The 60,948-nt window shown below is 60.0% G+C and overlaps 5 protein-coding genes across 12 annotated transcripts in view; 1 reads left to right on the top strand and 4 right to left on the bottom strand.

Annotated features, from left to right (window-relative positions):
- Positions 1-763, bottom strand: part of LOC118695269 (metal cation symporter ZIP14-like) — an 8,853-nt gene extending 8,090 nt beyond the window's left edge. The window contains exons 1-3 of the mRNA XM_054517532.1: positions 656-763; positions 179-448; positions 1-58 (exon numbers count right to left, since the gene is read on the bottom strand). The exon at positions 1-58 is cut by the window's left edge and continues 129 nt beyond it. Of these exons, the coding sequence (XP_054373507.1) occupies positions 1-58; positions 179-433 (313 nt within the window). The 5' untranslated portion in view covers positions 434-448; positions 656-763. The remainder of the gene's footprint in view (positions 59-178; positions 449-655) is intronic.
- Positions 764-5,223: 4,460 nt separating this feature from the next.
- LOC118695255 (piwi-like protein 2) lies at positions 5,224-16,886 on the bottom strand. Its single transcript, XM_036396716.2, has 21 exons — positions 16,697-16,886; positions 16,508-16,619; positions 15,897-16,031; positions 15,711-15,821; positions 15,362-15,479; positions 15,150-15,271; positions 14,972-15,052; positions 14,675-14,788; positions 14,385-14,573; positions 14,139-14,223; positions 13,620-13,706; positions 13,344-13,484; positions 13,152-13,265; positions 12,195-12,383; positions 11,219-11,320; positions 11,022-11,141; positions 10,047-10,135; positions 9,669-9,774; positions 8,480-8,733; positions 7,688-7,795; positions 5,224-6,023 (listed from the first exon to the last, which is right to left on the bottom strand). The coding sequence occupies exons 1-21, from the start codon at positions 16,884-16,886 to the stop codon at positions 5,867-5,869; spliced, it is 2,724 nt and encodes a 907-aa protein (XP_036252609.2). The 3' UTR covers positions 5,224-5,866.
- A 966-nt stretch (positions 16,887-17,852) lies between these two features.
- On the bottom strand, positions 17,853-25,211 carry LOC118695262 (DNA-directed RNA polymerase III subunit RPC4-like). 4 transcript variants are annotated; one of them, XM_036396726.2, is made up of 9 exons: positions 25,072-25,211; positions 23,609-23,768; positions 22,308-22,351; positions 21,090-21,235; positions 20,885-21,009; positions 20,316-20,487; positions 19,330-19,577; positions 18,478-18,630; positions 17,853-18,295 (listed from the first exon to the last, which is right to left on the bottom strand). In XM_036396726.2, the coding sequence occupies exons 1-9, from the start codon at positions 25,110-25,112 to the stop codon at positions 18,173-18,175; spliced, it is 1,212 nt and encodes a 403-aa protein (XP_036252619.1). In that variant the 5' UTR covers positions 25,113-25,211; the 3' UTR covers positions 17,853-18,172. The 4 variants fall into 4 exon arrangements, with proteins under 4 accessions (XP_036252619.1, XP_036252621.1, XP_036252618.1 ...); XM_036396728.2 differs by having other exon boundaries at positions 18,577-18,630; positions 20,885-21,012; XM_036396725.2 differs by having other exon boundaries at positions 20,885-21,012.
- Positions 25,212-25,961: 750 nt separating this feature from the next.
- Positions 25,962-30,578, top strand: LOC118695261 (phytanoyl-CoA hydroxylase-interacting protein). Its single transcript, XM_036396724.2, has 5 exons — positions 25,962-26,150; positions 27,056-27,239; positions 27,927-28,101; positions 29,048-29,165; positions 29,266-30,578. Exons 2-5 carry the CDS (start codon positions 27,075-27,077, stop codon positions 29,798-29,800), a joined length of 993 nt encoding a protein of 330 aa, XP_036252617.1. The 5' UTR covers positions 25,962-26,150; positions 27,056-27,074; the 3' UTR covers positions 29,801-30,578.
- Positions 30,579-31,862: 1,284 nt separating this feature from the next.
- LOC118695254 (bone morphogenetic protein 1) lies at positions 31,863-59,967 on the bottom strand. 5 transcript variants are annotated; one of them, XM_036396715.2, is made up of 20 exons: positions 59,794-59,967; positions 51,160-51,273; positions 50,942-51,088; positions 50,733-50,850; positions 49,548-49,726; positions 49,333-49,438; positions 48,878-49,002; positions 44,922-45,037; positions 44,628-44,730; positions 42,479-42,595; positions 42,259-42,404; positions 38,947-39,142; positions 38,744-38,869; positions 38,484-38,644; positions 37,639-37,819; positions 34,073-34,198; positions 33,869-33,996; positions 33,584-33,797; positions 33,253-33,503; positions 31,863-32,075 (listed from the first exon to the last, which is right to left on the bottom strand). In XM_036396715.2, the coding sequence occupies exons 1-20, from the start codon at positions 59,930-59,932 to the stop codon at positions 31,941-31,943; spliced, it is 2,928 nt and encodes a 975-aa protein (XP_036252608.1). In that variant the 5' UTR covers positions 59,933-59,967; the 3' UTR covers positions 31,863-31,940. The 5 variants fall into 5 exon arrangements, with proteins under 5 accessions (XP_036252608.1, XP_054373506.1, XP_054373503.1 ...); XM_054517531.1 differs by lacking the exons at positions 49,548-49,726; positions 50,733-50,850; positions 50,942-51,088; positions 51,160-51,273; positions 59,794-59,967 and adding an exon at positions 49,180-49,186 and having other exon boundaries at positions 49,309-49,378; XM_054517528.1 differs by lacking the exons at positions 31,863-32,075; positions 33,253-33,503; positions 33,584-33,797; positions 33,869-33,996; positions 34,073-34,198 and adding an exon at positions 34,731-34,895.
- Positions 59,968-60,948: the final 981 nt, after the last annotated feature.

Consider the following 60,948-nt stretch of genomic DNA (forward strand, 5'->3'; position numbering starts at 1 on the left):
CCACAGGGGAGCCCTCGCTCAGGTTGTGGATGGCAAAAAGCTCCACAGAGCTGAAGCACTGCGGGAGGGAAGGGACAGAAATGTGCCTTGAGATCCCCACAGCTTCGCAGGGAGATTTCAGGAATCTGCAGGGAAGTTTTGGGGGCCCACAGGGAGGTTTTGGGAGTCCCCTCCTTACACGGGAGAGGTTCAGGCGCTGCTGAGATGTTTGGGAGACATTGGCGTGTCCCACTCCCACATCCAGGCGGTTCAGCAGGGCCTTGAGCTCCTTCAGGCTCAAGGTCTGGCTCTCCCCATAGCGCTGGAGCAGATCCTGCAGGAAGGAGGCTGCCGAGACGCCGGGGCCGTCCCTGCCCGCCCGGACCTGCGGGCAGGGGAGGAGGCAGAGCAGCAGGAGCAGGCAGCAGCTCCGGGGGCCCACGCTGGGGATCATGGTGCCTCTGGGATGCTGGGAGAGAAACCACACTGCTGTTGGCTTTGGCATTCCCAGCGCTCCAACCACGGCTGCTCCACCCCACCGATGGATTTATCCTCAGGGAAAGGGGGAACATGATTTATCTTCAGGGGAAGGAGGTCTCAGCATTTTTCCACAATGTTTCCATGCAAAACCACCCCCTCCTCCTCCACCCTGAGCCACCCCAAGCCCCTCACTCACCGTGGGGGGCTGCCAGCACACGGCTCCTGGGGGCTCTCCAGCTCCACAGCACCTCGGGGTCCCTGGGAAGAGCAGGATGGTCGGGAAGCAGGCAGGGCTGTGCCAAAACCCAGCTGTGCCAGCCCCAAATCAGCTCTGGGGGGGTGAGCAGTCACTCTCCAGCCCTGGCCACGCGTGGGTCCCCTCGGTGTCACCGAGGCTGGGACACAAACGCCTCAATGCCAGCGCTCGGAGGGACAAGGCAGCCCTGGGGACAGAGGTGGCCTGTTCATGAGGTTATAATTTAACCAGGATAATTACCATGAACCGAGTGAGCTTACCTGCTCTAACTGTAGGTGCCTTTATAGTGTTTGCCCAGAATCAATCCTTGCCCTCTCTGTCCTTTTCATATGTGCAGGGAATTGATAAAAGAGGGGTGGCACAGCCCCGGGGTGCAAAGGAAGGGGCGCAGGGAGAGGAGGGGACGCCAGGCACGACCTGCACGTCCACCCTGGGAGGCTCCCAGGAGCCTGGAGCTCAGGCTGCCTTCCTGGGAAAGTTTCCCTGAAAGGTGGATGGCAAATTTGGGATTGGCAAGGAGAAAATAAAAATCTGCTGCCTCCATCAATGCAGCAGCCATCCCAGTCCCAGTGTGAGGTTCCAGGTGCACCTCCTGATCCCCCTGGAGCTGCTCCCGGTGCTCCTGACCCAGCCCTGGACACCCCACAGTGCCTGGCCTGTGCTGACAGCTCACAGGCTCCAGTCTCTTCTAAAAACCAGGACATTTTTGAGGCCCGGCCAAGCAATTGTTCCAAAAATAACCTGGGGCCAGGATTTCCATGCCAAGGGGCTGCAGGGAACCCGCAGGACCCCGCTCCCCATGCAGGACCCCACTGCCCCTGAAGGCTCCCACATTCCCACAGGTTTTACCAGCTTACCACCACTTTGTGAGCTTTGTTCTCTGGCAGCTTTTAGCCTTCTCCTGCCGGGGCTTAGCTTGGATGCTTTGACTTAACCCCTCTCCTCCCAAAATGAGGGAGGAAGCCCATCCAGAGTGGTGCTGCTGCTGGGAACACCCTGCTGGGTGGGGAGACCCGAGGGATCTCTGCCTCTTCAGCATCTCCCAGCGAGCCCAGACCCTTCCTCTGCCTCCCTATCCCAACCCACCCTTCCAGGTGAGTCCTCCTGGGCTCCGTGGGACATCCAGGCTCCCACAGGTGCTGGCACACAGCCCAACGTTCCAAAGGTTTGTCCCGGCTGGCTGCACGTCCTGCTCGCTGCCCTTTCCAGCCGGGTGCTCCACAAATCCCCGGTGCCACCGGGAGCCCTCCTGCTCCCTGCACACCGATGGAGCACACGAGTGCCAAGGCACGCAGCTCTCCCCGCTGCCAAAACCCCTCCCGGGGGTTTCTCCCAAAGCTGGGCTGAGCCGGATACATCCAGGCTGGAAAACCGGACCTCAACTTTCCCCCCGCTGCCAAAGGAAAGGCAGGAAGGGCAGAGCCGGGCACAGGCTGCACAGGCTCGCTCCGTTTTAGGGCAAAACGAGGTGGAGGAGCCGCCCCTACGGAAGGGAAGGGCCCAAAGAGGCACATCCCGGGGGGCTCCGACCTGCTGCAATCCCGGGGCAAGGCAGGAGGGTGCCGAGCACACCCAGCCCAGCATCCCGGGACAAACACCAAAGAACACCGAGCCTCGCCATCCCCACCGCCAGCTGCGACCCCCGCGGAGCCCCCCGACCTCCTGCCCGCTACCTTCAAGGGCGTTCTCGCTCCGGGATGCGCTCCGGGAGCCCGGAGCCAGCGCCTGACCTACTTTATCGGGCTGGGGCACGGACAGAGCGCTGCCACGCCAAGGGACGGCTGCCCGAGAGGGATGTGCCCGGGAGCGATGCCACGACAGCAGCACGCAGCTCCCGAGGCCGGGCAGACCCTGCCCATCTCGCCGGGCTGCATTTCCCGGAGCTCAGCGGTCCCGGCCGCAATCCGCACATCCCCGAAGGTGAGGCCGGGAATGGGAACCGCTGGCACAGCCGAGCATGACCCCGGCGACGTCAGCCCCGAAATCCCGCGCGGGGATTGCCGCAAACCGGGAGGGGTCAGGGCCAGCGGGACCCCGAATTCCAGCCCCGGAGCCATCGCGCTCCTGTGGGGGCGGCCGGAGCCCGCGGGGCCTTCCGGAGCAATCGCGCTCCACGTGTCCTGCGGCAAGGAGGGCTCCAGGAGCCGGAGGTTTTCCGTGCCCTGCGGCTGTCCCGGGGCTGGCAGCGGACCCGTTCCTGGGTCACCGACACCCTGGAGCCTCCGGACGGAGTCCTGTCCTTTCCTTGCCCGTGATCCCAGCCCGGGGCGGGCAGAGGGGCAGCGGAACCGGGATATCCCCCGGGCATCGCACCCCACAGGGACCCCCCCAGTCCTGCCCAGTGCCCCCCGGGCCGGAGCAGCTGCTGCCGCCCGCTCCCTGCCCCATCCCACCCCTCTCCCCATCCCACCGCCGCTGCGTGGTCCCAGAGCTTGCACTGGTGGTGCCAGACCCCATAACTGGGGCCTGCACCCCAAAATTGAGTCCTGCACTCCATAACAGGGTCCTGCACCTCCGACCCCTCCTCCACCTGCACCCTCCTCTGCCCCAGACCCCACGGCCTGTCCCAAAACGAGCTCCCATGGCTGCCCCAAGGACAGGCCCCAAACCCTAAACAGCCGCTCCCTGCATCCTTCATCCCTCTCTGCATCCCCCATCCCCATCCGGGGCTCGGGGCCGGCCCCAGCCCGCTCCCCCCGCTCCGCTGCCTCCCTCTCCGCGGGGCCCGTTCCCGCAGCCGGTTTCCCATCGCACGGCAGGGCTGCCGTGCCTGTCCCGTGCCTGTCCCGTGCCTGTCCCGGTCCATCCCGGTCCTACCTCCGCTACCGCTCCCGCCGCCGCCGCTCGGGGCCGCGCAGCGCGCATGCGCGGCCGCCGGCACGGGGAGCGCTCCCATTGGCTGCCGCCGCCCCCGGCCACGCCCCCTCCGCCTCAGGCCCCGCTCCCTCAGCGGCGCAGCGCCGGGACCCCCAAAAATCCCACTCGGGACCCCAAAAATCCTACCCAGGAACCCCCAAAAATCCCACTCGGGACCCCAAAAATCCCATCCGGGAACCCCCAAAAACCCCACCCAGGAGCCCCTAAAAATCCCGCCCGGGACCCCAAAAATCTCACCCAGGACCCCCAAAAATCTCACCTGGGACCCCAAAAACCTCATCCAGGACCCCAAAAATCCCACCCGGGGTCCCCCAAAAATCCCACCCAGGAACTCCCAAAAATCTCACCTGGGACCCCCTAAAAAAATCCTACCCAGAACCCCCAAAAACCTTACCCAGGATCCCCAAAATTTTCACTCAGAACCCCCTAAAAAAATCCCTCCAAGGACCCCAAAAATCCCACCCGGGAATCCCCAAAAACCTCACCCAAGAACTCCCAAAAATCTCACCCAGGACCCCAAAAATCCCACTCAGGAACTCACAAAAATCTCACCCAGGACCCCCTAAAAAACCCTACCCAGAACCCCCAAAAATCTCACCCAGGACCCCTGAAAAAAATCCCACTTGGGAACCCCAAAACCCTGTCTGGGACTCCTTAAAAAATCCCACCCGGGAGCCCCCCAAAACCCCATCTGGGACTCCCCAAAAATCTCACCCAGGGTCCCCTAAAAAACCCCACTCAGGAACCCCAAAATCCCATCCAGGACCCCCTAAAAAATCCCACCTGAGATCCCCAAGCTGCTCCAACACCCCTCTCTGTGGCACTGGGACCCCCAAAGAGCCCCAAACGCACCCCAGGAGCACCAAGACCCCCAAAAATCCCACTCGGGACCCCCCAGACTGCCCCAAAACATCCCCTGGGATCACCCCAAAACACCCACGCTGGGGCACGGGCACCCCCAAACACACCCCAGGAGCATTGGGACCCCCCAAAAACCCATCTGGGACCCCTGGACACCCACCCTAAGGGCAACAAGACCCTGAGGGATCCCACAGATCCCCCAGCATCCCCCTGGGGGCATCTCAGACACCCTTTAGGGGCACAGGGCACCCCAAGGACCCTCCAAACACCCCTTGGGATCCCCCCTCAAGCCCTTCCCGAGGGGTCCCAGCACCAAACATCCCCTGGGGTGGGGCTGGGGGACCCCAAGGACCCCCTGGGAAAGCCCAGGGTGGGGGGACAAATCCAGGCAGGCAGAGCCATCCTGGCTCCTCTCCCTGTGCCGAGGAGCTGGCAGGGACAAGGAAAAGGCAGAGCTGGGATAGAAAGTGCTGCTGGATGGGGTCAGGCAGAGCTGGGGGACCCCCAAAACCCCAGCCCAGCACCCCCAGGGCCAAGATTTGTTCCTAAATCCCACCCCAGGCTGGGCTACGCTGCCAAAGTCCGTGGGGATCGGCAAATAAAACAGGGGTAAATGATTAACCCGGGGGCACAAGGTGACAGCCCCGGTGGCACCGCTGCTGTGACTCCCCCCGAGTGTCCCTGCTCCATCCTGGCATCCCCCAAAAAATGAGGGGCAGGATGTGGTCACCAGCACCCCCCCAAAAATCCACGAGGGGAGCAGCTGCCAGCAACGATTTTATTGGAAAGAACCAAAAAACTGGTTACAGGGAAGAGAAAAGGAGGGGATTCCAACTTAAAAAAAAGCACCTAAAATAGGTGAAAACTCCAACCTTTCCCTGGGGTAACATCCTGAATCCACAAAGAATTCTCCTTGGAAAACCAGTGACTCCTCAAGGACGGGAGAACCGGCCAAACTGGAGCTTTGGTTTGTTTAACAGCAGCTTGGAAAAGCCCAGGAAAAAAAAAAAACAACAAAACCAAACTTTAAACCTGCGTGGAAATGCAAGAAACTGGGGGGGAAAAAACCCTGAAATCTTTGGGATTTACATCCAGCACCTGCACAGGGATGAGCTGTGGGAGCAGCAGCACTTTTGGGGCTCTTTAACTCAACCCCCTTTACTGGGAGGGCTAGAAACCATCAGGATATTCCTTTGGGGTCATCCCCATGGGGATAATTCCCAAATTAAAACCCCACAGCCCTGGGATGCTGCTGCAACCAACAAAGAATAAATTAACACCAGAACAGGGAATTGAGGAAGATCCTCCTTGGCAAGGGGGGCAAACAGCAGCGGGAATTCCAGGTGCAATCCCATTTTCCCGGTGCAATCCCGGATTTCCCGGTGCAATCCCGGATTCCTGGGTCCTGGCAGGTTAAAGGAAGAAGAGCTGCTCGCAGAGGTGGGCGCTGGGCTCGTGGTGCAGGACCTGCCCCACCAGGAATGCCAACTTGTGGGCGTACTTGCAGGGGGCAGGGACACGGACGGTGCCCGGCCAGTTCCAGTACAGGTGACACAGCTTGAAGGTCAACCTGGGGACAGGGAGAAACGGGATTTGGGATTCCTGGAAAAGGTCCAGATCCCTCCCAGAACCTGCTCCCAGCTATCCCAGAAATGGGATTTGGGATTCCTGGGAAATGGATGTATCCTGCCCAGAAACCTGCTCCCAGCTGTCCCTTGTCCTTGGGACAGGGAGGGAATTGGGATTCCTGGGAATGGGGACGGATTCAGGTTCAGATCCCTCCCAGAACCTGCTCCCACCTGTCCCAAAAACGGGATTTGGAATTTCCAGGAAAGGAGATGGATCCAGGTGCACATCCCTCCCAGAACCTGCTCCCAGCTATCCCAGAAACGGGATTTGGGATTCCTGGAAAAGGGGATGGAGCCAGGTCCAGATCCCTCCCAGAACCTGCTCCCAGCTGTCCCAGAAATGGGATTTGGGATTCCTGGAAAAGGGGATGGAGCCAGGTCCAGATCCCTCCCAGAACCTGCTCCCAGCTGTCCCAGAAATGGGATTTGGGATTCCTGGAAATGGAGATGGAGCCAGGTCCAGGTGCCTCCTAGAACCTGCTTCCAGCTGTCCCTGTCCTTGGGAGAAATGGGATTTGGGATTCCTGAAAAAGGGGATGGAGCCAGGTCCAGATCCCTCCCGGAACAGGAAGAAATGGGATTTGGGGAAAAGGGGATGGAGCCAGGTCCAGATCCCTCCTAGAACCTGCTTCCAGCTGTCCCTGTCCTTGGGACAGGGAGGGAATTGGGATTTGGGATTCCTGGAAAAGGAGATGGAGCCAGGTCCAGAGCCCTCCTGGAATAGGGAGAAATGGGATTTGGAGGGTGTCTCCCACTCCCAAAGGAGGATTTTGGGGGGCTGTAAGAATCCTGCCCAGGGAACTGGGGGGCTGTGGAATCTTGGGCAGCTGCAGAAATCTCTGCCCTTCCTCTGGAGGATTTTGGGGTGCTGCAGGATCTCAGGAACCCCATGACTCCTGCCCTTTTCCCTGGATGATTTTGAGGGTCCCTCCCCTTCCCTCTGGAGTAGTTTGGGATGCTGCAGGATCTCAGGAAATCCTGCATTTCCCCTGCATGATTTTGAGGGTCTCCTCCACTCCCCAGGGAGGATTTTGGGGTGCTCAGGAACTCTGGGACTCCTGCCCTTTTCCCTGGATGATTTTGAGGGTCCCTCCCCTTCTCCAGGGAGGATTTTGGGGGACTGTGGGATATTGGGGGGCTCTGGGACTCCTGCCCTTTTCCCAGGATGATTTTGAGGGTCCCTCCCCTTCCCTCTGCAATATTTTGGGGTGCTGTAGGATCTCAGGAACTCTGGGACTCCTGGATGATTTTAAGGGTCTCCCCCCTTGCCCAGGGAGGATTCTGGGAGTCTCTCCCACTCCCCAGAGAAGATTTTTGGGTGCTGCAGGATCTCAGGAACCCCATGACTCCTGCCCTTTTCCCTGGATGATTTTGAGGGTCTCCTCCACTCCCCAGGGAGGATTTTGGGGTGCTGCAGGATCTCAGGAACTCTGGGACTCCTGCACTTTTCCCAGGATGATTTTGAGGGTCCCTCCCCTTCCCTCTGCAATACTTTGGGGTGCTGCAGGATCTCAGAAACCCCGTGACTCCTGCATTTCCTCTGGATGATTTCAAGGGTCTCCTCCACTCCCCAGGGAGGATTTTGGGGTGCCAGGGCCCCCCTTACCTCTGGAGGTGCTCGGAGCTGAGGTTGGCCGTGTTCCACATGCAGATGTAGCGCGTGGGAACGCTGCAGCCCTGCCGGGAGTGATGGGCCAGCAGGAAGAAATCCTCCCTGCAAGGGCAAAACAAACCCCAATTCTCTTTTTTTTTCCACCCCAAAATGAGGATTTTTACACCTCAGGGTGCTCTGAAGCCCAGACTGAGCTGTTTTTTACACCTCAGAACGGTGGTTTTGAACCACAAGGGTTTAATTTTTGCACTCCACAGGAATATTTTGCACCCTGGATTGTTTTTGCCACCATTTTTCTTACACTCTGGTTATTTTTTTTTATGCACCCTGGGGTGCAAAATAAAAATTTTTAACCATTTATAACAATTTTTTTCACTCAAGATGTTTGTATACCCCAGAGTGCCTTATTTTGTAAAAACAATAAATGATAAAACACCTTATAGTATTTTTCCAGCCATTTTCTTGCAAACTGAGGGGCTTTTACTCACCATTTACACCTTGGGCTGGATTTTTTCCAACACCTTGGGCTATTTTTACAATTTCTCACCCTGGGAATTTTTTTTTGCACTCAGGTTTTTTTTTTGCACCCTAGGCTATTTTTACAACCATTTTTTTGTACCTCGGGGTGCTTTTACAGCCATTTTTTCACATTCAGGGTGGATTTTTTTCCACCCTGGGGCATTTTCATCTCCATTTTTTTTACACCCAGGTTAATTTTTTCCCCTGGGGGTGTTGTTTACCCCTCCCCAGGGTGGTTTTTACCCCAGCCCCAGCTCTGTCCCTCACCTGCCCGAGCTGGTGACGCCGTGGTCGATGACGGTGCCCAGGGGAGGGGACACAAACTCCTCTCCTGACAGGCAGTAGAAGTTGGTGCTCAGCTGCTTCTGTACCACCATGACCACGAGGCTGGGCTGGTAATTTTGGAAGGTGTGGAAGCTCTTCTGGAGCTGGGGCACCTCGTACTTGAGCACTGTGTCCAGCTGGGGGTCAGAGACCCCATCCCGGTACACCACGATCTTCATGGGCAGGGAATGGTTCAGCTGGGGGGAAATGGACAAAATCAGCTCCTTTTTACCTCCCTGCCATGCACAGGATTAGCTGAGGGAGGTGGGGAAATATTCCCTGGGCAGGAGAAGTCTGGGTGTTGGGACAGAGCTGGGAATTTAATGAGTCCCCACAGGAATGCAGCTCGGGGTGGGTTTGGGGAGGGATGTGTTTGAATTAATCACAGAATTCCAGACTGATTTGGGTGGGAAGGAGCCTTAAAATCATCTCAATTCCATGCTCTGCCATGGGCAGGACACCTTCCACTATCCCAGGGTGCTCTGATCTGGCCTTGGACACTTCCAGGGATCCAGGGGCAGCCACAGCTCCTCTGGGAATTCCATCCCAGCCAGGAATTCCTTCCCCATCTCCCATCCATCCCTGTCCCTCCAGGCTCTCCTGCCCAGCGAATTCTCAGTGTCCAGGGCTGTTCCTGCAGCATCCACAGAGAGATGGGGAAATAAAATCAAAGAATTCTGGAATGGTTTGGGCTGGAAGGGACCTTAAAGCCCATCCCATCCCATCCCATCCCATCCCATCCCATCCCATCCCATCCCATCCCATCCCATCCCATCCCATCCCATCCCTGCCATGGCAGGGAACCTTCCACCATCCCAGGGTGCTCCAAGGAGGCCTTGGACACTTGCAGGGATGAGGTTTCTCTGGGAAATCCCAAGAGCAGGGATTTCCCTGGCCCTTGCCCTGTCCCAGGCTGGGGACAAGGGACAGCCCCTGGGAGCTGTAACGTGGCACTTCCCCCTGAGCAAACCACGTCCCCAGATAAGGATGAGCTGGCCCAGCTCCACGTGCAGTCCAAAGGCTGCCAGGGAGGTTTGCTCCTCTGCACGTCTCCAGGCTGGAAGTTTGGGAGGTTTTCGCTTGGTTTTGGGGGAATGTGGAGCCACAGGAGGGGGGTTTTGGGCGGTCTCACCTCGTAGAAGCGCTTGAGGGCTTGGGAGAGGCAGAGCCGGAGGCTGTCGGCGATTTCCTGGTGGGGCATCTGGAAAACCACCCTGGAGTACCACTTGGTGAGGATGCTGGGGATGGAAAAGGGGAATGAGCAGCCTGGAGGAGCCCCCACAGCACCAGGCAAAGCCCACTGAGCCCTTGTACAACCCCAAACCAGCCCTGGATCAGCATTGCCAGCCCTTCCCCAGCGCTGGGGGACACCTGGCTGAGCACTGCAGCTCGGGCAGAGCAGCACCCTCACCCCTTTCCTGGCCAAGGAAAGGGGAATTTGGGGTGGGAAATCCCAAAATTGCCAGGGCAGGGAAGGAAAACCTCCCCTCTTTCCTAGGAAGCCACGTACTGGTTCATGCTGGCCACGAAGCCGATGACAGAGCGCATCCCCTGGCTCCTGCTGTGGTGGATGTCCATGCCCACGACCATCAGCTGCTTCTGGAGAGGGGAAACAGAGGTGGGATTTAGGGATAATGGCCATGGCCATGACCATCAGCTGCTTCTGGAGGGGAAACAGAGGTGGGTTTTAGGGATAATGGAGCAGGGAAAAGCAGGTGGGATTTAGGGACAATGTTCATGCCCACAACTGTGAACTGCTTCTGGAAAGGGGAACAGAGGTGGGATTTAGGGATAATGGCCATGGCCATGACCATCAGCTGCTTCTGGAGAGGGAAACAGAGGTGGGAATTAGGGATAATGGCCATGGCCATGACCATCAGCTGCTTCTGGAGAGGGAAACAGAGGTGGGAATTAGGGATAATGGCCATGCCCACAACTGTGAACTGCTTCTAGAGAGAGGAAGAGAGGTGGGATTTAGGGATAATGGAGCAGGGAAAGGCAGGTGGGATTTAGGGAGAATGGCCATGCCAGCAACCACCAGCTGTTTCTGAAGACAGGAAAAAAGGTGGGATTTAGGGATAATGTCCATGCCCACAACACTCAGCTCCTTCTGGAAAGGGGGAAGGCAGATGGCATTTAGGGATAATTGAGGGTACAGGGGCAGGTAGGATTTAGGGGCAATGTCCATGCCAACAAAAGGCAGGTGGGATTTAGGGATAATATCCATGCCAACAACCCTCAGCTGCTTCTGGAAGGGGGAAAAACAGCCAGTGGGATTTAGGGATCAAACAGGCACCTCCAAGCTTGGATCCCTCCAGCTCCAAGGGACTCATGAGCACCCAAGAGAAGCCAACCCCGATTCTCCAGCTGGTTCATCCAGCCCACAATAATCCAACAATAATCCAACAACAATCCAACAACAATCCAACCCCTCTAGAGCTTCCAGGCTCATCCCAGGCCTCTGGCCAGGGTGTTCCTGCCTTACCAGAGGGATATCAACCCCCCAGAGCTGCCCGCCCAGCTTGCAGTTGATCTGCAGCAGAACTTTCTGCACCACGCTCCTGATCTTGCCAGGATGGCCCACGAGGGACTGGGCATTGATGACCTGTGGAGAGGGAAAACTCAGGGAAAAGTGAGGCTGGAGACAGGCAGGGATGGGCAGGGATGGGGGTCCCAGCCCACCTGGGAGGGCACAGGGCTCTGCACACAGCAAAGCTTCTTGATGGCCCCATAGACGTCGTCCCGGCCACCAGGGATGATGCACAGGAGCAGCTGCACCTTGTCCTGAGGGGAATCATGGAATTGTTCAGGTTGGAAAAGCCCTCCTGGAGCACTGAGCCAAACCCAAGGTCACCAGTGACCCACGTCCCCAAGTGCCACTTCCACACCTCCAGGGACGGGAACTCCACTGCCTCCCTGGGCAGCCCATTCCTGGATTCCACCCCCCTTCCCATGAAAGGAAATTTAACCACTTTTCCTGTATTTAACCCCCCTTCCCATAAAAGGAAATTTAACCACTTTTCCTGTATTTAACCCCCCTTCCCATGAAAGGAAATTTAACCACTTTTCCTGTATTTAACCCCCCTTTCCATGAAACACTTTTCCTGTATTTAACCCCCCTTCCCACGAAAGGAAATTTAACCACCCTTCCTGTATTTAACCCCTCTTTCCATGAGAGAAAATTTAACCACCTTTCCTGTATTTAACCCCCCTTTCCATGAAAAAATTCCTCCTGGAGTCCAACCTGAGCCTCCCCAGGCACAGCTTGGGGCTGTTCCCTCTCGTCCTGTCCTTTGTTCCCAACCCCACCTGACTTCACACCCCTGTCATGGGTTTTTAGGGAAAAATAAGGTCCCTCTGAGCCTCTTCTTCTGCAGGCTGAGCTTCCCTCCAGTGCTTCCCAAAGATCCCCCAGGGATGTCCCTGTTCCTCACCTGGCTTCCCAAGGAGCTCTGGATGCTCTGGGCTCCCATCCCACCTTCCCAAAGATCTCCTTGGTCCTCACCTGGCTTCCTAAAGAACTCTGGATGCTCTGGGCTCCCATCCCACCTTCCCAAAGATCTCCCTGCTTCTCACCTGGCTCCCCAAGGAGCTCTGGATGCTCTGGACTCCCATCCCACCCTCCCAGTGATCCCCCAGGGCTGTCCCTGCTCCTCACCTGGCTCCCCAGGGAGCTCTGGATGGCCCTCACGTAGGTCTCGATGCGATCATCCCGCAGCTCCTGCACCGAGGGCTGTCCCACCTGCATCCCCATGGCCCCACAGCTGCTCCTCATGGATGCCAGCAGGTCCTTGGCCAGGTGCTGCAGCCTCTTGGGATAGATCAGGAGCCAGGAATTGATGGAGATCTGGGAGAAAAGCCAGCACAGGCCGTGGTTTGGGGCTGTTTCTGCAATCCAGTCCATGCAGCACGTTCCTGTTTGGGAGAGGAGAAACCTACCAAGCACAGAGGGAAATCTGGGAGAGGAAAAGTGGGCCTAAAGGAACCTGGAGCACAGCAGGGAGTTTGGGAGAGGGAAATTTGGGAGAGGGAATTCAGGCCAAGAGGAACCTGCAGCACAGAGGGGAATTTGGGAAAGTGGCCCAAGAGAAATCTGCAGCACCAAGGGGAATTTGGGAGAGAGAATTTGGCCCAAGAGGAACCTGCAGCACAGAGAGGAATTTGGGAGAGGGAAAGTGGCCCAAGAGAAATCTGGAGCACAGAGGGGATTTGGGAAAAGGGAAGTGACCCAAAAGAAATCCGGAGCACAAAGGGGAATTTGGGAGAGGGAATCTGGGCCAAGAGGAACCTGCAGCACAAAGGGGAATTTGGAACAGGGAAAGTGGCCCAAGAGAAATCTGGAGCACAGAGGGGAATCTGGAAAAGGGAAAGTGGCCCAAGAGAAATTTGGACTGAATTGCAGCCAATTCCTGCATGTGAAAGGCTCCCTCCACCCTGGGATGAGGTGGGAAAGCAGACAGCACAGCCACATACCTCCAACTCCTCTGGAAAAACAGGCTGGAGCGCAAATCCAACACAAACAAGGGAAGGGTTTGTGCTGGAAGGGGCTCAGGCAGAACGCCAGCGCTCAGGAAAACCCAGCCCAGCTGTGCCCAGCGGGGCAGGCTCTGCTCACCACGGCGATGGGCACCTCCTTCGTCACCTCGCGGTGCCAGCCCAGCTCCTCGGCGGGAAGGAAGGAGCGGTGCCGGAGGTTGATGCGCTCCACGGGCAGGATGTGACCCTGGGTCTGGGCAGAGCGGGAATCTCCGGAGCTGCCTCCTCTGCCTGGGGCCCAGGGGAGGCCCAGGAGCCCCACAGCCCTTACCCTGTAGATATCAGTGGCCAGGACCAGCCCCCAGCGCTGCAGCTCCTGGGAAGCCTCCGGGGTGTCGCGGATGCGGCGCAGGAGGCCGGTGAGGCGCTGGTAGTGCTGCTGGGGACTCTGGATCATCTCCCACATCACCTCCTGCAGCAGCAACACCCAGAGGTGAGGGAGGGCTCCCCACAAACCCCGGGCAAAGCTGGGAGCAGGGCAGGGCTCCCCACAAACCCTGGGAAACCCCGGGCAAAGCTGGGAGCGGGGCACGAGGCAGGCTCTGACCTTCAGCATGCGACTGTTCTTGCGGAGGTCGGAGAGGCCGGTGAGGAAGGTGAGCTCTGGCACGAGCAGCACCATCTTCAGCTGGCGCTGCAGGGAGGGAGAGGCACCGTCAGCATTCCAGGGCTGGGAACTCCTGCTCTCCCCAGGGGCTGGAGGAGCCCAGAGCAGCCCACGGATCTGGATCTCTCTGGGCTCATAGATAGAGCTCAGAGTAGCCCATGGAGGACCCAGAGCAGCCCATGGAGGAGCCCAGAGCAACTCATGGAAGAGCCCAGAGCAGCTCATAGATCTCTCTGGGCTGGAGGATCCCAGAGCAGCTCATGGATCTCTCTGGGCTGGAGGAGCCCAGAGCAGCCCATGGATCTGGATCTCTCTGGGCTGGAGGAGCCCAGAGCAGCCCATGGATCTCTCGGGGCTGGAGGAGCCCAGAGCAGCCCATGGAGGAGCCCAGAGCAGCCCATGGATCTCTCGGGGCTGGAGGAGCCCAGAGCAGCCCATGGATCTCTGTGCCTGGCTCACCATCCCCTCTGGTGTCTGCTTCTCCTTTGGCTTGTGGACGAGCAGGGGCTGGTCCAGTTCCCTGATGGTGATCCCGTGGGTCTTGCTGGAAAAACAGCAGTGTCACACAAGCCTGGAATTTCGGTTTGGAATGGAAACCCAAACCCCCACCATGGGCAGCGAAACCTCCCTGCTCCCACTGCCCCACCTCAGATCAGCCCCTGCCCATTCCCAGGGGATGATCCAGCTCTAGCAGCTGCTCCTCACCTGTAGTACTCCACAAAGGTGATCTCCTGCCCGCTGGCCAGGGTGAAAGTGTCCTTGGGGGTCTTGTCCCAGTCGATGTCATCCACGCGGTAGGTGCGGTTGTTGTAGCGAGTCATGACCACGCTCCCCACCAGCTGCTTGGTGCACTCGTCCTGGAACGTCCTCTGGCTCTGGGAGTGGATGGTTTGCCTGGGAAAAGAGGAGAGGCACGGAATGCTCCCCCCCTGTGCCATCCCAAAATTACAACACCCCTGTCCCCAGAGCCTGTGGGGTTTTGCTGCTGCTCTCACATCAAGCTCAGCACGGACTCGCTGCGGATGATCTTGTGGATGGCGTCCACCATGAGGAAGAGCCCCCCGTCCTTCCTCCGGATGCTGACGGCGTATCCCGGCCAGATGTGGAGGCTGTGCCCGGAGGGAAAGAGGCCTGGGTTAGCCCAGAGCAGCCAAGGAACCCCCCAAAACTCAGGGATTCATTTCCCAGCTCCCAACTTCTCAGAACAGCCAAAGTCAGGCTGACCTGGGAACACTTCCCAGTTTCCAGGGAAACAGGGATGACTCTGTGGGAAGGAAGGTGCCAGCACCCACCTGTATTTCTGTAGGGTGGTGGCCTGGGCAGGCTCAAAGAAATGTCTCCCAACCAGGCTCATGTTTAAGATTTTCATCACCCTAAGGAAGGAAAAGCAGGGCTGGATGAGGACTGACAGGAAGGAGGAGGAAGGGCTCTTGTCCCTGGAGCTCAGGGAGGGTCTCTCTGGTCTCTCACCTGCGGAACACCACGTTGTAAAAGGGGATGCAGAGATCCGAGCTGGGCTCCAGGATTTTGGTCATCTGGATGTTGATGAAGATCTCCTCCCTGTCGCTGCTCCTCTGAGCCTTCAGGCTGACCTTTGGCAGGGCCAGAGGGGGCTCCCTCACCCAAAACAGGGGCACCCCCGTACCCCCAAACCGGGGGAGACCCCCCCCCCTACCCCTTACCTTGGGGATCTGGATGGGCAGGAAGAGGATGGAGCCGTCGAAGGCCATCACGTCCCCGGTCACAGCATGCTGCTCCTTCAGCATGGCAAAGCGGGCAGCCTTGCACTCCACCTCGGGGCTGGGGGCACACAGGGCCTTTTCTCCCTCCTCTGCCCCCCCAGACCTCGCTCAGCCCCCCAAAAATCCCCCCTGAAAGCAAAAACCCAGAGCTCTTTGTTGTGCCAGGGCCGCTCCACCTCATGGCAGAATGGACAGCAGGAGGGACACAGAGGGCTCTGCCTGGGGACACCTCGAGGGGCTGTGGGGGACCCTCGAGGGGCTGTGGGGGACCCCGGCCCCCCATTATCACCTGAAGGTCACGTGGTACTGGTAGACAGCTTCGTTCTGGCAGTGGATCTTCACAAAGTTCAGCCCCAAGGGGATGGTGGCTCCCTTGGCCACCACCTTCGTCCCGTGGGCCCTGCGAGGGACAGGGGGTCAGCAGCGACCCAGCAGCACCTGCACCCCAAAACGGGGGGCTGGGGACGCCACTTACGGCCTGGCAGCAGCTGGGGGGGTCTCCGGGGAGGGCACGGGCGTCGGGCAGGGCTGGGGGCTGGGTGGGCACGGGGCGGGCACGGCTCGTCCAGGCGGGGTGGGCAGCGTGTCCCCTCTGCCTTTCCACAGGATCCTGCGTCCCCAGGGGGGGCTGCGGTGAGCCCTGGCACACGCTGGGGACACACTGGGGGTGGCCTGGCTGCAAACCCCCAGCGACGAGCCCGACCCCCCGAAATGCCCCTATTCCTCCTGCCCCACAGCAGCCTGGGGGCTCAAAACAGCTGAATTTTGGGATAAAGGGATGGGAGGGAAAGGGGGATGGAGAAAACAGAGGGAATAAAGGAATAGGGCGGATTTACGGGTCAGGGGGAGACAGAGGGGATGAAGGGGGAGAAGGAATGGGGGCAGAACAAAGAAGGGGACAGGAGGGACAGGAAAGATGGAGTGGGACAAGAAAGATGGAGGGAGACAAGAAAGATGGAGGGGGACAGGGAAAGACAGAGGGGGACAGGAAAGATGAAGGGGGACAGGAAAGATGAAGGGGGACAGGAGGGCGCAGAGGAGGGCGGGCACTGAGGGTTTGGGGGTTCAGGCCTGTGGGGGACTCACTGCCCACGCGTGGGGAGCGCCGCCAGCGCTGCCCCCTTGTCCTTCTCCTCCGTCAGCCGCTGCACCGGGCCGGGCGGAGCCGCAGCCTTCGCATCGCCAGCGCCGCCCCGGCCTGCGGGAGCACAGCCACCGTGAGCGGCGGAGCGGGGCTCGCCGGGCCCCCCGCACCCCCGCACCACCGGCACCTACCGAGGGGCCGCTCCAGAGGCCGCTCATCCAGGCCCAGCCCACGGAACAGCGCAGGTAACGGCGAGGTGGCGGCTCGGGGCTGGGCGGGGCCGGGCGAGGGCAAGCGAGGGGAGAAGGCGGCGAGGCCGCGGAGCCCCCTGGCCATGGGCACGGCGGGCCCGGGCGGGCGGAAGGGCCGCGGCGGGTCCATGGCCGCCCCGTCGAGGCGCGCCCGGAGCCGCGGCCACGCCGCCGCCGCCGCCCCGAGCGCACGCGCGGCCCCGCCCACGAGCGGACGCGGCGCTGATTGGGCGGCGGCGAGGACACGCCCACAACGCCGCGCGCCCGGGCGGAGGGAAGCGGGCGAGGAAAGGGCGGGGGTGGGAAAGGGGGCGTGGTCAGATGGGAGAATGGGCGGGGTTATGCAAAATAGGGAGCGGGCATGATGGGAGGAAAGGAAGGCGCGATGGGGGGAGAGAAGGGGTGGGGGGAATAATATGGGATTGGGGGTAAAATGGGACGGGCAGGAGAGGGTTAAGATGGAATTCGAGAGGGTAAAATGGGATGGGCAGGAAAGGGTTAAGGTGGAATTGGGAGGGTAAAATGGGATGGGCAGGAGAGGGTTAAAATGGAATTCAAGGGGTAAAAGGGGATGGGGTGGGATGGGAAGGATGCAATGGGGCAGAAGGGGGGATGAGATGGAATTGGAGGGGTAAAATGGGACAGGAAGGTGGGGATGGGATGGGATGGGATGGGATGGGATGGGATGGGATGGGATGGGATGGGATGGGATGGGAAGCAGGGGTAATATGGGATGGGGTGTGATGGGGCAGGAGTTGGGGATAATATGGAATTGGGATAATATGGAATTGGGAGAGTAGGGTCAGATGGGGGGGGTGTTTAGGATGGGATGGGGTGGGAGATCAATGTGAGAGGGGCAAGTGCAGGCCCAGCCCTGCCCAGGTGGTCAGTGTCCCCATCCCTGGTGGTCAGTGTCCCCATCCCTGCTCCCTGCCCCGGGGCTGGTGGCATCCAGGGAGCTTTGGCTCCACGATGACAGCCCTGTCACCCCCCAGGACAGGGTGGGGGTCACCCAGTGCCCCCCACCCGCTGCAGCCACACCCAGGGACCCCAAGGCCTCGCAGGGCCCAGCAGAGGTGACAAAACCAGACTGACACAGGGGGAAAAGAGGTTTTATTCCAGGTTTTTCCCCCAGGACGCGTGTCCTGCTCCCACCAACATGTCCACAGAGCTGGGGGACACCCCACAGCCCCCATACACCCCGAGATCCCTGTTTGGCACTGGGGGGAGCCACTGGTGTGGGGGACACGGCTGGACACCTGCGGGGCTGGAGGGAGCTGGGAGCCGGCTCTGGATCCCTCGGGATCCCAGCACGGGATTGGGATCACCCGCCCCAGCCCCCTGCCCACGTCCCAAAGGCACATCTGGAGGGGCTGAGGGTCCATCCTGGGGTCTGGGGGGGTGAGACCCCCTGGGCTATCGGTGCCGGTGCTCCAGGAGAGCCTCGAAATCCGGGGAGCAGACGAGCTTGTGCCTGACGTGGCCCAGCACCATCATCTCACCCGTGCGGTTGTCCCCGATGCCCACGGACACCAGCTCCTGTTCCAGGGGGCACAAACAGCCCTGAGCCACAGGAACCCCTGGGAGACCCCACTGCTCCCAGAGGGGACCAGCAGGACCCTTCCCCACTGTCAGCATGGCCAAGAGCCAGCACGACCCCCCCCAGTGGGGTTCTTTTGGGGTCAAACTCCCCAGATTGGGTGCCAGTGTCCCTTCCATACCTGTAGGAAGGAGCAGGGGGTGCCCATGGTCACGTCCAGGGTGACCTTGCCCAGCACCAGCTGCACTTTTCCTGACTTTCGGATGAGCAGCTTCCCCACCTGGCCCTCGGGGAGGTCGGCCAGGGTGCAGATGTTCTCTGCCTGCTTGGCCTCCTGCACAGCACAGAGGGACTGGGATCATCCCACTGGGACTGGGATCAGCCCGTGGGACTGGGATCATCCCACTGGGATTGGGATCATCCCCCCTGGGACTGGGATCATCCCACTGGGATTGGGATCATCCCCCCTGGGACTGGGATCATCCCACTGGGATTGGGATCAGCCCCTGGGACTGGGATCATCCCCCCTGGGACTGGGATCATCCCCCCTGGGACTGGGATCATCCCACTGGGACTGGGATCAGCCCCCCTGGGACTGGGATCACTCTATGGGATTGGGATTATCCTGTGAGATTGGGATTACCCTACAGGACTGGGATCATCCCACTGGGACTGGGAGCAACCCCTGGGATTGGGATCAGCCCACAGGACTGGGATCACTCTACGGGATTGGGATTATCCTGTGAGATTGGGATTACCTACAGGACTGGGATCATACCCTGGGACTGGAATCACACCGTAGGATTGGGATCACAGCATGGGATGGGGGGTGACAGCACCATGGGATGAGGGGACAGCAAAGGATTGGAGGAGAAAGGCCACCACAGGATGGCGGAACAGTGACACCATGGGATGGAGGGACATCCCAGGATGGGGTGGAAAGGACACCGTGGGATGGAGGGACATCCTCATGGGCTTGGAGGTGACACTACAGAAGGGGAGGGGATGAGAGAACACCCCCCCGTGCCCCTACCTGGCTCTTCTCCTGCTTCACCAGCAGCACCTGCCCATCCTCGCTGTGCAGCTCAGCTTTGCTGGGTTTGGAGTCGTGGCTGGGGGGCTGCCCGGGCAGGGTGTCAGGGAGCTGCAGGAACAGCAGCTCCTCCTCCTGGGCCAGGCTCAGCCTCTGCAGCAGCTCAGCCGCCGACACATCCCGTGGGAACCCGGGGGGGCCCTTGGGCTGGGCCGGCTTGGGATCCTCCTCACACGGCTCCTCCTTCACTGCAGAGGGCAGGGGACAGAGGGGACACCCCCAGCTTGTCCCTGCTGTGTGCCCAGCCCTGCCCTGCCCAGCCCAGCCCAGTTGTTGGTGATGATGAGGATGAGTATGGCGGTGAGTAGGGGTCTGAGGCCATATATCATGTTGCAAATTGTAGGACAGATCATGATGGGAACAGTGCAGTGGGGAAGAAGGTAAAGGAGTCTATTTTTAGGCTGATGGGGATTTTGAAGTTTATAATGAACTTTCATTCCCAGAAGGAGGTGAGGCTTTCTGCTCCAGAGTGGATGTAGATTGTTATTGGGATTAGGCTGATTAAGAAGGAGGCTTTGACTGTGTTTGTAATTGTGCTGGGAGTGTTTCTGAGGTTGTTGGATAGAAGAGGAAATAGGATGGGGGTGGAGAGGGTTACTTGGGTAAAGAGTATGAATGTGTTTAGGACCAGTGAGAGGCCCATTACTTTCACTTGGGCTTGCACCAAGATGAGTGGCTCCTAAAACCATTGGATTACTATTATCCTTTGAAAGTAAGGAGACTGAGGTTTTATACTCGGATACAAGAGTTAGCAGCTCTTGGTGGTTTTACCTCTCCCAGCCCAGCCCAGCCAAACCCAACCCAATCCAACCCAACCCAGCCCAGCCCAGCCCAGCCTAACCCAATCCAACCCAGCCTGGCCTGGCCTGGCCTGGCCTGGCCCAACCCAACCCAGCCCAATCCAGCCCAGCCCAGCCCAGCCCCACCTTTCACTGCTGGTGGGTCCAGCTCCATCTTCTCCTCCTTGGCTGCAGGCAGCCATGGCTGTGTGTCCTCCTGCTCTGCCACCTCCTCCTTGAAGAGCCAGCCCGAGTGGGCCAGGGGCAGCTGCACCGGCTTGTTCCGGATGTCGTTCTTCAGCCCCGGGTCATCCAGGAACTGTGGGGACAGGGAGGGGACAATCAGCACCCCGGGGGGCACAGGGGACACTCAGCACTGCCCTGGTGACACAAGGGACACTCAGCATTGCCCCAGTGACACAAGGGACACTCAGCACCACTGCAGGGACACAAGGGACACTCAGCACACCGCAGTGGCACAGGGGACACTCAGCGCTGCCCCAGTGACACAAGGGACACTCAGCATTGCCCCAGTGACACAAGGGACACTCAGCACACTCCAGTGGCACAGGGGACACTCAGCGCTGCCCCAGTGACACAAGGGACACTCAGCACCACTGCAGGGACACAAGGGACACTCAGCACTGCCCTGGAGGCACAGGGGACACTCAGCACACCCCAGTGGCACCAAAGCCACCCCTTCCATGCCCACTGACATCATCCTTCTGCAGCATCCTCAGGATCTGCTTGGTCTCCTCGTCCGTCTCCCTCTTCTCCTTCTTGATGTTGATGATGTGGGAAGGGCCGAAGTCGGACACGTCCACGCTCCTGTCCCAGGAGCCTGCTGGGGACACAGGAGCAGCCCAGGGTCACCCCAAGGTGGGAACTCCCCAAAAACACCCAGAGGGGAGCTCCCCTTACCTTTCTTCTTCATCATTTCAGCAGGGCCCTGCTCGAAGATGGAGTGGGACTGGATGACCTCGGGCCGGTTCCGGCCCCGGCCGTGCCCGTCCCGCTGCCGCTCCCGCTCCTTCTTCTCCTTCTTCACCACCACATCCTCCCGGGGCCTGGGGCAGAGCGGGCACAGAACCCCCACATCAGTCACAAATCAACCCCAGCCCTGCCCCTTCCTCCTGCCCCTGCCAGGAAACAGGGCCTGGGGGCAGAGCGGGCACAGAACCCCCACATCAGCCCCACATCAACCCCACATCACCCCCAGCCCTGCCCCTGCCAGGACACGGGGCCTGGGGGCAGAGTGGGCACATCAGCCCCACATCACCTCACCCCAATATCAGCCCCACATCACCCCCAGCCCTGCCCCTGACCCTTCCCCCTGCCAGGACACGGGGCCTGGGGGCAGAGTGGGCACATCAGCCCCACATCACCCCCAGCCCTGCCCCTGCCTCTGCCCCTGCCTCTGCCAGGACACGGGGCCTGGGGGCAGAGTGGGCACATCAGCCCCACATCACCTCACCCCAATATCAGCCCCACATCACCCCCAGCCCTGTCCCCTGCCCCTGTCCCTTGCCCCTACCCCCTGCCCTCAGCCCTCCCTGCTGCCCCCAGCCCAGCCCCTGCCCCTGCCAGGACACAGGGCCTGGGGCAGAGTGGGCACATCAGCCCCACATCAGCCCCATATCACCCCCATATTGCCCCCACATCAGCCCCACATCAGCCCCATATCACCCCCATATCGCCCCCACATCACCCCCACATCACCCCCATATCACCCCCATATTGCCCCCACATCAGCCCCACATCAGCCCCATATCGCCCCCAGCCCTGCCCCCTGTCCCCTGCCAGGACATGGGGCCTGGGGAAGAGATTTCTGCACATCACCCAGAGATATTGGTGTGCGGATATTTGGGATATTGGTGTGGATATTTAGGATATTTATATGGATTTCTGAGAATTTCCATGGATATCTGAGATATTTACATGAATGTTTGGGATATTTATATGGATATCTGAGAATTCCCATGGGTATTTGGGGTATTTCCATGGATCAGTGGGATCCCCTCTCACTCCTCCCTTCTCCAGACCAACCAGCCCCACCTCCCACAGTCCCTCCCCTCACAGAGATGCTCCAGACCCCAAACCACCCCTGTGCCCCCCACGTCACCCAGGGGCACCACTCACTCCTCCTTGATCTTCCTGCTGATGATGTTGGGGGTGAAAGTTTTCTGTGGGGAAAAACAGAGGGAAAAAATCATCCCCAAATCCCTCAAGCTGTCACAGCCACCCCAGAGCCACTCTGGGGACACGGGGTGTGAGATGTGAAATGTGTCACCACATTTCTCCTCACAGAGAAAGCAAGGCACAATTCTTGCCAAGAATATTTCTGGGTTTCACATTCTCTGAACCTCAGAGAAAGGAAAAACAATTCTTATCTCATTTGCTGTGCCTGTGTTTGTGCAAAAAGTAAAATACAACATAAAAATGGTTCCCCCAAAGTGATGGTGTTTTATTGCCTTGGCCTATCAGGGCCAAGTGTGTGTGTGAGGTGGGACTGTCAGCTAAAAGTCATGAGAATCTGTGCAGGTGTGTGCAAAGTTAAAATACTTAGCAAATCCAGTTTAGATGTAATAATATAATATAATATAATATAATATAATATAATATAATATAATATAATATAATATAATATAATATAATATAATATAATATAATATAATATACAAACATAGTATGATATAATATAACCAATAAATATAGTATGATATAATATACTATAATATAGTATACTATAATATTATAGTAGATTATAGTAGATTATATTATAGTATAGTATATTAATAATAAATATAGTAAGAAATAATATTATACAATATACTATAAAATACTATACTATACTATAATATAATTAATATAATATAATATAATATAATATAGCATAATAAAGTAATATGATTATAATAAAATAAAATGAAATAATACCATAAAATAGAATAGAATATAAATAATAAATATAGTATGATATAATATACTATAATCTAATATACTATAACACAATATTATATTATAGTATATTATATTAACAACAGATATAGCATAATATAATATAATTAATACAGTATGACATTATATTTATATTACATTACATTATACTGTATTATACTATTAATATAATATAATATAATATAATATAATATAATATAATATAATATAATATAATATAATATAATATAATATAATATAATATAATATAATATAATATAATATTATATTATATTATATTATATTATATTATATTATATTATATTATATATAATTAAACAATTAAATTAATTAAATTAATTAGCTAATAAAATTAATATCATTAAATTAATTCGCCTTCTAATATCAATGAATTTCTCCTCACCATCTCTCCTGCCACGGGGGTCACCCGATTGGATACTGGGTGACCCCAATTTGGGAAAGGGGGGGGGGCGGGGTCTCACCTTTTTGACGCCGCCCAGGGTGAGGTCTCGGGAGCGGATGGAGGGCAGGCGGCCCGGGCTCAGGGGGGGCGCGGGGGGGCGCCTGCCCAGCACCGCCCGGGCCCCCCCCGGCCGGAGGCTGCCCGGGGAGCCCGAGCTGCCAGAGCCCCCCTCGGCCATCCTGCGGGGAGGGGCCGCGCTCAGGGGGGATGAACCCCAAACTGGGCTCGGAAATGCACCCACCACAGTAATGAACCCCAAATGGGCTCAGAACTGCACCCAGCCCAACACTGAACCCCCAAATGGGCTCAGAACTGCACCCGCCACAGTAATGAACCCCAAATGGGCTCAGAACTGCACCCGCCACAGTAATGAACCCCAAATGGGCTCAGAACTGCACCCGCCACAGTAATGAACCCCAAATGGGCTCAGAACTGCACCCGCCACAGTAATGAACCCCAAATGGGCTCAGAACTGCACCCGCCACAGTAATGAACCCCCAATGGGCTCAGAACTGCACCCGCCACAGTAATGAACCCCCAAATGGGCTCAGAACTGCACCCACCCCAATGGTGAACCCCCAATGGGCTCAGAACTGCACCCACCCCAACACTGATCCCCCAAATGGGCTCAGAACTGCACCCACCACAGGAATGAACCCCCAAATGGGCTCAGAACTGCACCCGCCACAGTAATGAACCCCAAATGGGCTCAGAACTGCACCCAGCCCAACACTGAACCCCCTGCACCCCCAAACTGGGCTCAGAACTGCACCCAGCCCAACACTGAACCCCCAGATGGGCTCAGAACTGCACCCACCCCAACGGTGAACCCCCTGCACCCCCAAACAAGATCCCCGTGACCCAGGGTGGTTGTGTTTCCCCCGCACCCCCCCCGACCCCCTTGTGCCCCCTCCCCAGCTTTCCCAGTCCCCACCCCTCCCCTGCTCCCTCTCCCAAAGGTTCTCAGTCCCTCCCTTTCTCCCCAGCCCCCCCTTGTCCCCCCTCCCCAGGGGTTCAGCCCCCCATGACCCCCTCGCAGCCCCCAATCCCCTTCGCAGCCCCCTCCTCACGGGCCTCACCCCCCCAGGGCCGCCCTGCGCCCCCTCCCCAGGGATCTCAGCCCCCCCCATACATCCCAAACGGGACCCCCTTGTCCCCCCTCCCCAGGTTTCCCAGCCCCTCCATACACCCCAAACAGGACCCCCTTGTGCCCCCTCCCCAGAGATCTCAGCCCCCTCCTCACGGGCCTCACCCCCCCCCCCATGGCCGCCCTGCGCCCCCTCCCCAGGGATCTCAGCCCCCTCCCTGCCCCCCTTCACCCCCTCTCACCCCTCTCCCCAGCATTCCCACCCCCTCATACACTCCCAAACAGGGCCCCCTCTCCCCTCGCTCCCCAGGGGTCTCATCCCCCACCTCGCACCCCTCAGGACCCCGCGGACCCCCCCAAATTTCCCCCCCCTCCCCCGCCACGCCGCCCCTCACCCTGCCCGGGCAGCCACGGGCTCGCCGCCCACACTGCGCATGCGTCACGCACGGCGCGCCCTTCCTGGCGCGACGCTGCCGCCGCCATCTTTGCTGAGGGCACGGCGGGCTTGGCAATGAGCCGCCATCTTTGTGGTTGGCATTGCCCATCCCTATGTGAGGGCGGTGGCGCCATCTTTGTGACGGGCAGTTCCCGGCTCTCCGGACCGGGCACCGGGGGCAGCGCTGGGGGGGACATTTTTGGGGGGTCACTCAGCCCTTTATTTAACGCCCTCACGGGAGTCCTGCAGTGCGACCCCCCCCCTCAGGGTCCTCTGCAGCCCCACGGCCCGCCGGCACCGCCACAGAGAGGGTTCATGCGTGGGCACCCCCTCGCAGAAATTTGGGGAACAATGAGGTTTTTGGGGTGCTCTGCCACCCCCCCCACCCGCAAAAAAGCTTTGTCCCTCCAAGAAGGGTGTTTACCACGTGCAAAACAAAAAGTCCGTCCGTCCGTCCGCCGCCCTTGGGCTCTGCACCCCCATTCCGCGGGGGTCCTGTGTGGGTACCAGCATTCCCACGCACCTCCTCCATCCTCCATCCCATTTTTGGGGCCGGGGGGGAACTGTCCCGGTTGTGCCGTTTGCGGGACAATTGGGACACCCCCTCCCGGCCCCAAAAATGGGGGGAACAGGCAGAACCTGCCCACCACCCACCCCCAATCTGCACCCACATCCCACTCTGCCTCCATCACCTGACGCCGCACGCATCCCTCCATGCCATTGGCAGAACCGGGAGGTTTTTCCTTCCTCCCCCTTCTCTCCCAGCTCCTTGGATATCTATTTTTCCCCTTTTTTTTTTTTTTTTTTTTTTTTTTCTCTCCTCTCCCTCCTCTGGAGGGTGTTTGCTATTTCCGAGCTGGCTGGGAGGATCCCAGTCGCATCAGCCGCAGGCAGCGACGCGGCATCGCCGGGTACCACCTCGGTCCCTCCGGCATCCTCCGTCCTTCCCGCTTGGATCAGCCCCGCCGGGGCTCTCTGTCCTGCCCTGCCGCTGCACCGGCACCCCCGCGCCTCCCGGCAGCCCCCCGGCACGGCCAGGTAAGGGCCTCACCGGCACGGCCACACCGGAGCGGCCACCGAGCCCCGGTGGCGTTGGGGGCGACGTGCCCGTGGCACGGCCGGGGGATGCTCGGAGGGCAGGGGGACGCGGCGGGCACGGCGTCCCGAGGGCTCTTAGGGGACACGGTGACACGATCCAGCTGGCACAATCCCGGTGCGGAGTTCCTGCGCCACCGCCGGGCACGGGGACGGACGGGGCAGCGAGGTGGCACCGTGTCCCCGGAGCGGTGACCTTCCGCCGTGCCCGAGGGCTCTGCCGGGGGGTGACAGCGGCTTTGGGGCGCAGAGGGGGGGGACACGTGGCCGTGGGTGGCCGTGGGTGCCGAGTGACGGGGACACGCGCGGCGTGGGTGGCCGTGGGCACACGGGGGGGCGGTGGCACGTTGGCACCGAAGGCTGGGGGGGCACCCTCGCCTCCAGCCCCCCGTTCCGGTGGCACGGCTGTGACTCCTTGTCCCCCCTCCGCGGGCATCGCCCACCCCCAGAGCGCCTTCTTGGGGGCGCAGGGAAACTGAGGCACGGGCCGGGGCAAAGGCGGATCCAGCTTTTCCAGTGCCTGCGTCCAACCCTCCCCTCTCCCAGCAACTCCCTCGGCTCTCCCCTTGTTTTTCTTTCCCCACCCGGTGTTGAGCAAACCCCGAAACGCCCGCTGGCGTCGCGCCGGGGCCTCGCGGCACCCGGGGGAGCGGCCGGGGCCCCCGCACCCGACCGGGCTTGTTCCCGGCGTCCCGCTGCCTGCTCCTGCCTGCGCTGCCTATTCCTGGCTCCCGGCCGCTGTTCCACCCCGGTGCCATCTGCTCCGCCGCGGGCGGCCTTGGCAGCGCCGGCGTGGGCAGCCAGAGGGGGCTCGGCACCCCCAAAAGCCCGCGCTGTGCCCCCCGCAGGAGCTCAGCCCCTCCGGCCATGGAGCTGCTGTCCACCCCCAAAAACATCGAGATCAACAACATCACCTGCGATTCCTTCCGCATCTCCTGGGCTATGGAGAAGGGGGACCTGGAGAGGGTCACCCACTACTTCATCGACCTCAACAAGAAGGAGAACAAGAATTCCAACAAGTTCAAGCACCGGGTGAGCCGGGGGAGGACGCGGGACCCCCTGCCCGGGGAGAGGAGACGGGGTTGGCAGGGAGGAGCCGGCTCTTAGCCCTCTCTAGCGCTGAATTTGGGTCATTCCCGTCACGGGACACGCTGGCGGAGGGGACTGGGACGGGGATCGGGGGGTGACGGACCCCGCTGAGCCCCCGCGGGGGAGCTGAGCTGCTCCTGCTCCCCCTCCCCGTGCTGCGAGTCACTAATTCGGGCCGTTTTTAGCAGCGCCGTTGCCACGGTGATGCTATTTAATGTTTAACATTTTTTTTTTCTCTCCTCCCCAATAATAAGGGGTGGGGGGGGGGTGGGGGGTGGGATATTTTTTTTCCCCTCTATCTCCCGACTTCAGCATCCGCCGTTGCCACAGAAACGGCTCTGCACTGCGGAGCTGCTCCGTGGCCTCTTGACACCGCGAGATGCCACCGGCAGCGGGGGGACCCCGAGACCACCCCCGCCTGGGGGACCCTGTGTCCCCATGGCAGCAGGGACATCTTTGGGGACACGGGCGGGGCAGCGCTGCGGGGCCAGAGCGGGGGGGGCGGCCCGAGACGCGTCCCCACGGTGTTTTGGGGGGGGTCTCCGTGGATATTTCGGGGTGTGCGGTACCCGGCAGCACTCGGGCGTGCGGGAGGATGCTGTCCCGCCTGACCCTCGCCGCTCGGCACAGGATGTCCCCACCAAGCTGGTGGCCAAGGCGGTGCCGCTGCCCATGACCGTGCGGGGCCATTGGTTCCTGAGCCCCCGCACCGAGTACAGCGTGGCCGTGCAGACCGCGGTCAAGCAGAGCGACGGCGAGTACCTGGTGTCCGGCTGGAGCGAGACCGTGGAGTTCTGCACCGGGGGTGAGCGGGGCCGGCAGGGACGGTGGGGGCGTCCCCGGGAGCCCGGAGGGAGGATGGGGGCGATGCCATTAGCCCGGAGCTGGGGGGAGGACGGGGGCGATGCTGGGAGCCAGGAGGGAGGACGGGATTGATGCTCCTGGAATGGGGAGCTGGGCCGGGGATGGGGACGGTGCCGGGAGCTGGGAGGAGGATGGAGGCAGTGCTGGGAGCCGGGAGGATGAGGAGGAAGGGGGCAAAGCTCAGGGTTGGGAGCCAGGAGGGAGGATGGGGTTGATGCCTGGAGCTGGGAGATGGAAGGGGGAAGAGGGCAATGCCTGGAGCTGAGAAGGAGGATGGAGATGGTGCCTGGAGCTGGGAGCAAGGGGGGGAACAGGGGAGATTCCAGGAGCTGGGAGGGAGAGCAGGGGAGAACCGAAGAGCTGGGAGGGAAAGGGGGTCAGTGCTGGGAGTAGGGAGGGAGAAAAGAGGCGATGCCAGGAGCTGGGAGATGGAAGGGGAAAGAGGACAATGCCTGGAGCTGAGAGGGAAGACGGGGATGATGCCTGGAGCTGGGAGCAGGGAGGGAGAACAGGGGTGACCCCAGTAGCTGAGAGCAAGAGGGGGTCAGAGCTGGGAGCAGGGAGGGAGAACAGGGGAGATTCCAGGAGCTGGGAGGGAGAACAGGGGCGATCCCAGGAGCTGGAAGCAAGAGGGGGTCAGTGCTGGGAGCCACGGGGGAGGTCGGTCGGGGATGATGTCGGTAGCCACGAGCCGGGAGAGAGGAAGGGGGAAATGCTGGGAGCTGGGAGCCCGGAGGAGGACGGGGGCGATGCCGGGAGCTGGCACAAGCCGGGCCGGTTGGAGCGGCAGCTGATGAGTGGGAGGCAGGAGGTGCGGGGAGCTGCGGGCAGGGATGGGCTGCTGGAGGGGGATGGAGACGCCCTGATGTCCCCGTGCCTGTCCCCAGACTACGCCAAGGAGCACCTAGCCCAGCTGCAGGAGAAAGCGGAGCTGATCGCCGGCCGCATGCTGCGCTTCTCCGTCTTCTACCGCAACCAGCACAAGGAGTATTTCCAGCACGTCAGGTACCCCCAGCCCCGTTCCCCACGCTCCCCGCTCGCCGAGCGCATTCCCTGACCCTGCCTGTGCCTGTCTGTGTGTCCCTCCTCCTCCTCCTCGTGGCAGGATGCACTGCGGGAACGTGATGAAGCCGTCGCTGAAGGACAACAGCGGGAGCCACGGCTCGCCCACCAGCGGGATGCTGCACGGCATCTTCTTCAGCTGCAACACCGAGTTCAACACCGGGCAGCCCCCGCAGGACTCGCCCTACGGCCGGTACCGCTTCCAAATCCCGGCCCAGCGCCTCTTCAACCCCAACACCAACCTCTACTTCGCGGACTTCTACTGCATGTACACCGCCTACCACTACGTCGTGCTGGTCCTGGCGCCCAAGGGCTCCTCCGGGGATCTCTTCTGCCGGGAGCGCCTTCCCCAGCTGGACATTTCCTCCAACAAGTTCCTGACGTGCTGCGTGGAGGAGGGCGAGCTGGTGTACCGCCACGCCCAGGACAGCATCCTGGAGGTCATTTACACGGAGCCGGTGGACCTGAGCCTCGGCGTGCTGGGGGAGATCAGCGGCCACCAGCTCATGAGCCTCTCCACCGCCAACGCCAAAAAGGACCCCAGCTGCAAGACGTGCAACATCAGCGTGGGGCGTTAAGGGGCCCAGGCGGGCAGGGCCGGGCAGGGCGACGGGCGCTGCCCGCGGGGGCTTCTCCCACGGACGCCGGTGGGTGGAGGACACGGGTGGGCTCGGGGGAGCCGGGCGGTGCCCCCAGGAAGGAGCCGGCGGGACGCTGGTTCGGCGAGGAGGCAGAGCCCGCGCCGCTGTGCGCCCCGAAGGAGGAAGCCTTCATCTCCTGGACCGGCCGAGCAGCAGCGTCCTCGCTGGCGTGAGCCCCGCGCTCTGCCCTGCTCCGGGACCCCCCTTCCCCTCCGGCGTCCCCCGCGTCCCCCCGCCCCAGGTTCAAGCAGCTCCCAGGGAGCCCCGGCCCTGCCAGCCGGGACTGGGGCTCCCCGGCCACTCCAGGGGGTTCAGGGAGATATCGGAAGCACCCCCCGGTTTTGAACTGCTCCCGGGGGACGGGGGGTGCTCAGACACCGCGGTGGCGTGGGGGACCCCGGGCGTGCCCCCCGTGTCCCGTCCCTCTCTGCTCTGCCGTCCTGCACCGCCCGAGTCCCCGGCCCCGCGGCCCCGGAGGCAGCCGGAGGAGCCGGGGAAGGGGAGAACGGATCTGAAGCCCCCTCCCTCCCCGTGCCCCCCAACCCGCCGCCCCCCGCATGAGCCGTCGGCAGCATGGCGCTTGCGTGCGGCCCCCCCGGGGTGCCCGCCCCCCGTCTCTGTGTCCCCCCTGCACGCTCTACAACAACCGGCTCCCCCTCCCCGAGCATCCCTGTGCTGTGCTGGAGGTGTTTCAATAAACTCTGTGCGGTCGCCACCGGCCGTGTCACGCTCCTCTGTCCCCCTCGGGACCCCAAGAAGTGGCTCAGACCCCCCCCCCCTACTCCCACCGATGCGGGGATCTGGGACTGGGAGGGGACAAGGTGGCCCTGGCCAGCTCTGAGAAAAGTTCAGGTTGGAAGGGCCTTCCTGGAGATCACCAGGTCCATCCCACCTGCCCGGGCAGGGCCACCTGGCTCAGGTGACACAGGAGCACGTTTGGAATGTGGCCAGAGAGGGAGACTCCACCCTTCCCTGGGGCTGTCCCAGTGCTCTGCCACCCTCCGTGGAAAGAAGTTCTTCCTCACGTTGAGGTGGAACTCATGTTTTTGTTTATGGCCGTTGCTCCTCATCCTGTCACTGAAAAGTTCCCCGAGCTCTTCACCCCACAGGGACTGAAACCCCCTCAGGATGAAACCCCCGGTGCCCATCCCGGTTCTGCCCACGGAGCATGCCAGGGCTGGCACACAGAGGGAACAGGAGCCTCCCCGTGGCAGCAGCAGCAGCAGCGAGCAGGGGCTGCAGGAGGGGTCGAGGCAGGCGGTGGGCGCGGGGGCCGTGGCACAGCCCACCCTCCATCTGCCACCGCCACCGCCAGCATGGGCACGCGCTGGAGCACGCGGTGGGCACAGCACGTGGCACCCACCCACCCACCCACCCAGCCCACAGCGGGTGCTGCCTCAGAGACACCTCAAAATAAAGGTGTGGGGGGACAGAACCCACCTGCAGAGTCCTGGGGGGCTCCGAGCCCACCGCCCTCTCCAGGACCCGCTGTCACCAGCAGAAGGTCTGGCTGCTCCTTGGCTGGAATTCCTGGCTCTGCTCCATCAGAACCCCCAAGGATGAGCTCCTCCCTTAGGATTGGGGTCCGTGCAGGGTCCTGGCTGCTTCCCCCCCCCAGTCCAGCCCCACTTTGGGTTTTGGGTGCCGTTCTGCTGGGCTGGAAGCAAAGAGGCCGCGGCTGCCCCCGCTCCAAGTACAAGGGTATTTATTTCATGGGTACAAGAGAGAGACAGCACCTTGTGTGTGTTGGGCTCTTCCCGGTTACTGGTTTGTACATTCAGAGCTTTGGCCGGGGCAGGGGAGGGCAGCGGGTCCTGCTCGGCCCCCCCAGCACCGGGGTGGGCGGCTGCCAGCGGGGACCCCCCCTGTGCCCCCCGTGCCGTGGGCGCCCGAGCCCCGGGGCCCCGTGCGAGCGTGTCTTGAGTGCTGAGGTTGGCTGTGTGCTCCTCCTCCGTGCAGTCTGTGCGGGGCAGCGCTCCCCGCCGTCTTCCCTGCCCTCTTTCTCCTCCTCTTTCTCCTCCTCCTCCTCCTCCTCCTGCTCCTCCCCTGCCCGCGGCGGGGCCGGGACCCCCGGCCCTCATTTCCTCGTGTGCAGCGTGTCCTGGAACTTGGTGCTGGTGTAGCGAAGGTGGAAACCCTTCTTGTTGATGGTGTCGTCCGAGTGGAAGCGGATCATCACCGAGTCTCCGGCCGAGTAAACCTCCTCGGGGGGCTGCGGGGGTGAGGGAGGGGGTGCTCAGATCCACCAGCACCCCAGGGTGAGCACTCATGGCAGGTGGGAATATTTGCACTGGGGAATGTGGGAATCATCACACCAGACCAAATTCCCATAGGGATTTCTCCACACTGCTGATCCATGAGCACCCCTGAGGTGAGCACCCATGGCAGGTGGGAATATTTGCACTGGGGAATGTGGGAATCATCACACCAGACCAAATTCCTGTGGGGATTTGCACTGTGCAGAGTGGGAATTTGCACTGGGGAGGGTGGGAATCATCACACCAGACCAAATTCCCATAGGGATTTCTCCACACTGCTGATCCATCAGCACCCCTGAGGTGAGCACCCATGGCAGGTGGGAATATTTGCACTGGGGAATGTGGGAATCATCACACCAGACCAAATTTCTGTGGGGATTTCTCCACACTGCTGATCCATGAGCACCTCTGAGGTGAGCACCCATGGCGGGTAGGAATATTTGCGCTGTGGATGGTGGGATTCACCACAACACACCAAATTCCTGTGGGGATTTGCACTGTGCAGAGTGGGAATTTGCACTGGGGAATGTGGGAATCATCACACAAATTCCATGGAGATTTCTCCACACTGCTGATCCACGAGCACCCCTGAGGTGAGCACCCATTGTGGCTGGGAATATTCGCACTGGGGAGGGTGGGAATCCTCACACCAGACCAAATTCCTGTGGGGATTTCTCTACACTGCTGATCCATGAGCAGCCCCAGGTTGAGCATCTCTTGTGGCTGGGAATATTTGCACTGGGGAGGGTGGGAATCATCACACCAGACCAAATTCCCATGGGGATTTGCACTGTGCAGAGTGGGAATTTGCACTGTGGAGGGTGGGAATCATCACACCAGACCAACTGCTGGTGTGATGATCCACACTGCTGATCCACTAGCACCCATTGATGCTGGGAATTTTTGCACTGTGGAGGGTGGGAATCATCACACCAGACCAAATTCCCGTGGGGATTTCTCCACACTGCTGATCCACGGGTGGGAATATTTGCACTGTGGAGGGTGGGAATCATCAAACCAGACCAAATTCCCGTGGGGATTTCTCCACACTGCTCTGGCTCTGCCTCATCCCTCACCTTGAACCCTCACTCCTTGCCCCCCACACCACCCCAGGCCACATCCCGGGCTCACCCCGGAGCCGCAGAAGCGGCCGAGGCGTGGGGCTGTCCCGTCGTAGCCATCGAAGAGCTCCATGTAGTCGTATCCACAGTCAGCCTCCTCCTCGATCTCAAAGGTCTGGAAGATGAGCTCCACGCCGAAGCCCTCCTCAGCCATGATCACCCACTCGCAGTCCGAGCCCCCCGGGTAGTTGTTGTCCCCAAATTGTGCGTGGGAATACAAATCCTTGGTCTTCACCTCGGCGCGCACCTGGCCCCCGCACACTGCGGGAGGAGCCGGGGTTTAGGGGCGCCCAGGCTGTGCCCCCACCCCATGACCCCATGTCCCAGCCCCAGCCAGGTACCTGTGCTGTGGGTGGCCTCGAATCCCTTCTTCTGGATGGAGTTATCAGACACAAACTTGAGGAACATCTTGTTACCCGAGGAGACGATGGGCTCGGGCTCCTTGGCCCCGCAGAAGCGGCCGAGTGCCGGGGCCTTGGCGTCCTTCCCATCAAAGATCTCCAGGTGGTCGTAGGTACATTCCTGCTGTGCCTCCACGTCCAGCTCTGAGAAGCTCTGTGGAGGTTCTGGGTGAGGTCAAGGCTCGGCAGAGGGGACCCCAGTGCCCCCCACCCCCCAACCCTTACCAGCTTGATGCGGTGCCCCGGCGTGGTGCTGATGGCCCAGGTGCACTCCTTCTTACTGGGGTATTTATCGGGCCAGTTGGGGCTGGTGATGGTCCCCGAGACAGATGTCACCTTGTGGTCACAGCCAGCTGTGGGGACAGCCAGGAGGGTCACAGAGGCATGGATGGGGGGTTCCCAAGGGAATGGGGGGCGAGCTGGACCCACCTTCCTTGCAGTCGTGTTTGTTGTCGTGCAGCACGAAGCCGCTGCGGCACTGGCACTCGTAGCTGCCGAAGGAGTTGAGGCACTCGTGCTGGCAGCCCCCGTTGTTCTTGGAGCACTCATCCTTGTCTGGGAGAGAGCAGAGGGATCCCTGAGCGGGCTGGGAAAGGCTGGAATGGTGCAATTCCATCCCCCCAGGCCCCCCAGCCCCGCTGCCCTCCAGCCAAGCAAGCGCCCCCGGGCAGCAGCAAAGCAGCTCCAGCATCCCAGCCCCTGCAGGCACGGATGGCTTCTCCTCTCCCGTGGGCTCACCCATGGGTGCCACCATTACCTGCTGCCAGGACGGACGGGGGAGAGGCAGAAAAACACACAGTGACAACCAAAGATGCACAAGAAAGACCAGGACGCTGGAGTCCCTCTTTACTCATCGATAGGAAATGTCACAGACACGGTAAAAATTGGGGGAGGGTGGGGGGAAAAAAAAAATAAAACGAACAAGGTCAGCTGGTCAATGACAAAACCAAGGAGGTGGGGTGCTTAGAACCAAAAAAAAAAAAAAAAAAAAAAAAAAAAAAAGTAAAAAAAAAAGTTTAAAAAAAAAAAAAAGGTCAACAACCAGTTCTGTCAAGCAAAAGGCTGCCGGGGCCGGCAGCACGGCTCGGCTCGGCTCGGTCCCACCGTGCTCCCGCACGGCTCCGGGGCCGCGGCGTTCCTGAGAAAGACGGAGAGGACGGAGCGGCTCAGGAGGGGCCCCGCGGCCGCTTCTGCATGCGGAACTTCAGGCCGGGCGGGCGAGATTTCGGGGGCTGCAGCTGCTGCTTCTTCTCTGCAAAGAGAGAGGGAGAGAAGGGGGGGAGCGATGGGGGGGCGGGGGGCGGCGGGGCGGGTCTGGGGGGGCCATGCGGAGCGGCAGCCGGGGGGAAGCAGCAGCGAGGGGACCCCCGGGAGCCCCTGTGCGGCCGGGGCGAGCGGCTCTGCGGGGAGGAAGAGGAGGAGGAGGAGGAGGAGGAGGAGGAGGTTGGGCTTTGGGTGGGTTCCTGGGGCTGTCCGGGCTGGGAACGGCACTGGAGGGGTTTGGGATCACCCCGAGCTGGCCGGATTTACCTCCCACCACCGCCCGTAGGGAGCCCCTCCCCGACCCCCCCAAAGACCCCTCCAGGCGCCATCGCTCCCCTTCCAGCTCCCCCTGGCCTCCGGGCGGTGTTTTGGGGAGGGAAGGCAGCAGCAAGCGGGCACCAGAGCCCCCCGCGCCCCGCTCCGAGCTCACAGCGGGGCCGGAGAGGAGCCGGGGTCCCTCCTGGAGCCAGCGGCGAGGGGGGTCCTGCCCCGGCCCCCGGCCCCGCGGCCGCCTCTCAAGCGGAGGCTGTAACCTGGCGTCTCCTCGGTCTGAGGGAGGAGGAAGCGAGGCAGAAAGGCCCGTTTGGGGTTGGGAAGGGGCTCCTGGGCTCAGAGCAGCTCCAGCACCGCTGGAGGGGGAGCTGGCGGGACGGAGGGAGCCTGAGCGGGCGAGACAAGAGCAGGAGAGAGTTGGCAGCGGCAAGAAGCCCAGCGGCTCGGTGTCTTTAGCCATCCTTTATTCCAACCAGCCTGCTCGCCGCCACCCGGCATCGCTCACCGTTCTCCCCCGCGGGCATCCGACGGCTCCGGGCTGCTGACCGCCCCGCAGCCCCCGGCAGCGCCTCTCCCCCCGCTGCGGACCCCCCAGCGCCGCCGGGGCTCGGCCGAGGGCCGGGGGGACGTACCTGGATGCCGACACCGTGGCGGATTCCCGGGAGGAACGCGCATCCTTACGCGCGGCCGCGAGGAGGAGGAGGAGGAGGAGAAGGAGGAAGAAGAGGAGGAGGAGGAAGGGGTCACGTCTTCAGCGGGGAAAAACGGGCGCCCGGACGGCCAGGCTGCCCGCGGCACCGAGGGACGGGGCTCGTCCGGAGCACGGGGACCCTCCGCGGCCAAAAAGGGGCCGCACGGGAGAGGTTTTGCCCAGGGAGCAACCCCGGAGGGACCAGAGGAGGGACCTCGCTGTGGCCGAGTCCTCCAGGGTGGTCCTGCTGCCGGGAAAGCCCGAGACCTGAGCGGGGGAAGGTGGAGGCGAGGGTTTGGTGCTCTATCGTCACCGCACGAGGGAGGAAAGAGGGGAAAAGGGGACGGCGAAGGAGCCCCAAGTGCTCCAGGGGGAGACTCACCCGGCTGCCCCGTGGTCCCGCTCGGCTTCCCCGAGGAATCCCCGAGGAATCGCTTTGTGGAGGGTGCCGGCTCCCGACGGCTGGGCCCCCTGGGCCGCCCTACTCGCCTTGGTTTTCATTGAACACATAAAGCAAAGACACGCCATGCCCGGCCCGCGGGGCTCTGCCGCTCCGGGAAACCCACGGCGGCTCCGGGGACGCCGCTCCCGCAGCCGGGAGGCAGCGCTGCCCCCCAAAAACGGCCGGCGGGAGGCTCGAGGGTCTCTCACAGCTGGGACGGTGTCCAGGGCACCGTGCCACACCCGGGGGACCGGCTGGGGCACGAGGGTCCCGTGGCAGGGTCCAGCCCCGGCTGCATCCAGCGCTTGGTGTCGCCATCCCTGCCCACAAAACCCGTCCGAAGGTGACACCGCCTCCTGGAGGGGTGGCCCGGGAGAGGAGAGCAGACAGGGAGAGGCAGGTGATGGTGTTTGGGAGGAGCCATCGCTCCGGGGATCTCGGGTGCTGAGGCCGGGATGCGGAGCGCCCTGCCCGGGGAGCGGAGGGAGCCGGGGCCGTGCAGCAGAGCGGGGAGCAGCAGCAGCAGCAGCAGCAGCAGCAGCAGCAGAGCGGGGTGTCACCGTCCCCCCACCCTGGGAATGCCACCCGAGGGGTGCAGCACCCGGGGCCCAGCACATCCCTGTGCCCAGCATCCCCTTGCTGTTTGGGGAGCCCCTGAGAGCACCCCCAGGTCTAAAGACGGAGCCAATTGTCCCCAAAAAGAGGAGAAAACCTCCCAGAATGTGCTGCCAGCAAGGCTGCCCGTGGCTGGAGGGTTTTGGGACTGGGGGCTCTGAGGTAGGAGCCAATTATCCCCCAAAAGAGGAGAAAACCCCCAAAATGTGCTGCCAGCAAGGCTGCCCATGGCTGGAGGGTTTTGGGGCTGCACCCCCAATTCTGAAGTAGGAGCCAATTGTCCCCCAAAAGAGGAGCAAATTGTCCCCAAAAAGAGGAGCCAATTATCCCCCAAAAGATGAAAAAACCCCCCAAATGTGCTGCCAGCCAGGCTGCCTGTGGCTGGAGGGTTTTGGGACTGGGGGCTCTGAAATAGGAGCCAATTATGCCCCAAAAGAGGAGAAAACCCCCAAAATGTGCAGCCACCAAGGCTGCCCATGGCTGGAGGGTTTTGAGACCAGGGTCTGCGCCCCCAGCTCTGAAATAGGAGCCAATTATGCCCCAAAAGAGGAGAAAACCCCCAAAATGTGCTGCCAGCCAGGCTGCCCATGGCTGGAGGGTTTTGGGGCTGCACCCCCGGCGTGGGCAAGGGAAGCGTTAGCGGCGGTTTGGGGGGGCCAGGCTGGGTGAGGGAGGGCAGGGGGTGCCCGTGCTGGGGCCAGGCAGCTCTACCTGAGAAGAAATGGGCTTTGAAGCCCTTTTTGGAGACGGTGTTGTCGGACTTGAACTCGATCCTCATGTTGTTGTACTGGGAGGTGATGACCTCGGGCTTCTCGGCCCCGCAGAACTTCCCGTGCAGCTTGGAGTCAGCTGTGAGCCCGCTGCGCACCTCCACAAAGTCATATTTACACACCTGGGGGGTGACACGGGGCTGGGGACACGGTGGTGCCACCCTAGGGGCCACCAGCAGCCCCTGAGAGCAGCCCCAGGTCTAAAGAAGGAGCAAATTGTCCCTTAAAAGAGGAAAAAAGCTCCCAAAATGTGCTGCCAGCAAGGCCGCCTGTGGCTGCAGGGTTTTGGGGCTGCACCCCCAGTTCTGAAGTAGGAGCCAATTGTCCCCCAAAAGAGGAGTCAATTGTCCCCAAAAAGAGGAGAAAACCTCCCAGAATGTGCTGCCAGCAAGGTTGCCTGTGGCTGGAGGGTTTTGGGACTGGGGGCTCTGAGGTAGGAGACAATTATCCCCCAAAAGAGGAGAAAACCTCCCAAAATGTGCTGCCAGCAAGGCTGCCCATGGCTGGAGGGTTTTGGGACTGGGGGGTGCACCCCAGATCTGAATTAGGAGCAAATTGTCCCCAATAAGAGAGAAAACCCCCAGAATGTGCTGCCAGCCAGGCTGCCCATGGCTGGAGGGTTTTGGTGCTGCACCCCCAGTTCTGAAGTAGGAGCCAATTGTTCCCCAAAAGAGGAGAAAACCCCCCAGAATGTGCTGCCAGCCAGGCTGCCCGTGGCTGGAGGGTTTTGGGGGTGCAGCCCAGGCATGGGTAAGGGGTTGGCAGGGGCTGCTCCCCCCCACTCACATCGTTGCCCTCGGTCTCGAAGAAGTCGAACTGGAGGGAGATGCGGTACTGGGTGGGGGCCACCAGCTGCCAGATGCAGTTCTTGTTGGGGGGATACTCCTTGGGCCACCCCGGGCTGGTGATGGAGCCGTTGAGCTTGGTGAGGAAACCTCCGCAGGCGGCTGCAGGGAGGCACCACCCAGCGCCCGTCACCTCCACGGGGCTGGGGGCGCGCCGAGGGGCACAGGGGGGGTTTTGGGGGGTCTCAGGGGGACACTCACCCTCGCAGCGGCGTTTGTCAGATGCCAGCTCGTAGCCAGGGTCGCAGGCGCACTTGTAGCTGCCCAGGGTGTTGACGCAGCGCTGCTCGCAGCCGCCGTTGTTGGGCCGGGAGCACTCGTCCATCTCTGGGCAGGGCACGGGTGGGGGGTGAGCGGCCAGGGGGGCTGCAGCACCCCCAGCACCCCCAGAGCTCCCCCCAAACCTTTGAAGAAGTTGACAGCAAAGCCGGCCTTGTTGATGGAGCCGTCGGACACGAATTTCATCCAGAGCTTGTTGGAGGTGCTCTTGATGTCGTCGGGTTTGTCGTAGCCGCAGTAACGGCCGATGAGGCTGCTGGAGTCGCTGCTCCCGTCGCGGATCTCCAGGTAATCGTAGGCACAGCTGTCGTGGCGCTCGATCTGGGGGGGGGACAGTGCCACAGTCAGAGGGCACAGGAAGCGTCACAGGAAGGTGTCACAGTGAGAAATGTGTCACAGTGAGAAATGTGTCACAGTGAGAAATGTGGCACAGTAAGGTGGCACCGTAAGGTGGCACAGTAAAATGTCACAGTATGATGTCACAGTAAGACATCACAGTAAGAAAGATGTCACAGTAAGATGGCACAGTAAAATGTCACAGTATGATGTCACAGTAAGATGGCCAGTAAGGTGTCACGGTAAGAAAGATGGCACCGTAAGATGTCACAATAAGGTGTCACAGTAAAATGCCACAGTAAAAAAGATATCACAGTAAGGTGTCACAGTAAGATGTCACAGTAAGACATCACAGTAAGAAAGATGTCACAGTAAGGTGTCACAGTAAGGTGTCACAGTATGATGTCACAGTAAGATGGCCAATAAGGTGTCGCAGTATGATGTCACAGTAAGACTTCACAGTCAGATATCACAGTAAGACAGATATCACAGTAAGGTGTCACAGTAAGAAAGATGACACAGTAAGAAGTCACAGTAAGAAAGATGTCACAGTAATGTGTCACAGTAAGATGTTACAGTAAGGTGGCACAGTAAGATGACACAGTAAGGTGTAACAGTAAGAAAGATGTCACAGGAAGGTGTCACAGTAAGATGCCATAGTAAAAAAATATCACAGTAAGATGGCCAGTAAGATGTCACAGTAAGACATCACAATAAGAAAGATGTCACAGTAAGATGGCACAGTATGTCACAGTAAGATGGCCAATAAGGTGTCACAGTATGATGTCACAGTATGATGTCACAGTAAGACGTCGCAGTCAGATGTCACAGTAAGAAAGATGTCACAGTAACATGTCACAGTAAGACATCACAGTAAGACAGATATCACAGTAAGGTGGCCAGTAAGATGTCACAGTAAGACAGGTGTCACAGTAAGACAGATGTCACAGTAAGAAGTCACAGTAAGACAGATGTCACAGTAAGGTGTCACAGTAAGACAGATGTCACAGTAAGACAGATGTCACAGTAAGAAGTCACAGTAAGGTAGATGTCACAGTAAGGTGTCACAGTAAGACAGATGTCACAGTAAGACAGATATCACAGTAAGGTGTCACAGTAAGATGTCACAGTAAGAAGTCACAGTAAGGTGTCACAGTAAGACAGATGTCACAGTAAGGTGTCACAGTAAGAGATGTCACAGTAGGACAGCCCCTGGCAGGGTAATAATTGATACAGACTCCATGCATTCACAGAGGGCTGATCAATCATCTTTATTAAGAAACCCATTGTTCTTTTCTATCTTAGCTCGCTACAGGTTGACCTGATTGGTTCTTTAATTAAAACACCATCAGTATTGGTTAATGAAGAAACCCCCTTTGGTAAACAAATCTCCACAGCACATTCCACATGCTCACAATGGCAGGTGCAGTGAGTTAAGATCAGAATTGTTCCCCATTCTTTTCTCTGCTCCCTAAGAGCCTTTTCCCAGAATGATGCCTGGGAAAGTTGTGTTTCTGTGGTCAGAGCTGCTGCCACTGAACAGGGCTGGTTTTGTCCCAGCACCCCCAAACCCTTCCCACGCCTGTCCTGAGGGGAAACTGAGGCACGGAGGTGTTGCTGATGAACCCAGCAGCCCTAAGCCCATGCTGAGGGAGCACGGGGATGAGGTGATGACCCCTCCCCAGCCTCGGGGATATAGGAATGTGCTCCCTGTTGATGGAGTGACCAAACTATCCTTTGTCTCCTCTAAAAGGAAAAGGGCCCAGAAGTTCCTCTCCTCAATTAGCAAAAAAGACACCTCACAGGACCTGGGGGACTTCACCTCAAAATTAAGGATGGCCAATTGCACAGGAGCCAAAATTCCTACCTGAGCAATTCAGTAGAAAAAGAAGAAAACAAAGAAATGAATTGCTTTTGTGAGGTGTTTACCAGGAGCAATAACCTCTTGCACCTGCTTGGTTTTTCTCAGAGTTTTGTTATTTTGCTTTTTATTAAAACTTTGTTTCCAACAGTACCACAGAAGCCATGCTGCTGATTTTATGCCTTCTGAGGCAGCTGAGCTATCCTGGGTGTGAAATAGATCTCCAAGAGCTTGTGAGGCCTGGAGAGGAGACCCATTGTCCTAGGTTGACTAGATGATGCTTTTATCCCCAATTGTCTGTTCTGTTTATGCTGAATAATGAGTTTTGCACCTTTAAGACTTGTTGCAGAGAGTGAAGGGGGGAGAGAAGAAGCTCAGTTTGTTTTCAGACACTGCACTCACTCCTCCACATTCCTGCTCCTGGACTGTGCTGTCTGTGGATGAACAGACAGCAGGACAGAGCTCTTCATTGCTTTTAGTTAGTTTGAGCTAGCTGAGGTACAGAAGTTCCCTGGACTGTGGGTTTTTTCCTTTTTTCCCTTTTCTTTGGAGCTCTTTAAACCTGCTCTGGGCTGAGCACCCAGGCCTGGCCTGTGACATTTCCAGCACTGGAGGGACTGATCAGAGCCTGAGTGAGCTGAGCTACAGCCCACAGAGGGACTTTCTCAGTCTGTCATCTCTTTTGGAGCAGCAAGGGTTTTATTGTGTAATATTGTTTAGGTTTTATTGTTCAATAATCATTTTTTTTCCCACTTTTTTCCAAGGAGCTATTTTCTCCCAGATCAGTTGCGAGGAGGGGCTGATTGAATCTGCTTTCCTAGAATAGCCCCTTTGGGGGCTCTCTCCAAAATTTGCCCTGACCCAGGACACCCAAATTTCAGGGGGGGAAAGAGCAGAGCACCAGCAGCTTGCACCTGTGGGACTGATCAGAGCCTGAGTGAGCTGAGCTACAGCCCACAGAGGGACTTTCTGAGTTTGTCATCTCTTTTGGAGCAGCAAGGGGTTTTATTGGTTAATATTGTTTAGGTTTTACTGTTTAATAATCAGTTTTTTCCACTTTTTTCCAAGGAGGTATTTTGTCCCATACTTGGCTGGGGAGAACCGGTCCAGGACAAAATACCTCCTTGGAAAAAAGCAAATTCATTTGAATCTGCTTTCCTAGAAGAGCCTCTTTGGGGGCTCTCTCCAAAATCTGCCCTGACCCAGGACACCCCTGTTTCACAGGGGGACGCTGACCCACCTCGAAGGACTGGAAGGTCAATCCCACGTGGTAGCCCTCGGACACGGTGATTTTCCAGACGCACACCTTGCTGGGCCGGTAGTCATCGGGGTAGTTGGGGGACTGGATGTGGCCGTTGTCCTTCTTGACGTCCCCCCCGCAGATGGCTGGAAGGGAGGAGCAGCAGCCTGAGCCCCCCCGGGCCCCGTGCCGCCCCCCGGGCCCCGCTGCTCCCCCCTACCTTCGTAGACGGCGAAGAAACCTTTGCCCACCCAGTTGCTGCTGCTCCGGAACTCCACCCAGAGGCGGCTGTCGGTGGAGATGATGGGCTCGGGCAGCTTGTTCCCGCAGAACCTGCCTGGGGAGGAAGGCGTGCTGGGCTGCCGTGCTGGAGCCCTCCTCTTCCTCACCCCACCTGCTCTTCCTCACTGTCATCCCCTCTTCCTCACCGCCACCTGCTCTTCCTCACTGCCATCTCCTCTTCCTCACTGCCATCTCCTCTTCCTCACGGCCACCTGCTCTTCGTCCTCACTGCTACCTCCTCTTCCTCCTCACCACCTCCCCTTCCTCACCGCCATCTCCCCTTCCTCACCGCTACCACCTCTTCCTCACTACCACCTCCTCTTCCTTGTCCTCTCCTTTCTCATCATCCCCTCTTCCTTTCTGCAACCTTGTCTGACTCACCATGACTTCCTCTTTCTCCTCATGACCTCCTCTTCCTCACCACCACCTCTTCTTCCTCATTGCTACCACCTCTTCCTCACCACCACCTCCTCTTCCTCATCACCACCTCCTCTTCCTCACTGCCCCCTCCTCTTCCTCATCACCACCTCCTCTTCCTCACTGCCCCCTCCTCTTCCTCATCACCACCTCCTCTTCCTTACTGCCCCCTCCTCTTCCTTGCCCTCTCCTTCTCTTTCTCATCATCACCTCTTCTTCCTCGCTGCCACCTTGTCCACCTCACCATGACTTCCTCTTCCTCCTGACCTTCCTCATGACCTTCACTTCATCACCGCCACCTCCTCTTCTTCCTCACTACCTCTTCTTCCTCACCTCCACCTCCTCCTGGTCCCCCCACTGCCCCTTTCCAGCCCAAAGCCAAAGGCTGCTTCTCACTGCACTCCTCCCCAGTCCCCTCCAGCTTTTCTGGCTGTTTCACTTCAGCTGCTGATTCCAGGGGATTTGGGAATCCTGGGATTTGGGGAACATCCAGTTCATGGGATGGGGCTGGGATCCTGGAATCTCCCTGGGGAACATCCCAAGGATGTGACAAGGACAGTAGCATCTCTTGGGAACATCACAGGGATAGGACCAGGACGCTGGAATCTCCCTAAGGAACATCACAGGGATGGGGACGGGGGAATCCTGGAATTTCCCTGGGGAGCATCACAGGGACTGGAACCTCCCTGGGGAACATCATAAGGATGGGACCAGGGTGCTGGAATCTCTTGGAAAACATCACAGGGATGGGACCAGGATGCCGGAATCTCCCTGGGCAACATCACAGGCACTGGAATCTCCATGGGGAACATCCCAGGGATGGGACCAGGATGCTGGAATCCCTCTGGGGGACATCCAGCTCTTTGGGGTGGGACTGGGACAGTGGCATCTCTTGGGGAGCACCACAGGGATGGGACCAGGACCCTGGAATCTCACTAGAACCTCCCTGGGGAACACCCAGCTCTTTGGGGTGGAACTGGGACCCTGGAATCTCTTGGGGAACATCACAGGGATGGGACTGGAATTCTGGAATCTCCCTGGAAAACATCACAGGACTGGAATCTCCCTGGGGAACAGCACAGGGATGGGACCAGGGTGCTGGAATCTCCCTGGGAAACATCACAGGGATGGGAATGCTGGAATCTCCCTGGGGAACATCCAGCTCTTTGCGGTGGGACTGGGACACCGGCATTTCTTGGGGAACACCACAGGGATAGGACCAGGACCCTGGAATCTCCCTGGGGAACATCACAGGGAATGGAGTCTCCCTGGGGAACATCACAGGGACGGGATTGGGATCCTGGAATCTCCCCGGGGAACATCACAGGACCGGAATCTCCATGGGGAACATCACAGGGATGGCACCAGGGTGCTGGACTCTCCCTGGAATCTCCCTGGGGAACACCCAGCTCCTCGGGGTGGGATGGGACACCGCCACTCCCCGGGGAGACGCGCCAGCCAGCTGGATCACCCAGGCTGCTCTCACTGGCGCGGGCTAAACCGGGAGCCCCGCTCCCCTCAGGAACCCCTCTGGGGGGTAATTCCCCCCTCCCCAGGAGTCTGGAATAGCAGGCAGGCAGGGACAGGGGTGAGGGAATCCCCTGGCCCCCTGCCGGCCCCGGGTGGCGCCGGCGGGCAGGAGGGGCGGGCGGGAGGCCCCGGGTTGTTACCTCGCAGCGTGGCCTTTCTCCAGAACCCGTCTCTCACCTCCACGTAGTCGTACCAGCACAGCCGGCTTCGGTACAGGTCCAGGGTGGTGAAATTCAGGATGATCTAAGGGTGGGAAGGAGCAGGAGGAGCCTGGGGTGAGCTCCCCCCACAACCCATCTGCCGGGAGCCAGGGGAACCTGGTGGAATCCAGACCCCTCAAGGGGATGTTGGGGCTCGGGACACCCCAAAACAGGGCTGGGAGGAGGGAGAGGAGGCTGGGAGAGGGCGGGAGCCGTCACCCCAACAGTCAGTACCTTCTCTCCAGGGGTGACCGAGATCCTCCAGACGCAGTGCATGTGGGCAGAGTATCCATTGGGGAATTCCGGGGAGGAGAAGTTGCCCTGGCTGTCCTGGAGTGTCTCCCCACAGGCTGCAGAGGGAGAAAAGCAGGGTTCAGACTCCTCAGAAAAGCGGGGTTCAGACCCCTCAGAAAAGCGGGGTTCAGACCCCTCAGAAAGGCGGGGTTCAGACCCCTCAGAAAGGCGGGGTTCAGACCCCTCAGAAAGGCGGGGTTCAGACCCCCACTATTCACCGTCCCCTCATCCCCTAATAACCCCAACACAGCCCCTTTATCAAGCCCCACCACCACAACCAACCCCATCCCAAGGCCATAACCAACAAGGCCCCAACTACCCCGAGCCTCTGGATAAGGATCTGCCGCCAATGACGCTGAACAAAAAACCACAACCAGCATCCCCCCTAAATAAACCATAACAAACACCAAAGAGACAAAAGAGACCCCAAACTTACTCATCAACCACACCCTGCAACCGCTGCTACAACCAGCCCCTGCACCCCGTAGTAAGGGGAGGGGTTAAATGCATCCCCCAGCAGCAGGAAGGGCATCACTGCTGTGGTAGATGGTAGAGGTAATTCATGCTATTGATGTATAAAATATTGTAAAATCCAAGCTATGTCTTGGATATTGTAAAAATATTGTAAAATCCAAGCTAAGCCGGGATCAGAGTCTTATGTTAAGATAATATCGAGTTCTGTTAATAAGAATGGAACCTTCCTGGGCCATGATCACTGACTTCCCTGGAATGTCCAGGCCACTCCAGAGTGATCTGCACCTCGAAGATTGCATCTACTACATTGATTACCGGTGCCTCCCTGTTACATGTGGATGCCGACTTCTCCGGAGTGCTCTGACAACATCCAGACACCTGGACTGGACTTTTGCTACCCCTGCCCATGCATGGCCCCGGTTCTGCATGTGAAGGGGCACAAAGGAGCATTCGGTCATCCCTGCCTCAGGCAGAATGAACTGTTCAAGAGCTCGCAGCAGCCGGGGTGAACAGGGGAGACTCTGACAGCCGCAGGTCAGATCTGTGCTCACCCAGCGCCCAACCCGGGCTCCACGCTGCCCTTGGCTGTGATGTTGTTTTTTTTTTCCCATGGAAATTCTGTTTCGCTGACAATTTAATAAATTATTGCTAAATTTTCTTGTACATTTGGCTCTCTATTTGATCATTTACAGCACTGCCTTCGCCCCCTCACCCCAGCGCCCTTTTCCCACCCAAACTCCCAGCGCTGAGGACCCAAATAAACCGCATCCCCACCATCCCCATCCCTCCCTGGAGCGGCTCCCGGCTCCGTGGCTCCGCTCCAAGGCTCCTCCCGGGACCAGGAGCGCTGCCGGCCCCCCCGGGCCGTGCCACGCCGCGGGGCCGGGCTCGCCGCCCGCGCTCCGGGCCGGTCCCGCGGCTGGAGCCGGCCCAGCGCTGCCATCTGGAAGCCACATGAGGCTGCACACCGAGCTCTGCCGCCCCCCTCCCCACCCTCCCGGCTCGCATGAAAGGTGAAACGCTGCAAAAAAAGCCGCTTGAAACCTGGGCTCGCTGCCTTTTTTCCCCTTTACGCTGGAAACAAAAGAAGGGGACGCTTGTGATCCACAGAGGCTTTTTCGGGAGGGCTCCTCCATTCTTTTTTTTTTTTTTTTGCTTTTCCTCGCTCCAAACTAATCACTTTTCCTGCTCCCCTGAAGGCGGCACGGCCGTGGGGCCCCTCACAAAGGCTTCCCTCTTCCAGGCTGCTAATTAGTCGCTGGAATTAAGCGGGAGCGTGCGGGAGCCAAACTCCTTGCAGATGTTGCCAGCCCAGCCCCGGAGCACGCGGCTGCTGCCGGGGGGACTCGTGCCAGCCGCCCCCTCCCCGCTCCTGGGACGATGCCACCGCTCGTGGTCACAGCCCCAGAGCCCTGCGAGGTGACAGCAGAGCCCGGCTGATGATCTGCCCCAGCCCCCGGGGGGATCTGTGGGCTCTGAGGGGGTCAGGATGTCCCCAAACCCCTCCGGGGGCAGGGGTGGGATGGAGGGAGGCTCTTGGAGGAGGCTCTGAGGAGGTTTTGCTCCCCAAGGGTGCTTGTGGGGTCAGAGGACGCTCTCAGGGGATGTTCTGCTCTTGGGGGAATGGTCTTTGGAGGATTTTTCAGGGGGGTGCTCTTGGAAGATGCTCTTCCCTTGAAGGATTCTTTTGTAGGAATTCTCTGGGGGGATGCTCTTTGAAGGATTTTGTGGGAGATTTTTTTTGGGAGATTTTTTTGGGAGATGCTCTTTAGAGGATGCTCTTTAGGGGATTTCTTTGGGGGATGCTCTTGCAGGAGGCTCTGGGGGGAGATGCCCTTTGAAGGATTTTTTGGGAGGTTTTTTTTTTGGGAGATGCTCTTTAGAGGACTCTCTTTGCAGGATGCTCTTTAGGGGATTTCTTTGGGGGATGTTTTTTGGGGGATGCTCTTGGAAGATGCTCTTCCCTTGAAGGATTCTTTTGTAGGAATTCTCTGGGGGGATGCCCTTTGAAGGATTTTTTGGGAGATTTTTTTTGGGAGATGCTCTTTAGAGGACTCTCTTTGCAGGATGTTCTTTAGGGGATTTCTTTGTTGGATGCTTTTTGGGAGATGGTATTGGAGGAGGGTTGCTCTTCCATTTAAGGATTCTTTTGGGGGGGATATTCTTCCCTTGAAGGATTCTTTTGTAGGAATTCTCCAGGGAGATGCCCTTTGAAGGATTTTTCGTGAGATTTTTCTGGGAGATGCTCTTTGGGGGATGCTTTTTGGGAGATGCTCTTGGAGGAGGGTTGCTCTTCCCTTGAAGGATTCTTTTGTAGGAATTCTCTGGGGAGATGCTCTTTGAAGGATTTTTTGGGAGATGCTCTTTAGAGGATGCACTTTGGGGGATGCTCTTTAGGGGATTTCTTTGGGGAATGTTTTTTGGGAGATGCTCTTTGTGGGATTTCTTTGTTGGATGCTTTTTGGGAGACAGTATTGGAGGAGGGTTGCTCTTCCATTTAAGGATTCTTTTGGGGGGGATACTCTTCCCTTGAAGGATTCTTTTGTAGGAATTCTCCAGGAAGATGCTCTTTGGAGGATTTTTTGGGAGACTTTTTTGGGAGATGCTCTTTGTGGGATTTCTTTGGGGGATGCTTTTTGGGAGATACTCTTGGAGGATGCTCTTTGGGGGATTTTTTTGGGGGATGATTTTTGGGGATGCTTTAGGAGGATGCTCTTTGGAGGGTGCTCTTCAGGGGATTTCTTTGGGGGATGCTTTTTGGGAGATGCTCTTCAGAGGATGCTCTTTGGGGGATGTTCTTCAGGGGATTTCTTTGGGGGATTTCTTTGGGGGATTATTTTTGAGGATGCTTTTGGAGGATGCTCTTTGGAGGGCTGCTCCAAGAAGATGCTCTGGAGAGAATTTTTTGGGACAACGCACTGGGGGGGGGGGGGGGGGGAGTGTTGTGATTAAAAGGAATTAAAAGGGACAGTGGCTTGTCCCAAATGGGAGCAATGGTGAAGTCAGGATGAGCATCCACATTTCAAGGCTTTCACATCCCTTCCTCACTGCCTGAATCACGTCACCTTTCCCCACTCATGGCTGTGTAATTTCCGTATCTCCTGGAGTCCCCATTTGGCATCAGTGAAGACCCACAAATTGTCTGTGCACACCCAAGGCTCTTTTCTTGCAGGAGGGGGGAGAGAGAGAGCTGAGGACACCCTCACCCAGGCAGATTCTCCTCACAGCCCCCCAGAGTGGATGGAGGAGGCACCTTGAGTGCTCTTTAGGGAATCCCACAGCAGTGAGGACCCCAAAACCCCTGGAAACAGGGAATCCACCCAGCACGACGCCGCTTTGGCCAAGATTTGGGGGTGAAGCCAGGAAATCCAACCTGGGGGTGCTCCCTGAGCTGTCCGTGCCCTCAGGAGGGTGGCACTCACCTGGGCAGCGGTAGAGCTTGCGGGCCTGGGCAATGTCCCCCTTGCTGAGCCGTGTCCTCTGGCCGATGGCGGGCCGGACGCCGTTCACGTCGTATTTGGGCAGGATGGTGTCCAGGAAGATGCCCCTGGGGCAGGAAGGGGATGAGCTGGGTGGGAATCGCCGGCCCTGCGGCCTCACCACCGGGGAAGGATGCTAAAAACAGCCTGGCTGATTAAAGCAGCCTGGCTAATTAAAGCCTGCAGGCCGGTGAGTCAGCGGGGACGTGTCCTGGGGACAGCAATTCCCTGCTCTGAGAAGGGACCTGAGGGCTTTCATCCCACCCAGAACGCCAATGGGAACCTTTCTTGGAGGGAATGAACTCTGTCCACAGCTGCTAACCACCCTCAGGGGTTGGGGACACCGTGCCACTGTCCCCAGGATGTGAGGGGACACCAGGGGACAGCCCAGGCTGTACCTGGAGAAGGTGTTCCTGGCGTAGTGCATGATGCTGTCAAAGTCATAGGTCTCCCCCAGCGACTCCACCTCCTCAGGCTCCATCTTGAGGAAGTTGTATTCCTGCCCTGAGGAGCACAGCACGGGGGCACTGCCAGGGGAACCCCAACTTCGGCAGCGGGGATGAAGAAGAGGAGGAAGAGGAGGAGGAGGAGGGGGAGGAAAGCTCATCCCCACCTGGCTGGATGTTCTCCCTGATGATGGAGACGTGGTCATCCCTGTCAGGGCGCGTGTGCTCGTGCCAGAAGCCGATGACGTGGCCCAGCTCGTGCACCACGATGCCGAACTTGTCGCAGTTTTTGCCGATGGAGATGGCCTGGGGTCCCCCTCCCCGGCGGCCCACGTAGGAGCAGCACCTGCAGGGGAGCAACCAGCTGGGTCCTGGCTCTCTGCTGTGGACATCTGTCACAGACATCTTTTATGGAACATCCTTTCCTTAGGATTTTTCCTCCTGAGAAGCTGAGAGGCCTCAGGAACAAAATGTAACCAATGGTTATCTGCTGCTGTGGAATGCAACAGGTGCATCTGGGATTGGGCTCATGTGGTTGTTTCTAATTAATGGCCAATCACAGCCCAGCTAGCTCAGACTCTCTGTCCGAGCCACAAACCTTTGTTATCATTCTTTGCTATTCTATTCTTAGCCAGCCTTCTGATGAAATCCTTTCTTCTATTCTTTTAGTATAGTTTTAATGTGATATATATCATAAAATAATAAATCAGCCTTGTGAAACATGGAGTCAGATCCTCGTCCCTTCCCTCATCCTCAGACCCCGGTGAACACGGTCACAGACATCCTGGTGTTCCCCAGCCAGGAGAATCAGGTCCCAAAAAACGCTGGACATGTGGGAATCATCCCTGATACAGAACCTCAGGCATCCTGCCCATGGGAGCAACTCAAGCCTCAGCTCTGCCTGGAAACTGGGAGAGCTCAGCTGCTGGCATGGCATGGCCCAGCACGGCATGGCACAGCTGCACCAGGCCCACATCCCCTGGTTCTGCTGCCAGGGGTGCCCACCTGGAGCCATCCTCGCCCCTGCCCTGCAGCCGAGCTGCTCCATCCCCGCGCTCTGGACCCGGGCTCAGCGTTTGCGCCCACGCAGGGGCTCCCATTCCAGGGGAAATCCTCCTCCTAACCACCATCTGCTTGGCCAGGGCCGTGCCCTGACGTGTGAAGATGCTGAGCTCGTCCAAACCCCTGTTTCCTTTGGCTCCAGCCCCGCTGCAAGCCCGGGCTGGTGCCGCGCCACCGACCTCATCCCCCGGCGGTGAGCGCCGAGCTCCGGCACCTCCTGCACCCCAAACAGACGGATCCCACCCCAAAACCGAGCCCCAGAGCGGGTCCTGGAGCAGCCCCGCACGTACCCACAGGGCCGGTAGGTGAACACGATGTAGCTGTCCTCGTCGTTGCGCTCCAGGAAGGTGACACACGTGTGCTTCTCCCAGTGGCGCATGGCCTGCCGGAAGATGGCTCGCTGGCTGCCTGCGGAGGGGCGGCGGGGGTCAGCCCGGCGGGGAAACTGAGGCACGGCGGGGCCGGACAGCCCCGGGCGGGCTGGCTGGCTGGCACTCACCGCTGAAGTTGCCGCTGATCACGTAGGGGATGACCCCGTCCGGCCACACCCGCTCGGGCCGGGACGTGGCTGCGCGGCGGCTCCGGGAGCGCTGCCGGCCCCGGCGGCGCCGGGGGTGGCCGGGCCGGGGGCTGGTGGCGTTGGTGCCTGTGGGGATGGGGGGGTCAGCGGGGGCGGGAGGAGGCGGGCAGGGGGCGCTGGGGGCGGGCACGGGGTACCTGAGGAGTTGGAGGGCGGGCGGGTGATGGTGTGACGGGCCAGGTCCACCACGCGGTCCACCTGGAAGAGCTGCAGGTCCTCCTCGTCCAGGGCGATGTCACCCAGGAAGGCGGCTGGGAGGGGGACGGGAGGTGTGAACGCTCCTTTGTGGATCCCAAATCCCATCGGGTGCCTCCCCCCAGCCCCTCCACACCTGGCAAGCCCCTTCCTACCCCTCCTCCTCCTCCTCTCTCTCTCTTTCAGCTGAGCGTGGTACTGGCCGGGCTCCCCCCACTCCCCAGCAGCTGGAGCCAGCCCCACTCTCACATCTGGATCGCATAAAACCCATCCATCACTTTTTAGAGTTTCTATTATTATTTTGTGTTGCAAAACTGCCTTTTCCCCCCCGCCGACTTTTGTTGGCTTTAGGACCCCCTTCCTGCCCGGCTCTTGCCCCCCAGCCCTGAGCGAGCTCCGAGAGCCCCAGGATGCTCCAAGCAGCGACCTCTGAGTCATCTGCGAGCACTGAGCGGAGCCATCTGGGCCGGGAAGCTCCCGCTGTGCCCAGAGCCCGCAGGAGCGGGGCCGCCGTCTGCCGGGACCCCCCTCCTCCAGCAGCATCACGGGGCTGGAGGACACAACCCTGCTCATAACCCTTCCTCCTCCTCCTCCTCCTCCTCCTCTCTGCCGTCCATTCGGCGGCCCCTCCCCGGGGACACCGGGGCTGGCTGAGGTCAGGCCGCGGCTCCGGAGGTGGGGTGGGGGCTCCTCACCGGTTTTGGGGGTACCTGGGGAGAGCAGAGGGTGCCTGGAACCCCCTGGCCTCGGGCAGCGCTGTATTGGGGTGGCCGGAGCAGCTCAGGGGAGGAGGGCGAGCGGAGCCAAGGTCGCGCTCCAGGCAGTTTGCAAATGGCTCCCTAAAGAGCCACTAATTTAGGAAGGCGAGGCGGGACAATTAGGATAACCCTGAGAGGTCCAGAGAGCCGGCCCGGGGTGAGAGGAGCTGCCGTGGGATCAGAGGAGCAGACTGGATCCCATCCCTTTCCACGGCCCCAGCCCAAACCTCGCTGCACTGGCGGCCTGGAGCGCTTTGGGGTGAATCGGCCGCGTTTTGGGGCTGTCCCCAGCACTGACCGCGGGGTGAATCCCATCGGGGGAGGCTCCGGGGTGGAGAGCAGACCTGTGGCAACGCCGAGGGAAGAGCAAACAAGCCGGGGCCGGCACCTCCCCTGGCAGCGACCTGCGGCTGGCACGGCCAGGCTGCAATTTGAGGGCAGAGCAGAGGCAGGAGCCGGCCCCGGCCTCCCCACACCCTCCCGGGGCCGGGAGAGACGTGTCCGAACGGGCAGCGCGGGGGAGGACCGGGGCCGGGGAGCAGGACGAGCATCCCTTGCCAAGAGCTGCATGGAAAGACAAGGGAAAGTAAGCTCGCTTACAGCCCAGCAAGCGCCGGCGGAGCCAAGTGATATAGAAACCATATGTGAGGGATTTGGGAGCCGTGAGAGAGCCGGGCAGGCCGGCCCGGGGATGTGGGGCTGCTTTTGCCGCGGGTTTGAGGCAGCTGAGCTCCCCCAGAACTCCCCAGGGTACGGGGGGTGGCTCCCGGGGGTGCCCCCGCAGCGATCCCTGCACGGACACGTCGGGGCCAAGCCCAGAGTGCCGGGTTGAGAAATTCCAGGTTGGTTCGGGCTCCGGTCACGTCCTCCTCCCACTCTCTCCCTGTGCACCCGTGGAATGAGGTGACACGTGGGTGTTTTGGGAGGGGGGGGGGGTCTCTGCTCGCCAAAAGCCCCCAGACACCGTTAAACTCCCCGAGGGGCTTCCCTGGGGACAGTGCCACGCTGCTGCCACTTGTTGGTGTGGGAGAGGTGGAGGGGACACCCTGCAAGCCAAGGGGACCCTCTGCAAACAAAGGGGACCCCCTGGAAGTGAGGGAGACCCTCTGCAAACTCGAGGGTCTCTTGGCAGGAGTGATCCCAGCCCAGCTTGGAACAGGAGGAAGCACCCCCCGAGGGGTCACAGCCCCTGCAGCACATCCCCTCACCCAACCAGGGGACACAGGGACCAAACAGGTCCCCAGCCATCCCTGGACGTGTCCTGGTGTCCCTGAGCTGCTCCCAGCCTGGGACACCGCAGGCTGAGCCACAGGGGCTGCTCAGTCACAGAGGCCCTGAGGGCAAGGAGGAAACACCCCCCGAGGGGTCACAGCCCCTGCAGGACATCCCCTCACCCCGCCGGGGCTCGGAGCCCGAGAGACCCCAAACAGGGGACACAGATCCCCCCCGGAGCTACCCTGGTGTCCCCGAGCTGCTCCCAGCCGGGGACACCGCGGGCTGAGCCGCAGGAGCTGCTCTCTGCTCAGCCACAGAGGCCCCGGGGGCAAGGTCCGAGCGCGGCGGTGCCAGCAGGGGTGGGGGATGCGGTGCCAGCGATGCCAGCGGTGCCAGCGGGGAGGGGGGCGCGGTGCCAGCTCCAAGGGCAGGCGTGGGGCGCGGAGCAGTCGGGAGTGACGGAGGGGAGAGGGGATGGATGATCCCAGCTCCATCCCGGCCGCCCCCCAGAGCACAGCCGGCACTTCGGGAGCTCTGCCCCCGCCCCCCGCAGGCGGAGATAGCTCAGCCCTCCTCTGTTGTTTGACTTTTTGTGCTGTGTTTTCTTTCGGGTTCTCGGAACGCTGACGTAACCCCGGGGCTGAAGCTTTAGACAAACAAGGTTTTTCATTCGGACCAGGGCCAAAGCCCCTCAGCAGCCCATCCTGATCCCGCAGGCACCTCCTGATCCTCCTGGGTCCCTCTGCTCCCTGCCCGGGATGCAGGAGCTCAGCATCCCCCTGGGCAAGGTGAGCAGTGCAGGGGCAGCCACGGGCCTGACCTCTCTGGTGTCACTGGGAGATTGGGATGAGCCTGACCTCGGGCCCCACCAAGGCTGGGAGCTCTGGTGCAGGAGAAATGGGATGAAACAGGCGCTGGGAAGGGGCCGGGGCATGAATGAGGTGTTCTGGGAGCCGGGAAAAGCAACCAGAGCCGAGGGGAAGCCTTGGCAGATCAACAGCACAGGATCACATTGCAGGGCAGCCTGGGGCAGAGGAGGCTCTGGGCCTGGTGCAGGGCAAGGAGGGACCCCCATCCCTGCCAGGATCTCACCAGAGATCCTCATGTGGGTCTCACCAGGCCTCGAAGGACATTGAGGAGGGACCCTCATCCCTGCCAGGATCCCACCAGAGATCCTCATGTGGGTCTCACCAGGCCTCGAAGGACATTGAGGAGGGACCCTCATCCCTGCCAAGATCCCACAAATGGAGGGAAAAATCCTCATCTTCTTGTGGGTCTCACCAGGCCTTGAAGGCACTGGGCAGGAGGGACCCCCATGCCTGGGAAGATCCCAGCAGAGGGTGGCAAAGATCCTCATATGGGTCTCAAAGGACACTGGGCAGGAGGGACCCTCATCCCTGCCAAGATCCCACCAAAGGGTGGCAAAGATCCTCATTCTCATGTAGGTGTCACCAGCTATTGAAGGACACTGAGCAGGGGGGACCCTCATCCCTGTGAAGGTCCCACCCAAGATCCTCATGCAGGTCTCAGCAGCCCTCGAAGGCACTGGGCAGGATGGACCCTCACCCTTGTGCAGCTGGAAGGTTCCTGAGCAGGAGGGACAGGAGGGATCCTCATCCCTGTGTGGGTGCCAGGGACCCTCTAAGGCAGCATCAGCCCAGCCCAGCGTTCCCTCAGCAGCTCCATCCCAATCATCCCAAACCCTGTGCGAGTCCCGAGCATCCCTCGCTGTGCGGGCAGCGTTTGGGCTGTGGAAGGAAGCAGGGATCGAACCTCTCTGCCCCAGCCGGGACCGGGATGGAAGCGAGATCTCCAATAGGTGCGTCCCGGGCTGTAAAGCCACGGAGCCACCGGAGCAGCGTCCCACTGGCTCTCGGAGCCCTTAAATATGTGAGGAATGCTCCTCGCACCGCCCCTCGCCCCCGCACGCCGGCCCAGCTGCGCGGCCAAACACGCCGGGGCCGCGGCCCGGCCAGAGGGGACCCCTCGGCTCTGCGGGGTCCCCCCAGCCCTGGGTGGGAGAGGGGGAGAGGTGTGGAAGGATTCGGAGCATCCCGGGGTTTTGGGGCTGGGGGGAGCAGCCGGGTCCCTGCAGGGAGAGCCCCGGGGCAGAGGGAGGGGAGCAGCGCCTCTCCTGCCCCCCGGGACACACGGAGGGGACGCGGCCCCTCTCCCGCCCCCCGGTAGCTCTCAGCCCCTCTCCCGGTGCCCCTCGCCGGCGGCGGGACAGAGGGAGCCGCCAGCCTGTAAACGCCGGCCCGAGGAGTATTTGCTTTCCCAGAGCACCTTCCGAGCAGCGGGGCAGGCACAAAGCAGGAATTCAAGGCTGGGAGGCCAGGCTGGGAGCCAGGCCAGATCACGGCCCCTGTGCAGGCTTGGGGAAACTGAGGCACGGGGGGGATAGAAGCACTCAGCACCAGCCAAGAGCTCAGATATCCCTCAATGCCATCCCCCACCTCCTGCTTCCTGCCTGGAGCATCCTTATCCCAGCTGGTGGCTTCGGGATGCCCAGGGCTGTGGGCACGGCACAGAAGCTCCAGCACAACATCCACGCTGGAGGGATGATCCCAATCCCGAATTCCCTCCGGTGCAAGGCGCATCCTCCCTCCGCCAACGCTTCCCTGAGCACCCGCGGCCAAATTCCCTCCCCAGCCCTGGGCAGCGGCGTTCAGGCTCCAACCAAGCCCTTTGCTGCCCCGGGCCATGAAAAGAGCACCAATAAACATCCCGGGCAGCAAACGAATTCCAGGGGCAGGAAACTTCCGTCGGGGGCAGGCTGGGAGTGGGAGGGATGATTGGAGCACTCCAGGGGAGCCTTTTCCTTCTGCTGCTCTTCCGTGACAGCAAAAGGAGGAAAGAGCCTCGTCCAGGGCTCGGCGTGGAGGATGCCAAGGCTGAGGCACGCCGGAGCCCGGGATGGAAGGAGCTGTGTGCAGGGAGTGAGGTCTCCCCTCATCCCCTCTGCAGCCGGGTCACCGAGGAAAACACAACCCGGGCCAAGAGCAGCAGTCCCTGTGAAAGGGAGAGCTGCTGCAAAGGAAAATATTTGGGAATTGCACTGCCAAGGGGATGTCGGGGGGGGTTGTTGTCACATTGGAGAGGAGCCTGGTGGCAGCAGGGACAGGGAATGGAGACGGGGACAGGCCCTGACAGCCAACCCCACACATGAGGCTCTCCTGTCGCTGTCCCTGTCCCTGCCAAAAGGGCTCCCAGACCTCTGGGCATCCTCCCAGGGGCTCTGGCTGTAAACATCCCCCCTGTTGTGCTTCCTGTCCTCACAACGCCCCCTCCCAGCACACCTTAACCCCTTCCCGAGGGGTTAACCCCGTCCCTTCCCTGCTCCTGGCTCCCTGACAAACCCTTGGGGTGTTCCACTGTCTTCCCACATGCATGGAGCTCGGTTTGCCACGCCAAGTTTGCCACTCTGAGTTTGCCACTCAAGTTTGTCACTCCAACTTTGCCATGCCAAGTGTGCCACGCCAAATTTGCTACTCCAAGTTTGTCACTCAAGTTTGGCACATCAAGTTTGACATGCCAAATTTGCCACTCGAGTTTGCCATACCAAGTTTGCCACTCAAGTTTGCCATGCCAATTTTGCCATGCCCAGTTTGCTATTCCAAGTTTGCCACACCAAGTTTGCCATGCTAAGTTTGCCACTCAAGTTTGCCACTCAAGTTTGCCATGCCAATTTTTCCACTCCAAGTTTGCCCTGTCAAATTTGCCATTCCAACTTTGCCACTCAAGTTTCCCACTCCAACTTTGCCACTCCAACTTTGCCACTCAAGTTTTCCACTCAAGTTTACTATGCCAAGTTTGCCACTCCAAATGTGCCCGCAGTGACCTCCTGCAGCCCCTGGCCAGGTGATGAGCAGGACCTCCTCTTCCCACGGCTCATTGGGATGCACTGGGATCCTTTTTCTCTCCAGAGACCTCCAAGAATCCTCAGCACAGCCACAGGCAAGCCGGAGGACGCGTTATTGCCCGGAAAACTCCCTTCCCGGGGAGAAATTTCGGGGAAAGCCCACGGCGATCCGTTCTCCCTCCTCTCCCCGCATCCCCTCCCGGCCGCTTTGTTCTCCCCGGCTCTCCCCGGGGCCGCCCCATCCTTGCCGCCCATGTGTTTCCCAGCCCGGATAAAGCCTCAGGAAGCGCCGTCTCCCCCCTGGGCACGACCCGCCGGCGTGAATCAGCAGCCGAGGCGTTTCCCAGGAGCCGGGGAAGGGAGGGCAGCGAGCAGCGAGCCCCCGGCCCCGCCGTGGCACCCCGGGCCCCCGCCGGAGGATGCCGCCGCGCCGAACGGGTGATTACACAAAGATAAAGCAGATCCCGCGATCGGCCTGAGATTTTCCAAGGTTTTGCCGAGCCCTGAACCGCAGGCCTCCCGCCGGCCCCGGGCTCCGCGGGTGGATTTTTACCCGGCATGATGAATAAGTGACATATAACGGCTGGAAAATATTTTTGGGCAGCTTGACAAGTGTGACTGCAACCAGTAGCCTGGGCTGGCTACGCCTGGAAAGTGTAATCTAGGTGAAATCCCGGCGGCTGGAGAACTCCAGGCACGGCTGGGAAGCTCCCACAGCCGGCAAGGGGGGCTCAGACTCCCCAGCCCCGTCCGTCTGTCCCGCGGTTGTGCCACGCAGGTGATGCTGAGCTCCCCGTGGGAGTTTGGGAGAGGAGATCCCCCCCAAACCCCCACTTTGGGGGGGCTGTGTGAGCCCCCAAGGGCTCTGCACCCCCGTGGGTGACAGGAACACTGGACAGGGGGGTTTCAGCCCCCCAGTGTAGCCAAGCACCCCAAAGTGTGGATGTGGAGCTGAGTTGGGGTACAAGATGGGCTCGATCGCATCCCCCCGGTGCCGGGGGCACCCAAGGGGTCTCGGATGCCACCCCCAAAGTGCTCAGACAGCCCCGGGTGGGCGGGATGAGCCCCACCGAGCCCCGGGGCCGCTGTCCCCGCGCAGCTGGGGGCGCTGGGAGCTCTTCCAGCCCTTCCAGCCCTTCCAGCGCCTTTCCCAACCGGAGATCCGACCCGGATCTGACCCGGCGGCCGCTCCCGGGCACCGAGACCTGACCGGGTGAAGGGAAACCGGGGCCACGGCCGGTTCCTTCCTCCCTGACCGCCCGGGGGTTGCTCCAAGGGCTGCACCTCCCGGCGCTTTCCCGTTTTGGCATCCTTGGAAGCGACGCGGCGGCACGGGAGGCTCTTCCCCTTCCGCTGGCACCGCTGCAGACGGGTGGCATCACCGGGGTGGCATCACCGGGGTGGCCGGCGAGCCGCGGGCAGCCGGTGGCCTCAGGATACCTCTGGCATGAGGAACACAAATCCCTCTCCCGGTGTTTTCCCTCCCCGCAGCCGCGGCGGTGGCAAAATTTTGGTGTTTCTGGCGCTGCCCGGAGCTCGGGGAGGGGTCTCAACACCCCAAAATTGAACCAAGCCCTCGCATGGGATGCCAGGGGGGGGTCAGGAGGATGCCAGGGGGTTCTGGCTCCCCGGAAAATGGAATTTCATCATCTCGGTCCTGTGGAGCCAAACGAGGGTGAATCCCCGGCTCGCTCCATGCGTGGCAGGGCCTGATCCCCCCCCCATCCCCCCGTCCCCCACCCCCGGCTCCTGTAATGAAATTAATCCCATTGGGATCTCATAAAGGCAGGACGGGAATGGGAAGGGGGCAACAGCCGGCCCGGGAGGCGAGGGGGGGGTCTCGGGGTGCACGGGAGGGGGGCGAGGAGGGGACAGCGGGGAAGCCTCGTCCCCGGCGCTCAGCTGGAGGAAGCGGGAGCGGGGGGAAGGCTCCAGCCGGCTCTGCCCGGACGGTTTTGCAAGCCTTGCTGTTTCAGCCCGGGAGGGCAGGAAGGGAAGGATTTTTGGCCAGAAAAAAGCCCTCGTGTAGACAGAGTTATATCAACAGCCGCCTTGCAGCGCAGACAATGCCAGTACAGAGAAACGTGATCCCCCGCCAGACCCCGGCCCTCGCAGCAGCCTCAGCCCTGCACGGCCCTCCCGTGCCTCAGTTTCCCCCCTCCCCAAATCCTTCCATCCCCTTTAGCTCGCCCTGGGAGACGAGGATTTGCCCCCGCAGGACCCAGTTTGTTCCCAGCCCTTCCAAAACCTGGGGAGCAGCTCCGAACCCCCTGTCCCGGCACGGAGGGACCCCAGCCCGCGGTGGCACCTCCCGGGTGTCCCGGGGGGGGACGAGCTTTGGCTGCGGGCTGGGGGAGAGGGGGAAAGCCAAGGGCTGCAGAGCGTGGGCTCGGGGCTGGGGGTGCTGGCGTGGGATGCAGAGGGGGGCTGCGATGGGGGGCTGGGGGCTCCCCGCCGCCTTTGACAGCTGCCGGTGCAGCCGGGAGCGGGCAGGGAAAGCGGGGCGCGGGGCCAGCCCCCCCCGCTCCTCACCCTAAGTACAACCAGCTGCACCCCGGAGCGGGACCCGCTGCTCCCCCCGTCCCCCCGAGCCCGCCCGGCCGGGACTGCCCGGGCCCGGCGCTGCGGAGCCCCGAAGTGCGTGCGGGGCACGGTCCCGGTCCCCCGCGCTCACTCCCGCAGCCGCGGCCCCCGCGCTCCCCTTTGTCCGCCCGCCCGGCCGCGCATCCCCCCGCTCCTACCGGCTTTGCAGGGGTCCTTGTAGTCCAGGGGTTCCTCGTCCTCCTCCTCTTCCTCCAGCACGTAGGAATAGTCCGGAAAGCGCAGGGCCCGGGCCAGGAGCAGGCAGAGGAGCAGCCCGCAGCTCCGCAGCCCGGCCATGGCTCCGGCCGGCGTTTTTTTTTTCCTCTCTTCCCTCTTTCCTTCCCTTCTTCGCTTTTTTTTTTTTTTTTTTTTTTTTTTTTTTTCCCTCGCTCTCTCTCCCTTCTTCTTCTTCTTCTTCTTTTTTTTTTTTTTTTTTTTTTTTTAGGGAAATGAGATCTGGCGGGGGCGGGTTCAAGCGCGGAGCTCGGCCCCTGCAGCCCCGGGCGCAGGGCTCGGAGCGGGGCCAGCGCCGGGGGGGGCGGAGGCGACGGGGACCTGGCCCGCAGCCCCCGCTCCTGCCCCTCCGCAGCCCCCGCGCCGGGGCTGCCCCGTCCCGTCCCGTCCTGCACCCCCCGGGTCCCGTTTCGTATCCCCCGGTACCGATCGTGCTCTCTCCGGGACCATAACCCCGGTACCGATCCCGGTCTCCCCCGGTCCCGTTCCATTTCCCTGGTACCGACCCTGGTCTGCCCCGGTCCTGTTCCGTTTTCCCCAGTCCCGATCCCGGTCTCCCCCGGTCCTGTTCCGTTTTCCCCAGTCCCGATCCCGGTCTCTCCCGGTCCTGTTTCATTTTCCCCCGTACGGATCCCGGTCTCTCCCGGTCCTGTTTCATTTTCCCCCATACCGATCCCGGTCTCCCCCGGTACCGATCCTGGTCTCTCCCGGTCCTGTTCCGTTTTCCCGGTACCGATCCCAGTCTCCCTCAGTCCCATCCCATATCCCCAGTACCAATCCCGGTCTCCCCCGGTCCCGTCCCATATCCCGATACCAATCCTGCTCTCCCCTGGTTCCGTTTTCCCCGGTACTGACCCGGTCTCTCCCTGCCCTGTTCTGTTTCCCCAGTACCAATCCCGGTCTCTCTCGGTCCTGCTCCATTTTCCCCGGTACCGATCCTGGTCTCCCCTGGTCCCATCCCATATCCGCAGCCCCGTTCCATATCCTGGTACCAATCCCTGTCTCCCCCAGCCCTGTTCCGTTTTCCCGGTACTGATCCTGCTATCCCCTGATCCCATTCCATTTTCCTTGGTACTGAT

This window comes from Molothrus ater, chromosome 28 (genome assembly GCF_012460135.2).
Source record: "Molothrus ater isolate BHLD 08-10-18 breed brown headed cowbird chromosome 28, BPBGC_Mater_1.1, whole genome shotgun sequence".
Lineage (NCBI taxonomy): Eukaryota > Metazoa > Chordata > Aves > Passeriformes > Icteridae > Molothrus > Molothrus ater.

Bases quoted from the DNA above. Each gene is read 5' to 3' on its own strand.
- LOC118695254 (XM_036396715.2), bottom strand. From the start codon at position 59,932: ATGGCCGGGCTGCGGAGCTGCGGGCTGCTCCTCTGCCTGCTCCTGGCC. The intron at 49,727-50,732 runs GTACGTGCGGGG...GCTCCCCTGCAG, and splicing joins TTCACCTACCGGCCCTGTGG to GTGCTGCTCCTACGTGGGCC. The intron at 39,143-42,258 runs GTGGGTCAGCGT...TCCCCCCCCCAG, and splicing joins TGACCTTCCAGTCCTTCGAG to ATCGAGCGCCACGACAGCTG.
- LOC118695262 (XM_036396725.2), bottom strand. From the start codon at position 25,112: ATGCGCAGTGTGGGCGGCGAGCCCGTGGCTGCCCGGGCAGG. The intron at 21,236-22,307 runs GTGAGTGGTGCC...GCTCTGCCCCAG, and splicing joins AGCAGGAAGATCAAGGAGGA to GCCCCGGGAGGATGTGGTGG. The intron at 18,631-19,329 runs GTAGGGGCACGG...TGTGCTGTGCAG, and splicing joins TGAAGCAGGAGAAGAGCCAG to GAGGCCAAGCAGGCAGAGAA.
- LOC118695261 (XM_036396724.2), top strand. From the start codon at position 27,075: ATGGAGCTGCTGTCCACCCCCAAAAACATCGAGATCAACAACATCACC. The intron at 27,240-27,926 runs GTGAGCCGGGGG...CGCTCGGCACAG, and splicing joins CCAACAAGTTCAAGCACCGG to GATGTCCCCACCAAGCTGGT. The intron at 29,166-29,265 runs GTACCCCCAGCC...TCCTCGTGGCAG, and splicing joins GAGTATTTCCAGCACGTCAG to GATGCACTGCGGGAACGTGA.
- LOC118695255 (XM_036396716.2), bottom strand. From the start codon at position 16,886: ATGGACCCGCCGCGGCCCTTCCGCCCGCCCGGGCCCGCCGTGCCCATG. The intron at 11,142-11,218 runs GTGGGCTGGGAC...CCCTCTCCACAG, and splicing joins AGAGCCCTGTGCCCTCCCAG to GTCATCAATGCCCAGTCCCT. The intron at 6,024-7,687 runs GTAAGGGGGGCC...CCCTGTCCCCAG, and splicing joins AGCTCCGAGCACCTCCAGAG to GTTGACCTTCAAGCTGTGTC.